Source organism: Neolamprologus multifasciatus, chromosome 20, assembly GCF_963576455.1.
Source record: "Neolamprologus multifasciatus chromosome 20, fNeoMul1.2, whole genome shotgun sequence".
Classification (NCBI taxonomy): Eukaryota; Metazoa; Chordata; class Actinopteri; order Cichliformes; family Cichlidae; genus Neolamprologus; species Neolamprologus multifasciatus.
The window spans coordinates 13,414,340-13,485,179 of record NC_140458.1 but is presented as its reverse complement, the minus strand read 5'-3'; the positions used below and the strand labels follow the sequence as shown (position 1 = coordinate 13,485,179).

The 70,840-nt window shown below is 40.0% G+C and overlaps 4 protein-coding genes, 2 long non-coding RNA genes and 1 pseudogene across 10 annotated transcripts; 3 read left to right on the top strand and 4 right to left on the bottom strand.

Moving 5' to 3' along the window:
• Window positions 1–14,946: 14,946 nt before the first annotated feature.
• LOC146494589 (uncharacterized) lies at window positions 14,947–22,382 on the top strand. Of its 3 annotated transcripts, XM_085146932.1 has the most exons (4): window positions 14,947–15,345; window positions 15,445–15,507; window positions 15,607–15,669; window positions 15,773–22,382. In XM_085146932.1, the coding sequence occupies exon 4, from the start codon at window positions 16,319–16,321 to the stop codon at window positions 20,387–20,389; it is 4,071 nt and encodes a 1,356-aa protein (XP_085003058.1). In that variant the 5' UTR covers window positions 14,947–15,345; window positions 15,445–15,507; window positions 15,607–15,669; window positions 15,773–16,318; the 3' UTR covers window positions 20,390–22,382. The 3 variants fall into 3 exon arrangements, with proteins under 3 accessions (XP_085003058.1, XP_085003057.1, XP_085003059.1); XM_085146931.1 differs by having other exon boundaries at window positions 14,947–15,507; XM_085146933.1 differs by lacking the exons at window positions 14,947–15,345; window positions 15,445–15,507 and having other exon boundaries at window positions 15,522–15,669.
• A 15,091-nt stretch (window positions 22,383–37,473) lies between these two features.
• LOC146494588 (uncharacterized) lies at window positions 37,474–43,550 on the top strand. The gene is made up of 2 exons (XR_014871667.1): window positions 37,474–41,034; window positions 42,445–43,550. It is a non-coding gene; the product is annotated as an uncharacterized LOC146494588 (long non-coding RNA).
• Window positions 43,551–45,799: 2,249 nt separating this feature from the next.
• On the bottom strand, window positions 45,800–51,644 carry LOC146494587 (cytosolic sulfotransferase 2-like). Of its 3 annotated transcripts, none has more exons than XM_085146947.1 (9): window positions 50,910–51,644; window positions 50,099–50,193; window positions 49,391–49,529; window positions 49,133–49,261; window positions 48,654–48,754; window positions 47,916–48,042; window positions 47,717–47,814; window positions 46,560–46,734; window positions 45,800–46,464 (listed from the first exon to the last, which is right to left on the bottom strand). In XM_085146947.1, the coding sequence occupies exons 1-9, from the start codon at window positions 51,043–51,045 to the stop codon at window positions 46,352–46,354; spliced, it is 1,113 nt and encodes a 370-aa protein (XP_085003073.1). In that variant the 5' UTR covers window positions 51,046–51,644; the 3' UTR covers window positions 45,800–46,351. The 3 variants fall into 3 exon arrangements, with proteins under 3 accessions (XP_085003073.1, XP_085003071.1, XP_085003072.1); XM_085146945.1 differs by having other exon boundaries at window positions 50,099–50,200; window positions 51,066–51,404; XM_085146946.1 differs by lacking the exon at window positions 49,133–49,261 and having other exon boundaries at window positions 50,099–50,200; window positions 51,066–51,399.
• Window positions 51,645–53,834: 2,190 nt separating this feature from the next.
• On the bottom strand, window positions 53,835–56,719 carry LOC146494586 (cytosolic sulfotransferase 3-like). The gene is made up of 7 exons (XM_085146940.1): window positions 56,289–56,719; window positions 55,825–55,953; window positions 55,628–55,728; window positions 55,426–55,552; window positions 55,240–55,337; window positions 54,230–54,404; window positions 53,835–54,124 (listed from the first exon to the last, which is right to left on the bottom strand). The coding sequence occupies exons 1-7, from the start codon at window positions 56,614–56,616 to the stop codon at window positions 54,012–54,014; spliced, it is 1,071 nt and encodes a 356-aa protein (XP_085003066.1). The 5' UTR covers window positions 56,617–56,719; the 3' UTR covers window positions 53,835–54,011.
• Window positions 56,720–57,936: 1,217 nt separating this feature from the next.
• LOC146494585 (cytosolic sulfotransferase 3-like) lies at window positions 57,937–64,703 on the bottom strand. The gene is made up of 8 exons (XM_085146942.1): window positions 63,280–64,703; window positions 62,186–62,324; window positions 61,822–61,950; window positions 61,366–61,466; window positions 61,150–61,276; window positions 60,961–61,058; window positions 59,431–59,605; window positions 57,937–59,145 (listed from the first exon to the last, which is right to left on the bottom strand). Exons 1-8 carry the CDS (start codon window positions 63,280–63,282, stop codon window positions 59,033–59,035), a joined length of 885 nt encoding a protein of 294 aa, XP_085003068.1. The 5' UTR covers window positions 63,283–64,703; the 3' UTR covers window positions 57,937–59,032.
• A 133-nt stretch (window positions 64,704–64,836) lies between these two features.
• On the bottom strand, window positions 64,837–67,771 carry LOC146494584 (cytosolic sulfotransferase 3-like; annotated as a pseudogene).
• An 821-nt stretch (window positions 67,772–68,592) lies between these two features.
• Window positions 68,593–70,601, top strand: LOC146494583 (uncharacterized). Its single transcript, XR_014871668.1, has 2 exons — window positions 68,593–69,117; window positions 69,439–70,601. It is a non-coding gene; the product is annotated as an uncharacterized LOC146494583 (long non-coding RNA).
• Window positions 70,602–70,840: the final 239 nt, after the last annotated feature.

The window sequence follows — 70,840 nt, the reverse complement described above, 5'->3', positions numbered from 1 at the left end:
TGCTAATTTGAATTGCTATCTGTTTAACTTGGAATTTAAACCATTCCCATTTGCTCACATGTGACATATCTAATTTGTCAATTTCCACAATTAAATTTCTCACTTCAAGGCAGAAGTTGTCATTATGCAGAAGGTTGTTGTTAAATTTCCAAATAAGGGACTGATGTTTCACCTTGGTTAATGAGATGAGTAAGGAAATCAAACAGTGATCAGTTAGAGGGGAAGCTGAGATTTCACACTTAGAAATGTTGTTGATCAAATTGTTAGAGACTAACCAGTAATCAATCCCGGAACACTGACCATTATTAGATGAATTAAACCAAGTAAATTGAGACACAGATGGATTTTTCAGCCTCCAAGCATCACAGAGACTAACTTTGTTGGCCAAATTAAGGATACTTTCATCATAACTGTGGCATGAAGTCCTGGATGGAAAACGATCAACAGAGGGATCAGGAGCTACGTTAAAGTCTCCCCCCACAACAACTTTGTCAACAAGATAGCTCAACTTCCATTGCTCTAGCTGTTCACAAAGGAAGGTTAGAAGTTTCTTATTCTGAGCTCTATTAGTATAACCATATACACACAGCAGAATGTAGTTTGAACCATTAATCTCTGACACTATCATCAGCCAATGACCATCAGAATCACTTTTATAGCCTATGACATTTCCCGGAAACCTATTAAATAAAATCATCACTCCAGCTGAGTGAGACGTACCATGACTAAAGAAAACAGATTCACCCCACTGTGTTTTCCAGAACTTTGTGTCTGCCACTGCCGAATGGGTCTCTTGTAGAAAGACACAGTTAGCCTGTTGCTCCTTGCAAAAAAGAAAGATAGCCTTACGCTTCACAATGTTTTTTAGCCCCCTCACGTTCAAAGAAATAACAGATAACATATAACACTATTACAAAAGTATTGGGAAAAAAAAACAAACTTAAGACACGCAGGAACGAGCAGCCGTGTCCTGTATAAAAGAACTATTCAGTGCAATAACCCTTAACAACCGGGAAATTTTAAGATAAATGACATGCTAAGCAATAGGCTTATTCAACAACAGCATACCTGAGAGGTGAAAAAGGTCACACAAAAGAAAATCAGTTCGGGTCCACTCTTTGGTTATCAATCAGAGCGTAGCCATCCTTCAAAAACGCTCTCTTTCCCTTACTCCTGGCGTCCTGGACCAGCGGCCACAGCTTAGCTCGAGCCTCTTCCTTGGAGAAGTCTTCCTTAAAGCGGATGTTCATCTCCTTGCAGACCCTCGCATGCCTCGATTTCTTCCAGACGTCGTCCCGGACCGTTCTCATGCCAAACTGGATAATTATGGCTCTTGGGGACCCGGAAGATGCAGAGTTCCCCTTCTTTCCCAGCCGATGGACAGTATCAACAGTCTCTCTCAGTTTATCCACAGACAAGGGCACAACTCTGGTGAGAATCCCGATAACCGACTCTCTGGTGTTTTCATCATCTTTCTCAGGAAGACCAGTCAGCCTTAGGTTCCATCTCCTCTTATATCGAGCATGTTCCTCACAGGAGCTGCGCAGGGATTTGTTTTCTTTCTGCAGCTCACCAACTTTCTCCTGGAGTTCTACTATACTTTCTTTATTTTTTCTTATTTCCGCCGTGTTCATGTCAATGCGCTTTTCAAACTTACACAGCAACGCCGTCTGTTCATCCATCTTTTGCGTTAACACATTGACTGCTTGCAAGATAGCTGCGGCGGTGTCCTCCTCCTCCAGAGGCTGCGCTCGCACCCCTCTTGCTTTCTTCGGATTAGGGCTTTTCGTCGGAGTGTGAGCCCAGTTGATTCTGGAGTCTTTAGAAGTCATGTCAGCGATCTCCAAATCTTGAATATCCTCCTCGTCACACGCCTCTCTCAACACCGAAACGTTGTAGTCATGATCCATCGTAGTCACAGGACAATTATCGAAATTAACCCCGGAAAAATTACAAATTAAAGCTGGTTTACAGTTAGTTCTTCAGTAGCTGGTTGAAGTGCACAAAAAGAGCAAAAAACGGGTTATTGCTTTTAATAAATTCACAGTTTCAGGACAAAAGAAAGCCAAAAAAAGTTTGGACGCCTGCAGTAAGGTTGCTGCTCACTCCGCCATCTTGTTCCTCCCCCCTTTTTTGGCTTCATTTTTTCACAATGGTAGGAGGCGGGGTCGCGTCGTCCATGTTTTCTACAGTCAATGGTCTAGCCTTCAGAATTACGTCACCTGCCGTCTGCTCCTGGCTGTCTAAAATATAACCGGACGCTGGCGTAGATGGTCGAATAAACTGCTGTTTTCACACAGCAGTTTATTCGACCATCTATGGCTGCTATGAGGCCAGCTAGAATCCCTGTGGACCTTGCCCTACAAATGATCCAGGACAGATGGGATGAAAAGGCCATCGGAGGCATTGACTCAGAATCGGACATCTCAGATATAGAGGACCCAGACTACTGTCCCCCCCACTGAACAAGGCCAGTCAGACACAGAGGAGTCCTCTGATGAGTCCTCTGAAGGGGAAATGGATATTGAGTCTAAGAGAATGAATTAGACGTATTAGACGGCCAGGGCTTGCACCTGGGTTTAGTACTGTCTCCCCAATAGATGCATGGAAGATGTTCATGTCTGATAATATACTAGAAGAGGTGCTGACATGCACAAACATGGAGGGACATGAAGAGTAGCCACAGACAGGGGAAAAGAGTGGAAAAATGTAATCAAACAAAAGCTCCTGGCCTTCATTTGATTGACCATTCTTGCAGGAAGTGAGAAGAACTGGGATGTACCAGTAGGTGTGCTTTTTGGGAGTCCTCTGCATAACCCATTGTACAAGGCCACTATGTCAATTCAAAGATTTAAAGCTATTCGCCGTTTCTTGCACTTTGATGACAAGAGGACCAGAGCCTACCAACTGAAAACAAACCATATGGCAGCTTTCCGCTACATATGGGGCCTGTTCATGGTCAACTGCAGGCAGAAATTCATCCTCAGTGATTGTGTTACAGTGGATGAACATCTTGTGCCTTTCAGAGGGAAGACCCAGCTTCTGCAGTATATAAATAAATAAAAAATAAATAAATAAAAATGCAAAGGGCCTCATGTCACAAACATGTTTTATGAGGAATACCTCAAATATGAAAATATAACAACTCTTCGTTTTAAAGATTTTAAAGAATAACAACCGAGTTTATAGCAAAATGCATTGATTTTATTTGGGGTCATTTTTGACCCCACTCGTGGAAGAGTGTAGGTATTGGTAGGTTGTGCATCCAAGGGTTAAACTAACTGTTCACGTTAGAAAATGATCAAAGAAAACGTGTGAAAAGCCTTTGTCTATGATCAATGTCGATCAATACCAAACTTAACTTGCAGACTTTGTTTGATTTTATCTTTTTTCCTGCTACAGTACCTGCCACCATATAATAATGTCCCACTTTGTCCCACGTAAACATATCTTTGCCCCATATTTAGTTTGCAGGGACATGACCACCGTTATATGTTTTAAATAAAGTTTGACTAAAGAGGGGAAAAAAGTTAGTCTCCTTGGTCACCTTCCTCCCGGTGTTTCCTGGACTGTGGAATCTGCACAACAGCTCTGTCTCCTTATTTGGAAGAAGAGGTTGACTGTTTTTGGTAAAGAGCCACAATGATGGAGAACTGAGGATCACAATCAGTTGGCAGCTTTCTGTGCAGTGACCATTTTACTCAGAAAAAATACTGACTTTTATTGGAGTAAGGTGAGATTCGCGGATCCGCTGTTACTGGTGATCTACCTCCAAGGACCCCCTCCCCGATGTCTGCTGCAGTATGGTTACTGAGTTTAAGTTGTCTTCTTTGCTACACACATATGTATATTTAGTAAAATAGTCCTAGTCCACAGTAAACGTTTCATATTTGGATCAATATAGCTATGGGAGGTATTTAAAAAAGGCTTTATGAAGGGTTCCAAATTGACGCCCCCGGGGTTACAGTACTAATCCTCCCATTAACCCTCGATGAAAGTGGCCCCAGTGGTATTTTCCACAGTTTGCCTCCATAGTGCGGTATGTAATCAAGGCTTAACGGTAATGGTTATGGTGTCTGCAGCCAGGCTTCTGGCTGACGTGCATACTGTTGACCAGCTCCCCCTAGCGTTTCAGAGTAGAGGATGCTCATTCTCTACAAAATGGAAAAACATGCATTCTTATACTTAATAATTCAGTTAATTAATTTGATAATTTAATTCATTTTTCACCATTAAATTTTGCCTGGATGGGCATAATGCTATGGAACGCCAGGACTGACATAATGAATTAATTAAATACACCATTAAATAATTATTTAAATGTGTCAATAATTAATTAAAATGTGAAATAAATAAATAATTAATTAATTAAATGTGTCAATAATTAATTAAATAAGTCAATGAGGGGACATGTCCCCACCAATAATTTGATCTCTTTGAGTAAAGAAAAACAAACCGATAGAAAGAAAAAAACGATCTGTCAGCGTCTCATTCAGCAAGAAAGAGTTAAATTAGTTCTCTACTAGGGCTGGGTATCGTCACTGATTTCTAGAATCGATTCAATTCCGATTCACAAGGTCCCGAATCATTCGATCCACGATTCGATTTAATTCGATTCGATTCGATTCAATTCGATTTGAATCTGGGAAATTTTGACAGTCAGAAATATTATAATTCAGATCAGTACATTTACATATTTTTGTATCAATAAAAAGGAAGCTGACACTTTCCAGACTTTATCAAAGGTGTGAGCATCACAGCAGATGCCTTTGTGTCAAAGTAGCTGAAGATAAAACACAGAAAAACATGAAGGCAATTTTCCTGGCCTGGGATTTAATAAAAATATTCTGCAGTACATCAAAAACGAAAGAAAACCATTAATCAACACATGAACATTACCTCTGAAGTTACAGCTGTTTTATTAGAGACATGGCTAAGCATTTTGCATTTTGCATAATTTTAAAAAGTTTAAATTTGTTCAGCATTGAACGGCAGAAATTAGGTTTTCTTTTCGGAAGTATATAAAACGGAAAGAAAAAAAAGTCGGCCGATAGCGCTGTAAACAACGGTAGACTTGTGCGTAACAAGCAAGCGAATAATGCAGAAAACCATACAGAGAGAGAGGGGGGGAGAGAGAGAGAGAGAGAGAGAGAGAGAGAGAGAGCTGTGCATCATGGTAGAAGCAAAACAGTAAAAGTAAGAGTGAATACATGACGATGTTTATGTGAAGTGTAGTTTGGATCTTCTTTTGCTGCTGGTTCGGTCAATATTGTTTGGAGAGACATCAAACTAACAGCTTTACAATCAGCGCATAAAGGGCGTGAACACAAAGCACGGACCCGCCGACAGATCAGAATCAGCGGGCTGTCGGCTTTCAGCCCCGACTGTGAGAAATTCGACATCTGATTCTGATCCGCGGGCTGCGCTGTGTGTTTAAGTCTTTGTGCAGAATCCGTGTTCCTGCTCTCATTTACTGTTTTAGCTGTTTGGTGGTTGTTGAAGTTTTGTGAGATTTCACCTGAGATTCTGGCATTTCGGCAAAATAAATTTATATTAAAAAATCGATTCAGGATTTTAATGAATCGATTTTACGTAATCCAAGCCAGAATCGATTTTAATGATAAATCGATTATAAAAACCCACCCCTAATTATTGTCAGATTATTATGATATATATATATATATATATATATATATATATATATATATATATATATATATATGCTTTAAAACCAAGTTAACGCTTTAAGTACAAACATCACTAATGTTTTAATGTTCTTCGTTATTAAACATTCGCACATAATTAAGTGACGTCATATTCAGTACTTACTTTTGACAGTTCACTCTTCAGCCGCTCCCTTCTGCCGTATTTTGCGGCAAAATTATCCACACCCACCCGCGCTATGAATTGTGGGATATATGGGACCACGAAGCGTGCACCGGACCACGCTTGATATTTGGGGAAATCGACGGCGCATTTGGAGTATGCATTTGAAGTACACTTCGAATTGGGACAGCCGTCGTCGCGTGGCGGTGACGTAATCGCACTTAAAATGCGTACTTCAAGCGTGCAGACCCTGAATTGGGACACAGCAAAGGTCTGCAGCCTTAACGGTCCTCAAGGGCCGCGTACTCAAAGACCGCTGCAGCCGGAAGTGCGGGGCTTGTAGGCTTGTGAGATGGGACGGTCTAGCCTCCGTCGCGCTGCCCAGGTTGCCTAGCAATCATGATACTAACAGCTGGAAACGTTTCATACAGCTTTGTTTGACAGAAATGAAGGAGAACATATTTTGTACATTTGTTTCTACATGAGCTTTGTGTGATTTGATAAGTATCTGAGGCTGAGACCACAGGACTGTAAAACATGATTGTTGGGCTTCATTTCTGTACTGAACAGTCATTTAAGATTAGCTAGTAAATAACAATTAGCTAATGTTGTTCATGAGACTAAAGTCATCTCACTTTGGTAATGTAAATATAATATGGCCAATATTATATTAATCATTATTAGTTATTACAGCAGTGAACATGAATTCTGTGCCAAACACTGAGCTTCAGTAAAGATTCAAGTTGCATTTATTTATATTTCCTATCACCTTAAATCTTCACTTAAAGACAAGTATCTGTGACAGTGTATATATAGATGTATTATATATAAGAGACAAATATTGTTCTTTTAATATGTTGGCATTACTAAATTTGGCTCAATGCTTATATATGTGTGGAAGAAGCAAATGTACGAGCTGTGATAACTGTTTCTGATAGAATCAAGAGTAGACTGATATATTAAATATTCCTTTATTGGGTGAGAAAATCAGACCATGTCATAACTGCTTTAAGTCATACAGAATAGATATCAGAGCCTTAAACAGGCTGACTTCTGCTAAATGGGTCAAACTGGGCACAAAGTATACAAACACATAACATCCTTATAGAATATGATGTAACACTATAGATCAACTTACCTCAGAATATATAAAGCATATAAACAATTACAGCAATATGATGCAACAAACACAGCAGTACTACTAATCCAAAATACTCAAAGCTTCATAGAACTGAAACAAACATTTATTTTTAGCTCCATTCTGCTGCTGATACATACTTTAGGTTTCTGAACATTAAACTTGTTGCTGCCTTTCATAGTGTGTAACTTGAAGGCCCTGAGTACTTTCTCCCACACTGAAAACACTGGAATGATCAAATTATTTGAACATTACCTAATAAGACTGATTCAGGACAGACAATTAGTGATTCTAAACTTTTCTAGCAGTCCTTCACAAACAGGGAACAGTCTGTCTATTCTCTCCATCTGTCAGCTGCTGCTGGCTCTTCCTCCTCCTCTTCCTCACACACTGCTGAGTTTGTCCTGGTGGATCATCAGGGGTGCAAAGCCTCACAGATGATGTGCAGCAGTGGGTCCCTCAGTCTGTCCTCACTCTGGACACTTGCAGTTGTCACACATGGAAATCAAATGTGTAATAAGCTGCAGGATTCAAACACAAGTGTAACATGTTCATACTTTTATTACACAATCAGAGAGAAAGAAACAGAGAGTGCAGGACAGACAGACAGGTGACAGTCTCAGGTGTATACACTGCTACAAAACAGCACAAGAGGAGGATGATTTTGTTTGTGTTATTACGAGTGCTAAACAAGAAGAGTTCCCAGATGGTAAAGTGGACACATGTGTGACTCCTGTGATTAAAGCATCTTTCTTTCAGCTTAACGAGTGAATCGTCAGCTCGTTCAAACGTACGTTTGGACCTCACCAAACAGAGGCAGCAATATAACATAGTTAACATTAACAGTGCAGTGAATCCTGCTTGTGCCGTGATATTCAGGACTGCAAACCGAGCAGCATCACTGACTTTCAGCTTCTTGTGTTTGTGGATATATGACTGACTTTAATTATCCACAAAATCATCAGATTCTCTGTAAGATTAAGGTCGATTATCGAACGGCATATATTTTAAAGTAAAGGCTTTAAAACAAAGTAAATGCTGAAAGTACAAACATCGCTAATGTCACATAACTTTGCCGGCATGTGGCCAACAGTAATGTTTTAATGTTCTTCATTATTAAAAATTTGCACATAAATAAGTGACATAATATTCAGAACTTACTTTTGAAAGTTTACTCTTTGGCCACTCCGCTTCCACTTCTTTGAAGTGTCACCCAGTCCCAGTGCACTTGTTAGCATGTTTTGGTTTGTGCAACTGGTCCGTCTGGTTATTGTCTCCCCAGAAACATTTCCGTTGTGTTGTGTGTGCTTTTGCAGCATTTTTCTTTTTGCAGAATTTTCTTTTTGCAGCGTTTTTCTTTTTGCAGCGTTTTTCTTTTTGCAGCATTTTTCTTTTTACAAGTGTTTTCTGAAGTTGCAGTCCGTTTGGCCTCTCAGGGCCTCAACCGTAGTTACTAATTGTGGCCCTCTTTATTTATTTAGGTAAAGCGGGCCATGCTTTACAGCATCGTTACCCTGCCTCTAACTTAGGAGTGTGCAGTCAAAATGTGGAAGGTGTTCAGTGTTATAAATATCTCCCTTTTGATTCAAAGCTGAATTTCAAAGCAAACACTGAAGCTGTGTGCAGAAAGGGGCTCCAGCGGCTCCTGTGTTTAAGAAGGCTTTTTTGTTTCCACGTTGATAAAACCATGATGGTTTTATTTCACCGTGCTTTTAATGAATCTGTTTTGTCCTTTTCCTTGGTGTTGTGGTTTGGATAGTTATCTGAAAAGAGCAGAAACTCTCTCAGATTGTTAAGTGGTCTAAAAGGCTGATTGGAGAACCACAGCTGAAATTTTCTGTACACCAGACAGTTACAGCGGTCAGCTGGTTTAATTTTTCTTGATGATCCTTCACACAGCGAGAATTGTTTTCTTCCTCCCGAACAAAGATTTCTGGTCCCAAACTATAAAAACGACAAGATTTAAAAAGTCACATTTGTGGATTATATGATGGCCAAAATTAGTGTTATGTTTTGTTGTCAGTATTTTTTGCTGTACTTTTTTGTTTTCTGTTGTTTCTTCAATTCATGAGAACAAATCTAACTACAGTTACATATTAAATACCTGAACCTTAAAATGTTCAAATCAAGGATTCCCAGCACTGTAGTTCCAAACCCAGCGTGCACATAGAAGTAATTGGCAAATTGAAAAAGAAGGTTGGTTGCAAATAGTGATGGGTCGTTCGCGAACGAAATGGCTCTTAGAGCCGGCTCTTTGAAGTGAACGATGCGAGCCGGCTCCTTATTGGGAGCCGTGAGGTTTTTTTTTCTTTCTCTCACCCTCTCTCTCGTCCTTTTTTCCGCTAAACTCAGCATGCGCGGCCTGTACTTTGCGCTGGGCAGAGGGGGGAGGGGCGTTAGTTACACTCACAGTAGCACAGGAACAGAGCCAGAGAGAAAGAGAGCGAGGGACAACTTCACATTAGAAAGGTATAGTAATCATCCACTATTTTCAGTTGCAGATGATAAAGGATTCAGAAATCATGCAGGCCCATATGACAGAGAATGTGCATCTTCTTTTTGTTTTAATATTTTAATTTATATTTAATTGTGTTGTGGTTTGCAAGTGTTTTGTGTTGTTTCACGTTAAGTTTGTTCAAAAGGGAAAAGGTGAAAATTTAAATAGTTAAAAGTTTAAAATGTAAATAGTTGTTCTTTGTATTATATGATTTATTTATTACATTTTATGTGGAGTGAATAAATAAAGTATATTTATGGTGGCCCTTAGAGACAAAGCACGTACAAACTCCAAAACACGTACAAACTCCTAAGCATGTACAAACTCCAAAACACGTAAAAACTCAGAAGCACGTACAAACTCCAAAACACGTAAAAACTCAGAAGCACGTAAAAACTCCAAAACACGTAAAAACTCAGAAGCACGTACAAACTCCAAAACACGTAAAAACTCAGAAGCATGTACAAACTCAGAATCACGTACAAAAGACAACAGAAGTGCTCCAGGATGCTAGGGCGCAGTGTTGAGCTTTTGTTACCTAGTGGCTACACAAGCCAGCAAGTATCAACAACTGGATTTGGTGTGTGGTAGTAACAGGTAAATAAACTTTTTTTTTTTTTTTAATTATTTGAATATATATGAGTGCTTGTGTATAAATACACAAACCATACACACATGCTTTCAATTGTGTAATTTAAGTGATCTGGGTAGCTCTGTTTTGGAAGTTCAGTAAACGCTAGAAATGTGTTTTAGAGTTTGTACGTGCTTTGTCTCTAGAGGCCATATATAAACATATATAAATAAAACCACTTTTTTTACATTAGTAATTCCTTTTCTGCATAATTTTATATTATTGTTAATGATTAAATAATTAAAGCAACAAAACAACCTGAAGAGCCGGTTCGGAGCCGAAAGAGCCGGCTCTTTTTAGTGAGCCGAGCCGAAAGAGCCGGATCTCTAAAAAGAGCCGGAAATCCCATCACTAGTTGCAAAGTGGTTTGCAGAAGAAACGGCTTAAAACACACAGATGATATAAACTTTCTTTGAAATCGTTTATTATATATCTGGCATTAGAGGTGAACATAAACACTTATCTAATGTCATTTCAGCTCTCAATGCCACCGTGGCTGTTCAGTCCTGGTTTCTCAGGTTCTTAATCCTGATCCGCCTCAGAGCAAGTCAGGTAATATTTGCAAGGGATGGATGTTCTCCAAAATGAAATACTCTGTTTGAAGATGAGATCATGTGAGAAAATTAGTGTTGTTCTTCTTTTATATGCTGAACAGACTGGATCGGTAATCACACCAGCAGAGCCAGGAAGTGTGTTTCCCAGGGTTCAGAGCTGGACGGCTCCCCTGTTGCCTCTCTCAGCGGGGATCAGTCCAGTCTGGGCCTGCTGCAGGCCATGTTGAGTCAGGTGGAGCTGGATTTGGTTGCACTGAGCCCTGTTACAGCACCAACATCTGCACAGAGTCCCAAAAAGCACAGGACACAAAATCTCTACACTGGGACGTTTGGTGCACATCCTTAAAAAGGTACTGCCGGTTTTATCACACAAGCTTTTGGAAATTATTATTCAAACTAAAGATAATCCATGCAGGCTTTACTCACATAAACAAAAAATAAGACTGTGTTACCATTGTCACTGCATCTTTTAGCTTATAGGATATAGGATACACTCATTTCTTATTAAATGTTGGCTTGAAATCTTTAGATAGCACATTTTAGAAATGCTTGATCTGTAAAATGTTTGTTACTATTACTGTTTAGCACCACTAATGCTGAAAGTCTCATGTAAATATGCTGAAGCACAGTTCTTATCTTTTTCAGGGGTCTTCACATTTGTAAATAAATAGAATCAGTTTTTAAATTTTAGCGCAGGTTTGCTTTGATGCAAATATTTGCAGTCTGCTATATGTGTTTAAATCACGGTCTGCCTGTAATGTGTTAGAGGGAAGATGAAGCTCAGAAGGAGGCACAGGAGAGGAGAAAACTGGAGGAGGAGCTGAAAGAGCAGCAGGCTCATTGATGCTCTCACTGCTGAAACCATGACTCTGAGAGAGGAGGCTACAGCCCTGCAGGTGGGACTGGGCTTAGGTTATTGTTAGTCCAGCTATGCTGATAAATCATGAGTTGGTGACGACATGCCTCTCAGGCAGGGTTACAGCAGCGGACGGCAGAGCTAAAACAGGGAGCTAAGAACTTCACTACTGTATGTTTTCAATGTTTTTGTCACTTTTTACGGAATCAAACTCAAAGTAAGCTTTAAACCCTGCATGGTCGTACTCTCTCCTGCACTCCATATTATCCTTTGTTGATCTACACACGTCTGTTGCTGCCACGGACGTCGCACGCTCGTACGTCATTGTCATGAGACACTCTCACGAAGAAAATGACGAGGATTAGTAATGCAGTAATGTAGCCTGCTTACGGGAAAGTAACAGTAATCTAATGACCTTTTTTGCAATAGTAATCCCTTACTTTACTCGTTACTTGAAAAAAGAAATCAGACTATGCGGTGTTGCCCATCTCTGGTCCACATACAGAAAGTATCATAGAAAGATTTAAGGTATCGTGCCACATTTGACCTCTGAACTCTTGTTCATGGTTAGTAAATTAAGAGTCAAAGTGAAAGACAAATTTGAAACTTTGTTACTTATTACCGTTGTTTGGAATAGATAGGAATATAGGGAATTATATATTTTTATTTAAAGACAGGACTCACATGTTTTCATTTCTAGTCTTTAAAACCTGTCTCTATCCATCTAGTATTCATTCTTTCTGGGAAACAAGTATGTATATTATGCACACACACAAACACACATGCAGCTATTACCTATTTCTTGTTTTTATACCTAAGATGAATTATTGTTGAATGAAGACACTTTTCAAACACATGTAAAATGTGGGCAATTGTGTTTATTGGGTAAAGGAAAAGGTAGAAGGGGGGGAAAGGGGGGATAGAAAGAAGGAAAGAGAGAGAGGAGAGAAAACCCCAACAATCCCCTCTGAGCAAGCACCAGGCGACAGTGGATAGGAAAAACTCCTTTTAAAGTGAAAGAAACGTAAAGGAGAAACCTATGGCAGAACCAGGCTCAGGAGGGGGCAGTCAACTGCCGGGACTGGTCGGGGGGTGAAAAAGGAAAAAGGAGGGAGGGGAAGGGGTAGGGGGGAAATGAAGATGGAATAGAGGTGGAGGAAGACGAGGTTACATCAGGTGAGAAGCAGCAGTGCCCCTCCTCCAGAACCAGTGGAAGCGTTTTTTCTTCATTTTCAGATACTCTTCCACGAGCACTTTTTTCTCAATGATGAGGGTTTTCAGCTCATCGATTGTTTCTGCGTTTTCTTTCTCAAGTTTGTTGCATCTTTTCACCATGTCTTCTAATTGTTCTTGTTTTTCTTTAAGCTTGTCTTTCAGTTCTTTAACTGTTGCCTCCTCTATTCGCTTTGCATTGTGCACATCCGTGTGCATGTCTTCCAGCTGCTGGTTTCTCTTCTGGATTTTTTGAAGTCTACCCTGCAGGTCTTTGTGTGTTTTCTGTTGTTCTTGCTTTTGCGCCTGGATTTCAGTGTTTTTGTGCTTCAAGGTCTTAGAAAGTTCCTCAAGTTCGGTGGTTTTTCTCAGCATCTCATTGATGCTACTCTGCATCGCTGAGCATTGATTTTCCAGTTTCTTCTTTTCTCCTTCCATTACAGTTGTTTTGTACTTTGTTTCGTTATACAATTCTTGGAGTGCTTGATTTTTCCTCTGGAGATTAAGTTTTTCTTCTTCCTGTTGTATTTTCTGTTGGTCTTTTTCTTGAAGCAGCTCTTTATTTCCGTGCGCTTTTTTATCAAGCCTGATTTGGAGCGATCTGTGTTTTTCCTCCATCTGGTCAAGCTTGGAGTCCATTTCCTTCTGTTTCATTTCCATTTTCTTCTTGTCTTGAAGCAACTGTTGACTTTTGTGCAGAGTTTTATCATGTTTCACCTGCAGCGCTTTGTATTTTTCCTCCATGGCTTGGAGTTTGCTCTGCAGGTCTCTCTGCTCTACGCGCTCTTGTTTCTTGTCTTGGAGGATCTCCTTATTTCTCTCCAGAGCTTCATCAAGCATCACTTGCAAGCCTTCATTTTGTTTCTCGACGTTCCTCAGCTTGCAATCCATTTCTTCCTGTTGTATTTTCAGTTGGTCTTTCTCGTGAAGCATCTCTTTATTTTTGAGCAGTGTTTCCTCATGAGTTATTTGCATCATTTTCAGTTTTTCCTCCAAGACTTCAAGCTTGGATTCTTTTTCTTTCTCGAGCATTTCTTGTTGCTCTCTCTCTTGAATGATTTCTTTATTTCTGTGCGCATTTTTATCGAGCCTGACTTGAAGCAATCTGTGTTTTTCCTCCATCTGGTCAAGCTTGGAGTCCATTTCTTTCTGTTTAATTTCCATTTGCTTCTTGTCTTGAAGCAACTGTTGACTTTTGTGCAGAGTTTTATCATGTTTCACCTGCAGCGCTTTGTATTTTTTCTCCATGGCTTGGAGTTTGCTCTGCATGTCTCTCTGCTGTGTGGACTGTTGCTTCTCTTCTTGGTTGATTTCTTTCAGTTTTTCGAGAGCATCGTCAAGCTTCTCTTGGAGCTCCTGATTCTTCTTGACTATGTTTTCCTGTTTTATGCTCTCTTTTTTCTCCTTTTGGAGCAGATCTTTATTTTTTTCCAGCGCTCCATCAAGCTTTTCTTGGAGCTCCTGATTTTTCTTGAGCATTTTATCCCCTTTAATGCTCTCTTTTTTCTCCTTTTGGAGCAGATCTTTATTTTTTTCCAGCGCTCCATCAAGCTTTTCTTGGAGCTCCTGATTTTTCTTGAGCATTTTATCCCCTTTAATGCTCTCTTTTTTCTCCTTTTGGAGCAGATCTTTAATTTTTTCCAGAGCTTCATCAAGCTTTTCTTGGAGCTCGTGATTCTTCTTATCATGGAGAGCACATTGTTTCTCCTCAATAATACCTTCCCTTTCCTGAAGCTGGTAGGATAATTTTACTAATTCAGCGCTCTTTCTCTCATTTTCTTCATTCAGGATCTTAATCTTTTCTCTGTTCATGAGATTTTCATTCTCCATTTCTTCCAATCGCTTTTCCTCTAATTCTACCTGTTCATCCCAAGGAAGAGAGCTGATATAAGGGTCTAGGGACTCATACCATGGAATAGAGCTGGGGTCAGCTTCTTGTCTTTCTTGCTCTTTCTGAGACATGTTGGAGTCTGTATACCGTGAGTACGAAAAGGATCCAAATGTTTGGAAATGCTTTACTGGTGAACGTTTGAATGCTGCTAACACAAGTGCTGCAAATAACGGACTAAAAGTTGTTCATCCTCACCCCTACTTAAGGATTCATGAGGATCAAAGCTTCAAAGGATCAACGCTTTAGAAGCCTGTGACATCAGAATTCCATAAGCCAATGACGTTGTCACATGACATTTTTGAATGAGGTCATGTTTTTGTATGAATTTTTTAAATGACATCAACATTCCGTAAGCTAATGAGGTTCTTACATGACTTTTGAATGAGGATAATTCTTTTGTGTTAAAAAAAAGTGTAAAAAGTGTTATTGCAATAACATAAAAAGTGAGTAAAGAAAGTAAATAAAAGTACAGTTTTATTTATATAGCACCTTTCAAGACAAATTCATTGTGTCTGAGTTGTATTGGTAACTCGTTGAAGTGTTACTGGGTATCATAACTAGACAGTTTGCGCATACAGTGAGTGAAAGCATTGGGTGGACTGAATCAGGTTAAATTAAATCGATAGAACTGAGTGGAGTTCTATCGATTATATTGATCAGAGAGTTAGAACAACAACTAAAGGAAACTTTGATTAATCTGAAAGATTTAAAGATGGAACAACATCTCTAACAGGCACAAGGTGTGTACAGAATTACGCGATTTTTAATCGTATGTATGTTTTAAGCTTGCGATTGTTTTAAATTATATAATAACAGAGTTTTTCTTTGATTTGTTCCAGGGTTAACAAACTGAGCAGGAAAACATTCAGACACCGCGACCACAGAGCCCATCCTTACAAAAGGTATGTATACAACGGGGTGTATAATTGTGTATTTAAAAAAACAGCAAATGGGTTTAAACAATTCCAAATGTTCTAAAACCGACCGTTTTACACATACAGAGCCACGCCAGAGAACCTTATGTGCGGAGAACCAGGGCCGTCAGGAATAACGCACACTACAAGGTATATATATAAATTAGATAAAAAGAGATAGAGAGGGAGACACGCTTATTCTGTTTGAAATGGGTACATGTATAAATGTTTTAACACATATCTATCTTCACAGACTGCAGCACAGTACCCCTCCACATAATGATCAGGACACCGTACTCCAGACGTTTTTGGAATGTTTAAACAGTATCGACCTCCCAGAACAACAAAAACCTGGAGCTTTGTGCAACAGTGGAGAATCAGAAGCGATCTTCATCAGCGGTCCTGCAACACCCCCGAGTGAGTGCTTGCCTCGTGATTTCTCTGATGTTTTTGAATACAGTATATCAGATTTCGATCTTGTTCATATACCCACCCCACCAGAATGTGTCAGAAATAGCATTGATTCACACGTAGATTTTGAAGACGACGGTATAACAGACTCTCAAATATCAGCGGCGTATGATGCTTACATGAAGGTTTCAGACGCTCAACCTGTTGAACAGAGTCATATAGCTTCATTAGTTGATAAATTATGTTTGATTGAAGCTAGACTCAATCAATACCACCAAGAAGCACAGATACAAAACCAACAGTTTATCAAATTCATAAAAAAAGTGTGTAGTACATTAGACATCATCTGCAGCAAAATTTCAAGTCCCTGACTTTTAAAATCCAGACCATGGACCCTCCAAATAAATTATTTAAGCATAATAACGGAACCTCCAGTCCTGTTAGATGTTTTGACTTAGAGACTTTTATGCAGTGGGCTGAAGAAACAGATAACAAATTAGACAATATTATAGCTAGACTTAATAGTGTGCCTGCATCAGCCTCATCTGATACACATCCTCGTCAGACTGTTCCTACGCCTGCTATTGCTGATGGGGCTATTGTTGTTGTTGTTAATAATAGTGATAGTACATCAGGTGATGCTCGGACCACTGTTGTTACTGATGCTAACCGTATTGCTGCTGCTGCTGCTGTTATTGAGTCTGTTACCGCTTCTACTAGTACTACAGACGCACATGCGTGTCCGGGCACCGCTGCAACACCACACACCCCCTCAGTCATTGTAAATTTCTCACAAAGTGATACTATCGTGATTGAGCCCGTTGTGCAATCTGGATCTGGCAGGCGCTCCCAGCCACACATTAGAGAGATACCTAATTTTAATGCTCGCGAATTGCGTGAGCGCCTTGATTTTAGGGGTATAAGTCTTGATCATCCAGAACAAGTACCTGAGCGAGTGCGCGAGTGCTTAGCCAATGTGGTAGACCGAGCTGTGGCTGGATCTCAACAGGGCAGTGTTCTAAACGTAGTCCTGCGTGGCCCCTCGCTGGCTTCAGATGTTCAGGCTGTTTTAAACGCTGATGATCGGTATGATCCGGAGCTGTTTCTCGATCGAATTGCACAAGTTATGCAGAGTAATGACGAATCTATCGGTGATGATGAATTAGAGTTTATTGTCACGGTAGCTCAGAACAGTAGTGGTGGGGCTCGCTTAAGACTGGCACAAATCCCTTATGATGAGATTCTCTCAAAGAAAGGCAGACATTTATACACACCAAACAACACACACAACAATTTGTGCTTCTCCCTATGTATAGCACATTCATTAAACTCATCAGCCTCTGAGCTAGAAAAACTCGCTACAGCTAAACGGATGCATGCTGAAGTAGGTCTATGCGACAAGCAGCAAGTATCATTCACAGATGTCAGTAAATTTGAGAAGCACTTCAACATTAAGATTGTAATCTATTACCACACAGAAGGGCGTAAACGCCTGGAATGTTTTTTCACACATGAAGAGCCAAACACAAACACGCTGATGATGTATCTCCATAATCAACATTACCACATGATTTTAAACCCAACCGCTTTTCTTGGTGCATCCTATGTGTGTAATTTCTGTTACAGTACATATAATTCACCATTACATCATTCCTGTAAACATAGATGTAACACATGTTATACACTCTGTCAACACCACAGGGGTCCCACAGTGAAATGCAGCGACTGTAACCGCATCTGCAAATCACAACACTGTTACCAGCAACACAAATTACCAGAATTAAAACACAACATGATCCCCTGTGATAATATGAAACATTGCATGCACTGTGGCACCACATATAAAGAATCCAAGAAATCGCCACACAGATGTGCCCAGCCTAGATGCGAGCACTGCCGCGAGCCTAAATTAACCGGAGACTCCGACCATCAGTGTTTCATACAGCCTGTTGAAAAACAGAAGCCTACCGATAAATACATTTTATATGATTTCGAGACTAGGTACCACAACGGTAAACACGAGGCTAACTTTGTGTGTGCGTCTGATCTGAAGGGCAATAAGTTCACATTTAACACATTAAAGTGTGTGGAGGCGTTTGTGCAACATTACAGACGCCCAAGGTTTCGTGGGTACACTTTCATAGCACATAATGCATCTGGCTTTGACAACTACATACTCCTCGAGTACTTTGTCAGACAGTGCATAACACCTAGTGTCATAATGAGCGGCAGCCGTGTGATTTTGATGTATGACAGGGACTATGACCAGCGATGGATTGATTCGTTCAGCTTTTTGCCCATGGGCCTTGCCAAAATACCCTCTGCTTTAGGTTTTCAAGACCTGCAGAAGGGCCATTTCCCACACAGGTTTAATACGAGGGATAATGAGCATTATGTGGGCCCGTACCCAGACCCCTCCTTCTACGGCTATGAGTACATGTCTGAAAGCGATAAGGTGCGATTCATGGAATGGTACCAGGTTGCCTCACAGAATCCCTTTGATTTTCAGGCTGAACTCAGGCGTTACTGTGTTAACGATGTTGATGTCCTGCGTAAAGCATGCAGCATTTATCGTGACACGTTACTGGGTTGTACACAAGTTGATCCATTCATGTATACCACCTTGGCTGCATTTAGTATGGGTGTGTATAAAACGCTGTTTCTGCCTAGAGACACGCTCGCTCTCACGTATGACGGGGCATACGTTGAGCAGAATAAGACGTTTTCTAACGTCTCTATCGAATGGCTTCAATACGTGTCCCACACCACCAACAAAGTGGTAAAACATGCTCTCAGAGGAGGCGAACAGAGGGTTGGACCGTATTTTGTGGACGGTTTTGACCCCACAAGTAATACAGCTTATGAATTTGCAGGATGTTTTCACCACGGCTGTGTTAAATGTTACCCCGAGAGCGAAGTTAATCCTGTCAGCAAAGCATCCTATGGACTGCTGCATCGCATGTTTTGTGACAAAGTTGATGCACTGAGATCACAACACAGTGTGAACGTAATAGTGATGTGGGAATGTGAATGGGCTGGCTTGAAGCAGACAGACCCTACAGTTGTGGTTTTCATGCACACATACAGAAAGCCAGAACGCATGAATCCCCGAGACGCTCTTTTTGGAGGTCGCACAAATGCTATAAAGCTGTACCACAAGACTGGTTGTGATGAAAAAATATTTTACTACGACTTCACCAGTCTCTATCCCACAGTGCAGTCTAAAAAAGACTATCCTGTAGGACACCCTCAAGTCATTTACACCAACTTTGACAAGCTAGAAAATTATTTCGGCTTTGTTAAATGCACAGTGCTCCCCCCTAAGGGTCTTTTTCACCCCGTCCTTCCCTACAGGTGCCACGGAAAACTGATGTTTCCACTCTGCAGCATGTGTGCTGAAGACCAAAACCAGCATACTGCATGTGGGCACAGGGACAGTGAGCGGGTATTGAAAGGCACTTGGGTCTCATTTGAGCTTGAAAAAGCTGTTGAGAAGGGATACAGGGTTCTTGCTATTGATGAGGTGTGGCATTTCCCCAATAAGACCGACACATTGTTTAAAGACTATGTGAAAGCCTTCCTAAAACTCAAACAGGAGGCCTCGGGGTATCCTGAACACGTCAAGACACCTGACGAACAGAAGAAGTACATAGACGAGTATTATGAGAAGGAGGGAATAATGCTAGACCCATCCAAGATTTGTGTAAATAAAGCTGTTCGTAACTGTAACAAGCTGTTGCTAAACTCGTTATGGGGTCGTTTCAGCATGAGGTCAAATATGGCATCATCTGAGCTCATTACAGACCCTTCCAGATTTAGCCAGCTAATGTTTAGCGACCAGTACGACGTGCGTCAGTTTTGTTTCATCTCTGACGACGTCGCAATGGTGCAGTGGCGGCATGCTGATGGTAGAGCTTCCCGTGTTAAGGACGTTAATGTTTTTGTCGGGGCCATGACCACTGCACACGCCAGACTCATGCTGTATGATTTGCTAGACAACTTGCAGCAGCGCGTGCTGTATTGTGACACGGACAGTGTCATTTTCACGGCACGCCCTGGCGAGTGGATGCCTCCTCTAGGTCCGTTTCTGGGGGATCTCACAAGCGAATTAGACTGTGGAGAGGGTGGTGTGGAGGATTACATAGCGGAATTTGTTTCCGGTGGGCCAAAATGCTACGCGTATCACACATCGTTGGGCAAGACCCAGGTCAAATGTAAAGGCGTGACACTGAACGCACTAAGCTCAAAAGTTGTCACCCATGAATCCTTGAAAGGTTTAGTCCACAAGTTTGTAACCAATCAGACATCAGACGCACACCTAGTTGCCGTGTCTGATAGCATCAGACGCGATAAAAAGAAGCTTCATTTGAAGAATAAAACCATTGTGAAAAAAGTTAAAGTTGTTTACAATAAGCGCCGTGTGCTCCCAGACTATACAACCGTACCTTATGGATTTTAAATTAGAACAGGGGTTTGACGCCCGGTTGCAGCACCCGTTCAGTATGGTGGTCAGCGGTCCCAGTAACTGCGGCAAGACTTTTTTTGTTAAAAGCATAATTGAAAATTCTTCCCGGATTATATCATGCAGCATTGACAATATTGTATATGTATACTCATGCTGGCAGCCATTATATGACCAGCTTCTTAAGATAAGAGACATAAACTTTGTTAACGGTATACCCGAATCTCTTGCTGATGACACCCTTCTTCCTGCAGAAAAGAACAATTTGTTAATTATAGACGATGTAATGAACGATGCAGCTAACAATTTAGAAGTACAAAATGTGTTCACAAAGTATGTGCATCATAGGAATTTGAGTTGTATATATCTAGTTCAGAATTTGTTTATTCAAGGAAAATCCAGTAGAACCATTTCCTTGAACACTAACTATCTAATATTGTTTAAAAATCCGAGAGATAAATATCAGGTTATGCTTTTAGGTAGGCAAATGTTTCCGGGTAATACTAAATATTTTATAGAAGCGTTTAATGATGCCACATCCACAACATACGGGTATCTTTTAATAGACTATAAAGCTAAGACCCCGGACTATTTAAGACTCAGAACAAATTTACTATCAGAGCGTCCGGTTGTTTACATTCCAAAACAAAAATCAGCAAAGAGGTGAAAGGATGTCATCACGCATGCGGAGGAATCTGTCTCTGTTGGAGATGATATACAGGGCTCCTCCTACTCTACGCAGAGTTATTATTAGTAATTCAAACTTAGATTTTATCAATGCGCTGTGTGAGATAGCCTTTAATGTATTGCATGGTAACATACCACTGACCAATCAGCAGTACAAACAGCTGAAAAAGAAAAAATCAATAATCAGACTGATTGCAGACAAAAAAATAAAAACTTTGAAAAAGAGAAAGACAATCAACCAATCTGGAGGGTTTTTACTGCCGCTATTAGGGGCTGCAATCCCTTTCATAACCAGTCTGATAGCAAACAGGTGAAAATGGAACATGTGCAAAAGATGTTTTTGGTACCCCAACACCAGTTGGACTTAATAAAGCAACAGCAGCAGCAGCAGCAGCAGCAAACAGGCAGCATCAGACAACAGTCTCAGAACGAGTTGGACAAGGAGATGTTACAAGTGTTACAAGATTCTGACATAGATGTGTATGAGAAGGCTAAAAAATACAGCGATATTCTCCAAAGATACCTTACCCTTGTGAGACAAGGTGCCCGTGAAAAGAATGTATTGTCTTTATCATTACCTGAACAATTTAACAGGGATGTGCAACCCCAGTCGACGGACACATCGCCTGTTCATGGTGATGCAGGGGTGAGGGATCTTGTTGCGGAGAATGTTTTAACACACATACCTAAAAGGTGTAGGAGGAATGCAGAACTTATTCTATCAGCGGTGAGCCGTTCGCCACACTTGATCTCTTACAACGACAAAGGCGAAATTGTTGTTGATAAACACACCATCCCTGGTTCACACATTTATGATCTAATTAAAGGCGTCACAACCACACACACACCCTCTGAGGGTTTGAGACCTATCGGCTGGACAGAGTTTTTAAAAGCTGTCTCAGATTTAAACGTACCGTTATCAGCCATATCTAACACAGGCATACGTAAGACCGTCGCCATGTATAAAACCGATCACACACTGTCTGAAGACCCCGGTTTTTTAAAACACACACCAAAAAAGATCACCCCTGGTGGACCGCTGCGACATAGTACACTAAAAAAAATAAAGAATAAAAAAAACAAATTAAAGGGGGGTCCTGTAGAGTGGTTGGATTTTTGAATTCAGGTTTTTTCTTATTGCACCTGAAATTGTTTTTCTGCTAAAAATATTTGCTGTTTGGTGTTTTTTCTACTGTAATGTTTTTTTCACTTATTGCTGCTAAATTGTTTTGTTTTGTTTTATTTTATTACTGTTAAATATATTATGTCTTTATTACTGTTAAATATATGTTTTTCTTTTTTATTACGGCTTAATGTTTGATTTCTTTTATTTATGTTTAAACAATGTATGTTGTAAATCTATATATTTATATACGAGATTTGATAATAAATACCATTGACTCGATTATCATGCTCTCATGTTGTTTTTATTATTCTCATTAGTACATGTCAGTATCCGCATTGCACACACACGTAATCACTGCATACAGCAACAGGTTGTATGTTGTTGACAAATCGACACACCATAGCATCATTACAAATTAAATCAGACCCATACATGTTAAGCACACGCTCATAAGATACACCATTTTGCACATGATATAAAAAAAATACACAATGTTGACCGCATGTGATGGAGAAGTCGTTCTGCACTTGTTTTCCTGAATATAAAACAGTGGAACAGTTTTTTAGAAGAAACATCTTTATTGCTGGGGGAAAACTGTCTAACGAGTGACCAAAACTATCAAAAAAATAACCGCGTCTGTCTCTCGAAATATAAACAGCAAGCCAATGTTCCCCGGGCATCGTAGAAGGGTGGGTGTTTACAATACTCATAGCAGGGAGTCTTTGAAGCCGTTCAGTGGTTAGCTGATCATAGGCTAACACGCCTAGGAAATGTGTGTTTTTATTGATAATGCTGCCGATCACGGCTGATAGTTCTATAGTGTTCATGACCGTTTTTGTCTCAATAGTAGTCCAAGAGCACCTGTCTCATGTTAGATATTTCAATGACTGAATCAAATACCGAATAACACAAGAGGTTCACTGTACGGGGTAGTGGATTTCTGAAACGGGTTTCCAATCTCACGTTCCCAGTTTTAATTAACGACACATTCCCTGAATGTCCTTCGTCAGCTTCCAGATTGAAACAGAATAAAGTGTAGCCGTTACCAAAGTCCGCACGCGTAATAGCTAAGGATCTGTCCTTTAAATGTCTTCCTGTGGTTTGTATCAGCTGGTAAAATTCTCTGGTATAGTGTTTTCTCTGGAAATTGGGCTGGAATGGTTTAGCAGGATAAGCCTGACTATCAGCATATAAAGACATAAATTCTATATCGCAGTTTTCAAAATGAAATGGATTACGCTGGTAGGAGCCAGTGTATGCTTCATTGTCTATAAATGCAATGATCACAAATTTAGGTATCCTACCCATAAATAAATTGTCATTTGTTGATATTCTAGCCCCTGCAGGTATGGAGAAGGTCTTTAAAGACACTCTGTCTACCGTGTATTTTGCGTTTGCATGGTGCAATGCCTTGCTGTGTGCAAGTCTGACGGTCGGTGATACACTAACTTTCTTGACAAAGAGACTGGCTGAGACAATTTTAACTCTGTATGCATTGGCATCCGCTGTCATGAGAGCAAATTCGTCTTTAGAGCGCACAAATTTCAGTGATAGGTCGATTCCATTAAGTAACAGTTTTTCTTGAAAAAACAGGTCTGCATGTACTGGTGCAATCAATTCAACAATACTGCTATTTGCTGTGTAGCCACCTCTGGTCACCAGGCCCTGGTTCTCTCCTTCTATAGATGTGTCATTCATGTGTGATGATGTATCCTTACAGAATAACCCGGTGCTGAACTGTGTGTCTAAAGTGTCCTTATTATAATTGATAAGACATTCTATCACACCTCTGTATGGATATGTGTTGGATGATTGACTAATGAGGCGGTCTCCCAAATTAACATCAACTTGGCTAAATATGCTGCATCCAGGATAATTAATAAATCCTACATTAGCGTCCCTAGCCAGGTTTGAGCCATCAGCGTTTGTGATTCTCACACGTGTGTAGATATATGAGTCATTTAGATCCAGGTAATCTTCACCGGATGATGAGATGTAAAACTCGATCGGCCCTCCATCAGTGATTGCAGATACAGGTGGGATTTTGATAAATGTACTTTTCTCAATGCTAGTCTGTGTGTAGGGAACAGTAAACAGGTCCAGCTCTGTTTTTACACATTCTCCAGAATGACTGTGTAACAGTGCCATTTAGAATATGTCAAACGCTGCAGTTTTAGAACGACTGGTTCTGGGTCTTTTCACTCTGCGTGGCGGTGTCCGTTTGCTAGCTCTCCTGCTAGGTTTTGTGGTTTTACGCTTTTTAGACAACGGTTGCACTGGGGGTGGGGTCTTAGATGGTCTGGGCGTATACACATACAATCCGCTACCGTCCTGCTTAGTGGTTGAGGGTCTGGTTATGTTGGTTATGACATCAGACACTATGCCCGATGCGGCTGTTTTTAGGTGTGGTTTGACTATGCTAACTCCTTTTTTAAACAGTGGTACAGCAAATCTAAACAAGCTGCGGAACAACCCACCCAGCCCTGACCCATATTGCGTACTGGTCCCAACATACCCTCCGAGCTCTCCACCAGCCTGTGATAAGTAGTATTTTACATATTTTGAGTCATCAGTGTTGTAGACGGCCATCCTTTTTTTCAAAAATGCTGGGTTATCGGTCGGAAGTGTAACTTGACAAACACCTTGCCGTATAAAAAGGGTATGTGTTGATTTCGATCGTCTTTCAAATCAATTTCTATGTCGTCGATCAATGTCTTTGACACAGGTGTGTAGTGTGGGCTGTCAAATTGTAGAATAGGCAAGCGGCGGTCATCGTCCGTGATATTTATAGCTCTTAATAGCCTCGCGTGGGCGTCACCCACAAGCTGGTAATCAACGATATCTGCATAAATAAAGATGTTATATTTTCCCCCGTATATGTCTGCGGGGTGCGGGGCATATGTGTTTTTATAATGAAGTACAAACGGCTCTCCTGTTTCGAATCCTAGGATTTCCGCCAGTCTCCCTCTAAATGTGAGAATAGTGCCCCTAGGTCCCATAACACAGGCATGGTTAGTAACTGTGTTGTATTGCATTTTAAGGTCTCCAGTGGTTTGGTACTGCTGACATTTAAAATTAAATTCTTTTATTATCTGTTCCACAGATGCATAATGACCCACAGACAGTTCGATCATGGTTACGGCGATGGTTCCATCTTTGACTGGGTCATGAATTTCCACTTGCGAATCTGATTGTGGAAAAGACATCCATATGCGTGGGTACTGTATCTCTATAACAGCAACCTCATATGGCTGATCCAAAACGATAGGTTTTGCTAGCTTTGTTCTAAAATTAGATATCTTATTACCCGGGTAAACATGCGCCGAAGCATTCGAGAAGAGGCTTACATAGAAGCCTGCATTGTTGTTGTTCTTTTTATTCATGCTTTCTCCGTCTATGCTCAGTGTTGAATGAATGTGTGTAGAGCTGCGTCATCTGAGTTAATTACGCCTCAACGATGTCTTTTTCTGGAATCCACGAATTAAAGCTGTCGGGCCATCCTAGCCATTTCACTAGCACATGCTTTTTCCGACCCACTTTTTTTCTAGCCAATATGTTTTCAATTTTAAATGTTTTGTTTTCATCAACAACCACACGTTGTATCTCAGGCTCATAAAATGACCCTTTCAATACCTCTCCTGCTAGATCCGCTAGTCTGTACACTGGGGGCTGTCTCCCTATACGTTCCTTGACTGTGAAAATCTCATCGGTGTAGGTCTGCTCGTATCCTTTTCGAAACTTTCCTCTCAGTTTTGATATTCGTACAATGTCGCCAATATTAAATTTAAAGCACAGTTCCCTCTGAGGCCTCGTTTTGTACAGCGCGTTAAACACAGACTTCTCATTATCCTTATTCACCTCTGCCGGAGCCATTTGGATAGATCTGTGATAAGCATTGTTATATGCTTGTGTGAGATCTGGTATGACATCTACATATCTCCGGGAGTTGGCTGATGTTAAGTACTTCCACATTCTACCCTTGAAGCTACGATTGAATCTCTCGACAATACTGCATTTAACCTCGCTAGCTGTTGAGAAATGCTTGATATTATATCGCTCCATTAGGTGTTTAAAGGTTGTATTATAAAACTCTTTGCCTTCATCTGTTTGTAGTTTCACAGGGATCCTACCCTCACTAAGTATATCCTCAAAAGCAGCTGATACAACATTCGCTGTCTTGTTTGTTAGGCATCTAACCCATGCGTATTTTGAGAATACATCTATACATGTTAGCAGATATCTCACATTATCATTATCTGACACATATTCACACATGTCAACCAGATCGGCTTGAAACTGTTTGTCGATCCCTGTCACCAATACTCTATTTCTGGGGAAATGGATCCTCACAGGTTTATGGAGTGTGTAAGTGTCGTCTTGTTCTAAATAATGTTTGACCTGAGATATTGGAGGTGTTACACCTGATGCCTCCCCTGCCGCTATACGTAGCTTATTTAAACTGGCCAACCCCGCAGGATGGGCTGGATCATGATATATTTTATGCAATGTGCTTTCCATGACTGTGCAAACCACAAATGACTAAGAAGTTGGTGTTAACACGTCTTTTTATTTAATTTTCACACAGACACAATCACAGACAATGGATACTTGAACAGCACACATTAAACCAGGTGTCTCCCACCCCAGTAGTTTCCAATCATGCGGAGCATGGCTGGTTTAACATGTCGGGCGCAAGTACTTGCTTCTAGCAGGTCCACAATGTTGTCATTAATGGCGCATACTATATTTCGCTCTGATCTCAGTTCACACATGAGGTGTTCTGCAACTCTGCGGATTTGTGTTCCAGTCCCATCTGTGGTGTTTGAGCGTACAAACAGCTGGATGGCTGGGATGAATCGGTCAGTCTTGAGCCTTATCATCACATCGTCATAGTAGGTGTCGAAGAAATACTCAGACAATTCCTGCAAGCAGCTGTGTTGCACCTGACTGGGGTGGCCTGTTTGGCATCCGTAACATGTCTCTTGTAGAAACTCATTCAGCGCCAACATCAACAGGTGGAGAGTTGCGAGTTTGATGTCGATTACAGTTTCCTCCCACAGGTCTGATATGAGGGGGTCCTGCGAGCATGATGGTGAGGGTGGTGGAGTCTGGGGGGTCGGGATTAGCAGCCCTATTGATGGTGACTCTGACAGGTCCCACGACGGCGAGTCATTCTCTGTAAAATGAAAACCACAAGCTCTTAATTTGTCACATAGATACACACACACAACCCCCACACACACACCCCTCACATTAAACCTACCAGTTTATTGTTTAGTTGTCGGAAGGTCTTATGATTTTAGGTTTGCACAGGGTAGCAGGCAAACCAGTCTTCGGACAACTCGCCAGATCGTCAAAAACAAGGCGTTTTCTAATACTCTCGTACGCAGTGTTGAGTCTGTCCCTCTTGATCGCGTCGTCAATCTGGCTAAACAGACGCGACAAACCTCTCCAGTCGCACCACTGTATAAAAAACAAGGGGGGTGGGGGGGCAAAAAAAGTGCAGGTGTATTACTACTGAAGTGTTACTGGGTATCATAACTAGACAGTTTGCGCATACAGTGAGTGAAAGCATTGGGTGGACTGAATCAGGTTAAATTAAATCGATAGAACTGAGTGGAGTTCTATCGATTATATTGATCAGAGAGTTAGAACAACAACTAAAGGAAACTTTGATTAATCTGAAAGGAACTAATATAGGTTAACAGGTAGCTGATACTAATCAGGATTTAAAACCATTTTTGGTTTGTTTGTTTTTCTGTTTGACTCCTTGTTTTATTCAATATTGCAGTTTATATGATCGTATTATGGGTTTGTTAAACTGTTCCATGTGAAAATGTTGGGAAATGAAATATCACAGGTGGAAATCAATGAAAGTGGAAATTCAGAAGAAATTCTGTCCTTTTCCTCATTAATGCACATCATAGATAACTATGTAATGTGTCTGTTGCACACTTTGTATGTCAGGAATACCCATAAATGTGTTGTCTTACAAACGGCCGTATCAGGTCTTTGCATCCACAATAAACGAGGATAACAGAACTCCTGGAAAGCAAAAAAAAATCTGGTTCTTGTTTTTAAGACAGTCACCTTTAGTTTCACGCTGAGTGATGCTGGATTGTTGCAGACAAACCTGATTATGTTTCCCACTGGGTTTTATACTTCAGAGGCAACACAGAGTAAAGAGAAGCATTGTTATTTCAGTGTAACTTTAGTCTCAGTTTAGTTATATCCCCTTGTAAATTTGATAAGAGCCAAATTGAGGAAACAAACTCAGTGTGTGGCCAGAAAATGCCATGGTGGCTTACAAACACATGTCAGAACAAAATATGAAGGATAAGACATCACACATATAACGGAAAGAGACGCAGAAGAATTCCTCTCGGAAATTTCTCACTTTATTGAACTGGCATTTGCCCGAGACCACCGGAATTGGTGGGATGGATACAAAGAAAATCAGAGGTAGACAAAAATCCGTCAGGAGGGATCAGGAGAGAACAACGGTCTGCCAAGCCATTCAGTGCTTCAGAGTTTTGTAATTTTGCACCTGCTGTCGCTTTAATATTAAACTAACGAGGTTGAAATAGACTCACAGTGGTTTCTGCTTCTTAATTAGACAGATTTATATCCCTTCATGTGCTTCTGTCTTCTGTGCTTCACTGTCTGTGATCATGCTCGAGCTCATCTTCAGTCAGTTATCTTCTGTTTGTTTCCTGCTTCCAAGGATCCCACCTTGACCTTGCCACCTGCCTGCGTGCCATGGACGCCCAGGTTTACAAATACAATAACTTGAAAACGAAGCAATGTTGTATTTTCAAATTGATACCATAGATACATCTAGTACAAGTCTCGAAAAAGTTTGCATCTTCGTGACCTTGACCTCGAGGTCTGATGCCAAGTCTTGTCACTTGAGACTGAGGTGATGCAGGATTTTGGAATTTATTCTATATGTGCAGCTACTAAGAGGCTGAAGGATAACACTGATATATTTATATTTTCATGGAGCTGCTCTCAAAGCTTTGTCATCTCACCTCAGTTCCTATAATTCAGTCCTGGTCCTGCATCACAGTGTGTGGTGTGGAATAAAACTGTGACAGTGTCAGAAATTTACGGTAGCTTGATCATCTGAGCGTAGCTGCTGCTGCTACTAGCCATCAAACCGAAATGCAGCATGTAGTGATGCACTGACGCTGGCCCCTCTGTGAAAAACCGGCACACAACCAAACAAATTTGGACAGCAGAAGCCGGTGATGTGTGCTCTAACTTCTGACTGAAGCAAGGAGAACACTGGATGGACAGACACAGCCAAAGATTTAGATTTCAGGTAGTAGGCATTTGGTACACTACATTCATAAAACCTGGTGTCCTTCCCATATTTATCAAATCCAGGTCTCACAGTGTGGTGATAATAAATTCTGTAGAAAGTGAGTAGGCATTTAGGAAACAAATATAATTAAACTATTTGTGATGTTTAATAGCCATAAGGTGAGAACCGCGGACACTGAAGAGAACGTTTTCTAATTTATTACCTTTAATTGGACCCCAGCAGAGGGCTGAAACATCAGGATAATTCAGGTGTGTTTAAATGAGCTGTGTGTTATCTCAGCAGAACTCTCGTCGAGCAAATTATGTTTTAAAACGTGGCAGCACATCCTGCTCTGCCTGAATATTCTCCAGCAGAGTAAATGTGTCTGTGTGAAGTGCGAAGGAGAAGCTCCATCACCGTTCCGAAATTAGCCACTCCACCTGCACCTGCTGGCTTGCACACCTCATCGCAATGCAGCGCTCAGATTTGTTTGGTAGGCACTGAAAATATGTCACATCGTTCATTTATTCTCAACCTGTGCTGTGTTTGCGCTGCAGGTAATTAAGTCCTGGGTGTTTTATCACTGAGCCAAATTATCATACTGTTACACTCCTGTATCTTCTCCTGAGTGCTGGAGGGGAAAGCAAAACCTGACCATTACCATCTTTTGGGGAAACCTGCAGTCAGCTGAGACAGATGAGTGACGAAACGTTTCTCGCACTGAAAACGCTACGTCCAGATGAACAGAATTAACTTTTGGAGATTGACCATTACCAGTTTATCATATAGGCAGGAGACCTTTGGTCAAAGAAAATTATTAATCCATCTGAACTCATTAATATTTGTAGGTACAGCTGTGTTCTGGGATATCCTACACTTCCATGTGCAAACATGGATAGCCTGAGGTTAAGAAAGGAGCAAGAAGGTGGTCCCATGATAGTGCAGTTTTTGTTATGGCCTGCAGGGGGAGGCAATTTCCAGACAATTTCTTACTGAGTTTCATTTAATACAACACTATGTGTCGGTTACTAATTGTGGCCCTCTTTATTTATTTAGGTAAAGCGGGCCATGCTTTACAGCATCGTTACCCTGCCTCTAACTTAGGAGTGTGCAGTCAAAATGTGGAAGGTGTTCAGTGTTATAAATATCTCCCTTTTGATTCAAAGCTGAATTTCAAAGCAAACACTGAAGCTGTGTGCAGAAAGTGGCACCAGCGGCTCCTGTGTTTAAGAAGGCTTTTTTGTTTCCACGTTGATAAAACCATGATGGTTTTATTTCACCGTGCTTTTAATGAATCTGTTTTGTCCTTTTCCTTGGTGTTGTGGTTTGGATAGTTATCTGAAAAGAGCAGAAACTCTCTCAGATTGTTAAGTGGTCTAAAAGGCTGATTGGAGAACCACAGCTGAAATTTTCTGTACACCAGACAGTTACAGCGGTCAGCTGGTTTAATTTTTCTTGATGATCCTTCACACAGCGAGAATTGTTTTCTTCCTCCCGGACAAAGGTTTCTGGTCCCAAACTGTAAAAACGACAAGATTTAAAAAGTCACATTTGTGGATTATATGATGGCCAAAATTAGTGTTAAGTTTTGTTGTCAGTATTTTTTGCTGTACTTTTTTGTTTTCTGTTGTTTCTTCAATTCATGAGAACAAATCTAACTACAGTTACATATTAAATACCTAACCTTAAAATGTTCAAATCAAGGATTCCCAGCACTGTAGTTCTAAACCCAGCATCCACATAGAAGTAATTGGCAAATTGAAAAAGAAGGTTGGTTGCAAAGTGGTTTGCAGAAGAAACGGCTTAAAAAACACAGCTGATATGAACTTTCTTTGAAATCGTTTATTATATATCTGGCATTAGAGAGCCAGGAAGTGTGTTTCCCAGGGTTCAGAGCTGGACGGCTCCCCTGTTGCCTCTCTCAGCGGGGATCAGTCCAGTCTGGGCCTGCTGCAGGCCATGTTGGGTCAGGTGGAGCTGGATTTGGTTGCACTGAGCCCTGTTACAGCACCAACATCTGCACAGAGTCCCAAAAAGCACAGGACACAAAGTCTCACTGGATTTTCTTTGGCTTTGGTCTCTACACTGGGACGTTTGGTGCACATCCTTAAAAAGGTACTGCCGGATATCAAAAAAGGTCTTATCACACAAGCTTTTGGAAATTATTATTCAAACTAAAGATAATCCATGCAGGCTTTACTCACATAAACAAAAAATAAGACTGTGTTACCATTGTCGCTGCATCTTTTAGCTTATAGGATATAGGATACACTCATTTCTTATTAAATGTTGGCTTGAAATCTTTAGATAGCACATTTTAGAAATGCTTGATCTGCAAAATGTTTGTTACTATTACTGATTTAGCATCACTAATGCTGAAAGCCTCATGTAAATATGCTGAAGCACAGTTCTTATCTTTTTCAGGGGTCTTCACATTTGTAAATAAATAGAATCAGTTTTTAAATTTTAGCGCAGGTTTGCTTTGATGCAAATATTTGCAGTCTGCTATATGTGTTTAAATCACGGTCTGCCTGTAATGTGTTAGAGGGAAGATGAAGCTCAGAAGGAGGCACAGGAGAGGAGAAAACTGGAGGAAGAGCTGAAAGAGCAGCAGAGGCTCATTGATGCTCTCACTGCTGAAACCATGACTCTGAGAGAGGAGGCTACAGCCCTGCAGGTGGGACTGGGCTTAGGTTATTGTTAGTCCAGCTATGCTGATAAATCATGAGTTGGTGACGACGTGCCTCTCAGGCAGGGTTACAGCAGCGGACGGCAGAGCTAAAACAGGGAGCTAAGAACTTCACTACTGTATGTTTTCAATGTTTTTGTCACTTTTTACGGAATCAAACTCAAAGTAAGCTTTAAACCCTGCATGGTCGTACTCTCTCCTGCACTCCATATTATCCTTTGTTGATCTACACACGTCTGTTGCTGCCACGGACGTCGCACGCTCGTACGTCATTGTCATGAGACACTCTCACGAAGAAAATGACGAGGATTAGTAACGCAGTAATGTAGCCTGCTTACGGGAAAGTAACAGTAATCTAATGACCTTTTTTGCAATAGTAATCCCTTACTTTACTCGTTACTTGAAAAAAGAAATCAGACTATGCGGTGTTGCCCATCTCTGGTCCACATACAGAAAGTATCATAGAAAGATTTAAGGTATCGTGCCACATTTGACCTCTGAACTCTTGTTCATGGTTAGTAAATTAAGAGTCAAAGTGAAAGACAAATTTGAAACTTTGTTACTTATTACCGTTGTTTGGAATAGATAGGAATATAGGGAATTATATATTTTTATTTAAAGACAGGACTCACGTTTTCATTTCTAGTCTTTAAAACCTGTCTCTATCCATCTAGTATTCATTCTTTCTGGGAAACAAGTATGTATATTATGCACACACACAAACACACATGCAGCTATTACCTATTTCTTGTTTTTATACCTAAGATGAATTATTGTTGAATGAAGACACTTTTCAAACACATGTAAAATGTGGGCAATTGTGTTTATTGGGTAAAGGAAAAGGCAGAAGGGGGGAAAGGGGGGATAGAAAGAAGGAAAGAGAGAGAGGAGAGAAAACCCCAACAATCCCCTCTGAGCAAGCACCAGGCGCCAGTGGATAGGAAAAACTCCTTTTAAAGTGAAAGAAACATAAAGGAGAAACCTATGGCAGAACCAGGCTCAGGAGGGGGCAGTCAACTGCCGGGACTGGTCGGGGGGTGAAAAAGGAAAAAGGAGGGAGGGGAAGGGGTAGGGGGGAAATGAAGATGGAATAGAGGTGGAGGAAGACGAGGTTACATCAGGTGAGAAGCAGCAGTGCCCCTCCTCCAGAACCAGTGGAAGCGTTTTTTCTTCATTTTCAGATACTCTTCCACGAACACTTTTTTCTCAATGATGAGGGTTTTCAGCTCATCGATTGTTTCTGCGTTTTCTTTCTCAAGTTTGTTGCATCTTTTCACCATGTCTTGTAATTGTTCTTGTTTTTCTTTAAGCTTGTCTTTCAGTTCTTTAACTGTTGCCTCCTCTATTCGCTTTGCATTGTGCACATCCGTGTGCATGTCTTCCAGCTGCTGGTTTCTCTTCTGGATTTTTTGAAGTCTACCCTGCAGGTCTTTGTGTGTTTTCTGTTGTTCTTGCTTTTGCGCCTGGATTTCAGTGTTTTTGTGCTTCAAGGTCTTAGAAAGTTCCTCAAGTTCGGTGGTTTTTCTCAGCATCTCATTGATGCTACTCTGCATCGCTGAGCATTGATTTTCCAGTTTCTTCTTTTCTCCTTCCAGTACAGTTGTTTTGTACTTTGTTTCGTTATACAATTCTTGGAGTGCTTGATTTTTCCTCTGGAGATTAAGTTTTTCTTCTTCCTGTTGTATTTTCTGTTGGTCTTTTTCTTGAAGCAGCTCTTTATTTCCGTGCGCTTTTTTATCAAGCCTGATTTGGAGCGATCTGTGTTTTTCCTCCATCTGGTCAAGCTTGGAGTCCATTTCCTTCTGTTTCATTTCCATTTTCTTCTTGTCTTGAAGCAACTGTTGACTTTTGTGCAGAGTTTTGTCATGCTTCACCTGCAGAGCTTTGTATTTTTCCTCCATGGCTTGGAGTTTGCTCTGCAGGTCTCTCTGCTCTACGCACTCTTGTTTCTTGTCTTGGAGGATCTCCTTATTTCTCTCCAGAGCTTCATCAAGCATCACTTGCAAGCCTTCATTTTGTTTCTCGACGTTCCTCAGCTTGCAATCCATTTCTTCCTGATGTATTTTCTGTTGGTCTTTCTCGTGAAGCATCTCTTTATTTTTGAGCAGTGTTTCCTCATGAGTTATTTGCATCATTTTCAGTTTTTCCTCCAAGACTTCAAGCTTGGATTCTTTTTCTTTCTCGAGCATTTCTTGTTGCTCTCTCTCTTGAATGATTTCTTTATTTCTGTGCACTTTTTTATCAAGCCTGATTTGGAGCAATCTGTGTTTTTCCTCCATCTCGTCAAGCTTGGAGTCCATTTCTTTCTGTTTAATTTCCATTTGCTTCTTGTCTTGAAGCAACTGTTGACTTTTGTGCAGAGTTTTATCATGTTTCACCTGCAGCGCTTTGTATTTTTTCTCCATGGCTTGGAGTTTGCTCTGCATGTCTCTCTGCTGTGTGGACTGTTGCTTCTCTTCTTGGTTGATTTCTTTCAGTTTTTCGAGAGCATCGTCAAGCTTCTCTTGGAGCTCCTGATTCTTCTTGACTATGTTTTCCTGTTTTATGCTCTCTTTTTTCTCCTTTTGGAGCAGATCTTTATTTTTTTCCAGCGCTCCATCAAGCTTTTCTTGGAGCTCCTGATTTTTCTTGAGCATTTTATCCCCTTTAATGCTCTCTTTTTTCTCCTTTTGGAGCAGATCTTTATTTTTTTCCAGCGCTCCATCGAGCTTTTCTTGGAGCTCCTGATTTTTCTTGAGCATTTTATCCCCTTTAATGCTCTCTTTTTTCTCCTTTTGGAGCAGATCTTTATTTTTTTCCAGCGCTCCATCAAGCTTTTCTTGGAGCTCCTGATTTTTCTTGAGCATTTTATCCCCTTTAATGCTCTCTTTTTTCTCATTTTGGAGCAGATCTTTAATTTTTTCCAGAGCTTCATCAAGCTTTTCTTGGAGCTCGTGATTCTTCTTATCTTGGAGAGCACATTGTTTCTCCTCAATAATACCTTCCCTTTCCTGAAGCTGGTAGGATAATTTTACTAATTCAGCGCTCTTTCTCTCATTTTCTTCTGTCAGGATCTTAATCTTTTCTCTGTTCATGAGATTTTCATTCTCCATTTCTTCCAATCGCTTTTCCTCTAATTCTACCTGTTCATCCCAAGGAAGAGAGCTGATATAAGGGTCTAGGGTCTCATACCATGGAATAGAGCTGGGGTCAGCTTCTTGTCTTTCTTGCTCTTTCTGAGACATGTTGGAGTCTGTATACCGTGAGTACGAAAAGGATCCAAATGTTTGGAAATGCTTTACTGGTGAACGTTTGAATGCTGCTAACACAAGTGCTGCAAATAACGGACTAAAAGTTGTTCATCCTCACCCCTACTTAAGGATTCATGAGGATCAAAGCTTCAAAGGATCAAAGCTTTAGAAGCCTGTGACATCAGAATTCCATAAGCCAATGAGGTTGTCACATGACATTTTTGAATGAGGTCATGTTTTTGTATGAATTTTTTAAATGACATCAACATTCCGTAAGCTAATGAGGTTCTTACATGAGTTTTGAATGAGGATAATTCTTTTGTGTTAAAAAAAAGTGTAAAAAGTGTTATTGCAATAACATAAAAAGTGAGTAAAGAAAGTAAATAAAAGTACAGTTTTATTTATATAGCACCTTTCAAGACAAATTCATTGTGTCTGAGTTGTATTGGTAACTCGTTGAAGTGTTACTGGGTATCATAACTAGACAGTTTGCGCATACAGTGAGTGAAAGCATTGGGTGGACTGAATCAGGTTAAATTAAATCGATAGAACTGAGTGGAGTTCTATCGATTATATTGATCAGAGAGTTAGAACAACAACTAAAGGAAACTTTGATTAATCTGAAAGGAACTAATATAGGTTAACAGGTAGCTGATACAAATCAGGATTTAAAACCATTTTTGGTTTGTTTGTTTTTCTGTTTGACTCCTTGTTTTATTCAATATTGCAGTTTATATGATCGTATTATGGGTTTGTTAAACTGTTCCATGTGAAAATGTTGGGAAATGAAATATCACAGGTGGAAATCAATGAAAGTGGAAATTCAGAAAAAATTCTGTCATTTTTCTCATTAATGCACATCATAGATAACTATGTAATGTGTCTGTTGCACACTTTGTATGTCAGGAATAACCATAAATGTGTTGTCTTACAAACAGCCGTATCAGGTCTTTGCATCCACAATAAACGAGGATAACAGAACTCCTGGAAAGCAAAAAAAAATCTGGTTCTTGTTTTTAAGACAGTCACCTTTAGTTTCACGCTGAGTGATGCTGGATTGTTGCAGACAAACCTGATTATGTTTCCCACTGGGTTTTATACTTCAGAGGCAACACAGAGTAAAGAGAAGCATTGTTATTTCAGTGTAACTTTAGTCTCAGTTTAGTTATATCCCCTTGTAAATTTGATAAGAGCCAAATTGAGGAAACAAACTCAGTGTGTGGCCAGAAAATGCCATGGTGGCTTACAAACACATGTCAGAACAAAATATGAAGGATAAGACATCACACGTATAACGGAAAGAGACGCAGAAGAATTCCTCTTGGAAATTTCTCACTTTATTGAACTGGCTTTTGCCCGAGACCACCGGAATTGGTGGGATGGATACAAAGAAAATCAGAGGTAGACAAAAATCCGCCAGGAGGGATCAGGAGAGAACAACGGTCTGCCAAGCCATTCCCTGCTTCAGAGTTTTGTAATTTTGCACCTGCTGTCGCTTTAATATTAAACTAACGAGGTTGAAATAGACTCACAGTGGTTTCTGCTTCTTAATTAGACAGATTTATATCCCTTCATGTGCTTCTGTCTTCTGTGCTTCACTGTCTGTGATCATGCTCGAGCTCATCTTCAGTCAGTTATCTTCTGTTTGTTTCCTGCTTCCAAGGATCCCACCTTGACCTTGCCACCTGCCTGCGTGCCATGGACGCCCAGGTTTACAAATACAATAACTTGAAAACTGTCAGGGTGAATTGTTAAATATTGTCATTTTTATGTTTGCCATTTGTACATTGTTTTAATTCTGTGAAAGGAATTCTTTCTGTCCTCCCCTCCCCAGATTCTCGAGGTTCTAGGTGGGGGGGTCATTTTCGTGGTGGACACAGACGAGGCCTCCCTTGCGCAAATAATTGATCGATCGACTGTCTTGTTTTCTTCATGATGAATAAGTCTCTAGAATTAGCAGGGCTTGTGGAAACACAGACCCAACATTTATTTGGTCCTTCGGAGCCGGAGCCTAACACATCGCATCCACAGAGGAGAGTCTGGGACGATTGATGAAAGCCCTGGTACTACTTTGCTTTTGTTACCAGGCCGGGAAGTTTGCGCCTGAACTCCCCTCGGGATGGATGGCGATTGACGGGATCCAGAGACTCTTCCCATGAACGTAAACAAACAGTGAGTACAGAAGGCCTTAGAGAGCGGCTACGTGCCCGTGCGTTAAAGCAGGTACGTGAGCGCGCAAGCTGTGCGTGTAGACGCAAGCTGCCTGGTTTCTCCGCCAGTGTTTTTGTTTTTGTTTTAATCTTTTTGATTTATTTAAGGAGGGTTAAGTCGGTTTCTCCACCGAAGGAGGTTTAAAGAGGTTTCTCCACCGAATAGAAGGAGGGTAAGGACGGTTTCTCCACCGAATAGAAGGAGGGTAAGGACGGTTTCTCCACCGAATAGAAGGGTACGGTTTCTCTGCCGAAAGGAGGATAGAGCTCTATAAAATAAAAGGGACTCCGCAGATAAGGGCGTTGAGTATATGGTTTCTCCACCAATGTATAAGGAGGAAAGAGCTCGCCGCGGTATACAGAGTTTAAGATTATAGGCCTTAAAAAGTGTGTGAATGAACATATGCGTGTGTGATTGCCAGTAGGTGTACGCAGCAACACAGAAGGAAACCTAAACGGTGTTAATTAATTCTGTGACCTGTTGTGTACACGTAGCCTGGATTTTTGAGGTAAGGTGTTACCTGCCGCAAACTTAAGAGAATTGTCATAATGGGGAATAAAATGTGTAAGTCTGCCTTAGAAGGGGATGTAAAATTTATGGAGAAATTTTTACCGGGCAGCACGCAGTATGTAGGTTGTTGACGTGAAAAATATGGATTTGAATGGACATTAGTGGAAGTTAAGAGTAAAGTGCTTGTAGAAAGAATAGTTGTAAGTGTAGCAGGTAAAACAGGGAAAGTGAAGCAGAGGAAGGAATTGCAGTTAGCAGTTGCTAAGTTGTGGCTGGAGCAGGCTCAAAAGAGAAGAGAAACAAGAATGTTAGCAGAAAGAAAGGCAGAGAAGAGTGTGAGAGAGCAGAGGCAGAGGAGGAGAAATTAAAGGCTGAGTATGGAGAGGCATTAGGAGCAGCATTGAGTCTAAGACGGACTAGGTAGGGCAGGAAACAGAAAGTAAAGTTAGTGAACACAAACGTTACAACCACATATCCATCCCTGACACAATATATATAAAAAAACAAAACAAAAAACAGAGAGAGATGTGTGTTGTTTAAGCAAGTGATGAGAATAATGAAAGTGTGATGAGAGAGGAACACGAAAACATACAGAAAATGCATTAACTATACTAACCCTACATACATATACACAATAAATGATACTCATGAAGACCAGACAGCACCTTAAGCATGAGATTCTGTTTGTCATCTTGTCCAAGTCACTAATAAGATGAAAGTGATACATAGACTAGTGGACTGAATATTATAGGAGGACAGATGGTTACATCATAGAGGAGAAAAACAGAATGCTGATGAGAGGTTTTAGATGAGTGAGCTGATTGTGAGTTTCTGGTGTGTGAAGAAGTTTTAACATGGCACACATTTAGTTACATGAGAAGAAACTTATGTGCTAAGACAACAGGGTTATGCTGTGTGTTGTGTGTATGGCTGATTGGATGAATGTTTGAGATTAAACTGGCTGTTGATTTGTCTTTTGTTACTAAGCTGAGCCTGCCAATTGGGTTGTTACGATTTATCCCCCTGGCATGAAGAACACGTGTCATGACTTAAACAAGGCCTTTCTTTCCTTTCCTTTCCTTTCCTTTATTTTCTTTATTTCCTTTTATTTTGTTACTTTCATGGTGCACTGAAAGTTTTGTTTGATGATCTCTGTTTGAGCAGATCTGCACGATTAGAACAGAAGCGCTATACGACTCGTTGTCGAGAAAACTGTTGCAAAGTGAGCTTCTCCAAAATTAAAATGGGCGCAGGAGAAAGCCACTTATTTGGGACAATTAGGAAACAAGTTCCTGTCCAAAAGGATTCAACGAGGAAATCCAGTCTAAATTATTTTTCTTTTTGAAATGACGTCAATTTGCTGAGTGTGGAAACGAATGCGACGATAATTTCCACAATCTGCAAAGAATCACTGAGTGAATGAGTGAGAATTTTAAAATAAATGGGGAAGCTGACAAGACTGACTGACTTAACACCATTGTGTGAAGTTAACCCCCACCTGATAAAGGTGTGGATGTATCTCTGTGTGTGTCTCGGTTGCAGGAGCAGAAGGAGACCACAGGAGGAAACTTGGGTCACATGACTATGTGAACTCTGCAAATTTAACCTTTTTAGTTTAAAATTTCTTGTGTCTGTGAATTTACCATGGGAGTGTTATTCACTACCTTATGTTGCTCACAGAGATTACTGTGAGAAAGAGTGTATACACCTGCGCAGCGCTAACATTTACATTTCTTTTTACAGCAGATGGTTAATCATGTGATTTGATCATGTGATTTATAGCAGGACACAACTTAATGATGTTTTTCTACCACAGGATTACTGAGATTTTGTGTGAAGGAAACTGTAGTTACAGGCTATATGTTGATGATGAAATTACACTGTGTTGTTGAGAGAATGTTGGAGAAAATGTGAAAATTACAGGGGAGAAATTAATACAGTTTGAGACATACTGTGGTGAGACCATTGTTACTTTTCCACAGCGAGTGTTAACTTCATGACTTTTCACAGCTCCTCTGGAATCTGGATGGCCGACACCTGACCAGGATGAACCGTGTGTTTGGCTAATGTTTGTTTTTCCTTAAGAGTGTTTTTAAAGGATTCAGCAGACAGACAAGTGACAATTGAACAGATGTGCAATGGTTACAGAATAGTTATATGGGGCTCATTATCTGACCACTATTGGGCTCATGGTGAGTGACAAACTTAAGGAAAGTCGCTGATTACAATGTGGAATGATGTTGAGATGTTCAATGATTTGGAACAAATTATGGGAAAAAGTAGGAGTTTAATGAGTTTAGAATAAACCTGCAATGATACTTGTCTTTGTGATGCTGAATACTTTATTACACTTACGAGCTGCAGTTGGTTGCAAATGTGAGGTTGTTTTAACTTTAAGACTTTGTCTTCTAAGATACATGCTGAAGCTGGGAGTTAAACAAGCAAAACATTTAATTGCTGACTAATGTTTTTTACACAGGGTTACAGCTTGGAGTGAAGCTGCTCCAAGGGACAAACCCTGGAGATTGTTTTAGGGAGACTGTGCAACATTCTTGTACATGTCTCATTGGGGAGTTGACACATGGCAAAAGCCATGTGGCGAGAGGAGTGTCATTTTTTAATTTGTAGATGTCGTGAGGTGCCATAACGAGAAGGAGTGACTGAGAGGATCGCCCACAAGATGGAAGCTGAGGCCTGGAGAGAGTCTTCAGGAGGATCAGAGATCACCTTCAGCACAGCAGCATCGCGCAGAGAGCTGTGCTACTGGGCTTCCAGGAGCGTTGGAACATGAGAACCTGAGGGAGCGTGCCAAGCTCCAAAAAGTGACAGCGCAGAGGAGGTCCAGCGATGGACTTGTGGTTCTGTGAACAGCACAAATGCCAGGTGACTGTAAAGTAACTAACAGCACTTTTTCCACAAGTGAAGCCAAAAACTTACTATCCTAAAAGATTAACTCTAGTTGCTTGTGCTTTACCTCCATGCGTGAGATCAGTATGTGCAGCAGCTTAAGCTGTACAATGTTTCAGAAAATAGTTTATTTCACTTTTTGACATTGTTAGCTCCACATGAGGTAGATGTCTACTACTGCAGACTAAACTTACATTTCTGTCACCTACAAGACACTTGCCTTTAATGTTACTGTTACTCTCACAACCATACATAAACATAAAGTGGTGCACAATTCTGAATTTGTCAAACCCTTTTTGCCAACAAAAGAAGAGGGCACTTCTCATGAGTGTAGAGAGCACGTGGAGAAGAAGTGTAAGTCGAGGGATGACTTAATAGCTGTGCCACTCGTTGAGGGAAAGGTTTGGTTTGTTGATGGTTTGAGTTTTACAACAGCAGAGGGACAGACTAGAACACGTTTTACTGTAGTAGACAGTGAGAAAGTTATCTATGCAGGACAACTAACATGTTTCATATTTGCTTGAGCAGCAGAGATGCTAGCTTTAACGGAAACGTGTAAAGCTGCAGAGAGACAATATACCCTGATAGCCAGTGTGCATTTGCTACATTACATTTCCTTGTAGTGCAGTGAGTGAGACGAGGTGTGACAACCTCTACAGGGAAACCTGTAGAACACACCAAACTCTTGCAAAATCTGCTGGAGGCAGTGTTATTAACCAGTGGAATTGCCGTTTGTAAATGTGCAGCACACATGTGAGGGAAAGATCCAGTTGCATTAGGGAAAGTTTTTGCAGATAACATCGCGAAAGAGGCAGCTTTAGTAGAACATGGTGTTAACATTTTAGCAGTACAACATCAGCAGACACGTAGGGCCACTCACCTACAGCAGGAAAACAGTTGTGACTTACAGAAGGAGCGAGCTTGCAGGTTGGTGTTTATTATCTGTGTGATAAACCAATACTGCCTAATAATTTGTACAAGACTGCTGCTATTTTGAGCCATGGGCTTTGCAATGTCTCCACAGGGGGGGATAATGGCAGCAGTAGGTTATACTCACTCTAGGATTATTAAATACTTTAAAAAAAAAAAAAAATTGCATTTGCAGGCAGAGAGAACTAATGGAACAGTAAAGTTAAGACTTAGGAAGACAGGCAGGACATGGTTAGACTGTATAGAATTAATTAAGATATACATGAGGATTCCTCCAACAGAGAATGGTCTGACTCTTTGAGATTATATATGTTAGAGCATTTAGAGTTCTAGTCTTCTGTAGTGATGATAGAAAAACAGAAGAGAAAGCATATTAGCAGATTAGATGCTTGAAATGTTAAAAGTAAAGTAGTCTTGAGAACAAATGATCTGCCAGATGATTCTGTTTCTCCGCAGGAGCAGAGTCTGAAGTCTGGAGATTGGATGTTGATAAGGCCATGGAGAGGAAGTGCTGGTCCAGTCCGCGGTGGAAGGTTCCTATCGGGTGCTGCTGACAATGACCACAGCAGTGAAGATTGCCGGAAGGAATACATGGATACATCAAGCGCACTGCAAGAAGGTGACACACATCCAGGCCAGCTCGGAGTAAGTGGCAGGAAGACCGGGTACAAAGGGGGGGGAAAGCCTTCAGGGCCCCTCGTCTCAATCCGGTGAAGAAACCAACTGAGCCACAGGTACTCATCAGAATGGCTGGGAATGTGCTGTGCGCCTTCATGAGCCTGTGGACCCAGAGTGGGATGACAGGAGCGCACTGGGACAGAGCAAACCACACCCAGTGCCCGCATGGGTTTTCAACAACTACTGGTGGCAGTTTAGGAACACAACCGCTCACATAAAGAACGAGACCAATGGGCTTGTGATGCCACTGGCTACACATTCTTCTGGACTGTGGCCATATAGCATCACTGAGAGCAAGACAGTTTGTTTGGTTGCCTTAGCAACACATCCAGGAGTAAACGTACTTGGAACACTTTTTCAACTTTTCAACTGCTCTGAACCTGAATGGACGGTTGATTCACCAGTAGCCGGGAAGGTGAACTGCTCTGGTACGACAGACCTGCTAGTCTGACTCAAAGAATATGACTCGCTGCAGGACATTGAACAGTTAAACCAACTGGAAACAGGCCGATTGCCTATGTGCATAAAGGACAATGGACTAGTCCAAGTTGAAGATTTACCATGGAATTTGTGCAACATCACCTATTCTTTTGTCTTCTGCAAGAAGGATGTAAACAGAGAAGCCTTTTGTCTACATTTACATCATGAACACTTGAGGTTTTGGGCCAAGAAGATCAAAACAGCTTGATCCAATTTCCTTTACAAAGCTTTTTCTGTGGTGACAACAGGACAGGAGAAGAGTTGTAAATGCAGATAACTCACCAGTTGACTCTAACCCCCACAGGAAGCCTACAGTGAGAAGATTTGGGGGGTTGATAGGAGTCATAAAAAGGAGTGTTGACCAGGCTACAGCTTTGAAGTTAGCTGAGAGCCACATGGACAAACAATGAAGTCAACTGATGTGTTTGAATGCATATGTCTGTATACAGTTGGATTGTAGTGACATATGATTTTTGAGAATGATGATTCTTCTTGTTTGACTTTTGATATTCAGTTGTTTACTTGCAGAAATACATAATGAATTACATGACAGGAGTAGATGCACCATAAGGCTGGATAGCTTGGTTAATGTCTGGTCCTTGGTGGCATCCTCTTTTGAAAATAATAATTCCTGTTTATGTATTGTTGATACTGATTTGCTTATGTATAGGATGCATTTTACCTTGTATAAGATCAATGCTAACTAAGATGATTTCCAATACATTTGTTAATTATGTACTTTTACAACAATATGACATGACTGAAATTACTGACATGACAGAAGCCTGTGTATAAATGACGCCTGCGCTGAAAATGTCAAGCATGAGGTGCATGGCTAGAATGTACTACATAGGAATAATTTGAGGCATAAAAATGACAAACAGGAGGGTTATGTCAGGGTGAATTGTTAAATATTGTCATTTTTATGTTTGCCATTTGTACATTGTTTTAATTCTGTGAAAGGAATTCTTTCTGTCCTCCCCTCCCCAGATTCTCGAGGTTCTAGGTGGGGGGGTCATTTTCGTGGTGGACACAGACGAGGCCTCCCTTGCGCAAATAATTGATCGATCGACTGTCTTGTTTTCTTCATGATGAATAAGTCTCTAGAATTAGCAGGGCTTGTGGAAACACAGACCCAACAAAAACGAAGCAATGTTCAATGTTCAATGTTCAAAGTTTTATGCCCTGGAGGCCAAGAGTTGTGTATAGAGAAGAAAATGACTTAGAAAAGGACATTTAAGGTCACATTTTGTCTAAGATGGGGAGAATTGTCCCATATGTGTTTATTTCTCTTCTCTTTTAAGAGGACATACGCACTTAACTGGGTGTTGTCTACTTCCTCTTTCTGATTCTAAAAAGCATGTTTCATAAAATACTCTTAGGAAAGTGTATTTTGAGTGATTCTAAGTGTGTGAATGTTGTGAGTACTGCATTTGAGTGATTCTGTGTGATTTGTACAAAATAATAAATAAATAATAATAACACTATGTAGGTACATAGCAGAGTGTGGGAGAAAGAGGAAGTCTGAGAGAAAAGTGTGTGCGTAGGCAAACTGCAGTGTGTGTGCGTCAAACAGGAAGTCTGATTATAGCTTGTGAGCTGTCTAGTTTTTGCCAGATTGAAACCGGCCTCATCAACAAAAATATACTTGTGATGATTCACAGCAGCGTCCAGCTCCATCACCCTCTGTTACAGTAATTGCATGCCAGTTTAGTGTTGTACATGAATATATTCTGAATGCAGTTGTTTCACCCGGTCATTGTTCCTCTCAAAAGGAACTTACAAATGACCAGACAACAATCAGTCAAGTTGAAAATCCATGGACATAATGAATGATTCATTGATTAAACATTAAGATCAGTTGAATTAAATGAAAGAAAAATGTATTAAACTGAATAATAAGAGATGCAAATCAAAAATTTTATAGTGATAAAATTATGAAAGGCAGTAACTGTGAACGAAACAACACGAAACACGAAACCAAACTGTAATGTACCGTACCACAGGTTATGAAGTCCCTAAAACAGAATTGTAAAACTATTTACATGAAGTTTTCACAAAGTGGGGAACTTCTACTGACTTTAATTTTGAAATGTCTGGCCTCACTGTGGCCCTCCTCCAGTTGCCCCTTTCCTGTTGTTCAGCTGAAAGGACATCCCAGCAGAGCTTTCTTTAAAAGGAGGTCATTACTTTCCACAAACACCAGGGGGCATCACTCTTTCACTTTTGGAGCTGAAGTGAAAGATGAAGGCTTACATCCATTCCCTGAATCTGATGTTATTTATCTGTGTTCATAAATCTCCAACATCATTGGCTAAAACGCAGTGCCAAATGATGCCAAATGATGACAGAACCGGCACTGTTTCACACATGGCTGTAGACACTCACTGTTGTACCTCTCCCCTGACCTCCTCCATACACATTGGCCACACCTGGCATACCACAGCCTTTTCCTTGTTTCACTTCCTTGGGTTTTTGACAGATGACACACCTTCACATGTCCAGCTTCTTCAGATTTGTTAAAGACACATGGCGCACTCTCCTGAGATATAACTAGTGTTCATTTGAAGACTTGGTAGATTCAGCTAAAGAAATTGACTACATAGGTGTTTGCGTGCATAAAAAAACAAAAACACACAAACACATTAGCTGATGTCCAATAAAATACTTCCAGAAAGACAACAGAACTACTGCTCAAGATCTCTTCAAAATTACAAGATAGTCTGGCTGCTTGGAAGCGAAACATAAAGAAAATGAGGGGTCACATCACTGGAAACTCATAGAATCAAAGAATCAAATTAAACATGTGGTTTAACATCAATTGAAAGGTAATCTGCCTCACCCTGGTGGGACAGTGTGGTGAGAAAATTAAAAGGTTACAGTCTGAAACCTGCTGTGTCACGGGACTCTTAGATGTATCACGTATCAATAAAAATATGAAACATCCAAACCATAGCTACATCTAAGGACTAAATTTCTGCTTATGAGCAAAGAGGTCACAGTGTGTTTAGAGAGAGACAGAGAGAGAGAGAGAGAGAGAGAGAATCTTTATTCTTAATAAAGATTTGTTTTAATGATCTGATTTGTACACATCAGCATCACAATATAAGGAAATTGTGTTTTTTTTTTAACTTATAATTTGATTATTTGTTAAATATTTAATCACATATTACTTCTGAGGACTATATTACACCCAGCCAGGACTCTAAATTTCAAAGCGAAACTTTAAATCAGGATACTTCATCTTCTTCTTGTAGTCTTCATCAAACTGCTCATTCTGGGCCACAGTGAAGTGGTTCTTCCAGTCACCAACTTTCCCTGGAGAAGGCAAAACATTTAGAATATTTGATTAAACTAATGATAAATGGAGCACACACTGATATAGATATAAAGGAAAAAAAATGCAGTTGTACCTTTTCTCATGAAAGGAGAAACCTCTTGGTTCATCACTGGAACTGTGGAATAGTTGGTCATCTTGTTTTGCTTCATGCTGTCAAACGCCACACTGGTTATGACTCTTTCCTTCTCTTCAGCTGAAGCAGAAATACCAAGGAAGGAACACAGTCGGTCTATTTCCTGTCCACAGTCCTGTTCACAAAAATATTGAAAATATTTCTTACTCTTAAAGGAACCCCAACAATTGTTTTTGTCCTTCGGGTCTATAGTTCTATATTCATCACTGTGGATTTGGTGTTTAAGAAAAAAAAGAATAAATCTGTTATTTATAGAGAGTCATTCTGAATTAAAAGAAGTCATTGGTGTCTTTGTGGAAAAGATATTTACTTGCATCCTCTTCAGGGAGTAACATGAGAAGACTGATACAGTGATGGCCCAAATATACACTTCTTTTCTACTGCTTTAATAAGTTTGATTCATGCTACTACTTGTACAGGAAATACTGTTACATCTTTTGTGTGCATTTCCACTTAACAAAAAGCTCTTATTTTCTGTCATTCACACTAATGGAAGAAACACAGCCTCAAACTTCAGACACAACTAAAAAAGTTTCTTTGAAGCAGTGCATGAGTGCAGTGATGGATGCATGCTTATTCAAATAGCTTTTTAAACCAAAGAGTACTACAATAACAGCACCTTGAGGCAACTGTAGTTGTGATTTTGTGCTGTATAAATAAAATTGAATTGAAATTAAAGTGGATGCAGCTGATCTTTCAGAGTCTGTTGTAGCTCCTTGTTCTATTTTTTGACTTTTGTCGTCTAAAGATAATTTTTCTCATGTAACATCAACAAATGGATCATGCGGTTTTATTTAAAAGCACTCAGTGACAAATTTGTGACACGCACAAAGTGTGCCAACTAGTTTCCTGCTTCTGTTATCATCTAACTCCTTCCAGGAACAGAGTTCAGCGTGTCTCCGCTTGGCGTCTTTACAGATAGCACCTGTTGTGTTTTGTTTGTTCAAACCACTACATTTATAACTAGAAACATTATTGAAGGCTTTTAAACATAGCCTCTAAGAGATATGAACAATTAAAACATGTAAATGGAAAAAGTCAAGACAATTTTAAACATGAAGAACAAATGTTACACATGTTAGCCCAACTCACCGCACCTCAATCAAATCTTCATAGAACATGTAGTGAAGATTTGAATAACTTTGCTTCTTCTCCCACCAGCTGTTCACATGGTCATACCATGAGCCGAAAACCCCTGAGGCCACAGATCAATATACAAAGTAATATTAGTAAGTATACAGACAGGAAATTAGATCGCATTGTGATTCTTTTACATTAAAACTAAACTGAACTCACTCTTTCCTTTCATGAAATCCTGCAGAAAGGTGCTCCATTCTCCTGCTTCTGGCTGAGCATTGTTCATCCGATTAAAGTGGTAAAAGGACACTGCATTGTCCTTTGGATTGCGGGCCACATATACTATCTACAGAAAGAGACAACACAATAATCTCAGGGTTTCATGAATTGCAAATTTCAATGGCTTACAGGAAAGCAAGCAGCTGTTTGGGGCCCCAAAATCAGTGGGAGCACTCACAGGGGTGACAAACTTTAAACTAAAGCAGTGACAATTCAGCAGAGAGAGTAAGATCGACCTGACCTCCCTAACATTCCCCCACCTCGCTCCATTCATTCCTACTACTGCTTGAATCATTAAATTTGACAAAACCTAATGACAACAATCGAAGCTATTCATATAAAATGAAATATCAATAAAATACAATCCAAAATAACTATATGATGCTAACTTAGCCTCAACTATGGGGGAGAGTCCCGGCAGCATCACATCATTTGTTTATTTTTTTTGCTTTCTCTGACACTAAAAACCAGTTTTCTTCACTGGCAGAGTAACCTGGTGTTTCCAGCTCTTCTGGCTATGATGTGACTTAGCTGAGTGTGCAACTCTTTTATTGGTGTCACATTATTTATAACATAATTTATAAAATAACAGTGATGAATGCTTAGTTGGAAGGGCATCCTGAGACTTTTTGCATAAATTTCCACTGCTGGCTGTGGGTGTTTGTGCATAGCTTTTACCCTGCTGCCCTGCTCCCAGAACGACTTGGGCATAAACTGGACTGGTAGATGACTCTTAATGAGACGAGGAGTGGTGGGAAGTTTGTCCGCCATTTCTGCACCTGAGTGATAAGAAGGATTAGTTTGCAATTGATAACATGCAACATTAGACTTATTTAGATACCACAGAACAATAAAACCGATTGCCTAAAAAATTCTAAGGTGTTTCTGAGATATTCTGATTCACCTAACACATTTACACACTAATAAAACTGCTACCTTTTAGGACCTTTTACATTTTGTAGCTTCCTTTTCAGCATTTGGCAGAGAAAGATGCATGCAAACAAACAGAATGAGGTTAACCCTGTTTTCAGCACAGTTTCTAAAAACTGGTGACTTGCAATAATCCTCTGAATGAACTGAGTATACATACATAAACTTGGTACCTAGCGCTTTTTATTCTGGTGTATTTTAAATTCAGAGTGGCAACATAGTTCAACCTATAAGCATAGGAGGTACGCAGAGCTCCAGGAAGGGCACCCATTCATGAATAGGGAGGGATGTCTGACGGTCTGGACCCATGTGCCCAAAATACAGAAGATCTAGCATGTAAGAGACCCACGTGGTTCCTGCAATTGAAATGAATACATTTTGTTAAGCTGTAAACCTATCAACTCAGACACCAACAGGAAATTGTTTATGAAACAAAAAGTATTATGATTACATAAGCTCCACATGATTACATAACACATCAGTACCTGCTTTAGGGTAAGTAGCAATGACAATATCATCTGGTCTTGCTTTGAAGTTCTGTATGTTATCCCAGTTGTCAGTGAACATCTTGGTCATGGAGACTCCATGGAAGTCATATAGTTTTGGCCGAGGTGGCATCTCCATCTGTGGAAATTACTTGCCTTTAAAATCCTATATGGGTCACATTTTTTTATACATTTTTCCTGCCTACATGTTGTTGCCCAAGTTCATTTCTCCCATTTTTAATTTACTCCATGACATCATATGTCCTGAAATGTACAAAAGAATCTATTATTACTAATTAAATCTTAGATGGGACTTGAAAACATGTTTGAAACATGTTTAAAACATGTTTATGTGTGTGTGTGTGTGTGTGTGTGTGTGTGTGTGTGTGTGTGTGTGTGTGTGTGTGTGTGTGTGTGTGTGTGTGTAAATAAAAATACAGCATGTTTATTGTTGGCAGCCAGTGATTATGAAGCTTGGATGGTCGCTTACATGTATAAACGGAATCTCAGCAGTGACTCAGGCACTTAGTGAATGAGCTTAACATTTTCTTTGTAAAAGCTGAACTAACTTTAGCAGCATGTTAGAAAAATATATTTGTTTTCATTTACTGATATGTCAAATAAAAAGTTTTGCACATTTTAAAACGTGCACAGCTGACAGCTTGGTGTATTTGTTCATAAATATTACTTAAAGGACTCCACACTCACCCTGATGATTAGTATTACACTTGGGCTGGATCCGGATCTCCCAGAAGTCTGCTTGTTGCGTAACACTCGCTGTAGCACACACGCTGCACAGCGTCCTGAAATCTGCGAAGAATTACGCAGACTGTTGTACCCTTACATTCATACTGAGTCTGACAGTTCAAATATGAACACATGCACCAGTGATATAAAGTCACATGATTGGGGTTAAATAAGTTCATCCAAACTTGCCAGTAAAAATATCAAACAGGAAAAACAAGAAGTTTGATTGTTTTGTTGTGCTATGTATCCTGATACTGGTTTTCTGCCATGTTCTCGGCTCGCTGGTTTTTCTCAATCGCTGATTGGCTATAAATGTTAACCAAATTTTGTATAAGGCTTGAAAAAGCAGAACAAGAGCTCTCTCTTTCCCTCCCCCCTCGCTCTCTCTCATCTCCATCAGCACCAGCGTTAATTTGCAGCTGCTGTTGCAGTGCTGGTTATTGTTACTTGGATCCAGATATCTTGTTTATGGTTTTGGTTCTTTTTGTTTAGTTTTGCTAATAGTAGTTTGGGGATTAATATAGAATCCCGATCGCCAAGTGTCTGGTTGGTTGATGATCTTTCCCTTTTGTTTGTTTATGCCCCAGCTTCCCATCTCGGTCTTTTTATGTAATTATTTTTCTACTATTAAATATTTGTTGAACTATAAAAGCGCGCTGGCATTTCATATGTTAGGTCCCTCTGAGCCATGGCTTCAGGGATCATAACATGTTGCACGAAAGATAAAATACAATAATGACTGGGATAAAATGTAAATATATATATATATCACCAATCAACACAGCCACGAGGGGGCCACAAGCCAGAGTACTCCCAGTGCCGGTGTTCCCCGTCATAAATTGTACCCCCATCTTCGGTCGGGAAGGGCATCCGGCGTAAACCTTTGCCAAATCAAACATGATGATCATCAATTATGAGATTTCCATACCGGATCGGTCGGGGCCCAGGTTAACGACGACCACTTCCAGTGGTGTTGGTTACCAGGGTGCCGGCGGAAGCTATGTTACTATTGACCGAAGACAAAGGAAGAGCAGAGGGGGAAGGCGTGTTCAGAGGCAGCGAGAGAAAGAGAGGCAGGAATGCGGAGATGAAAGTAGGGACTTTAAATGTTGGGACTATAACTGGTTAAGGAAGAGAGCTGGATGATGTGATGGAGAGAAGGAAGGTAGATACTGTGTGCACAGGAGACCAGATGGAATCAAGGCGAGGAGCACTGGAGGTGGATTCAAGCCGCTCTACCATGGTGTAGATAGGAAGAGAAATGGAGTAGGAGTAATGTTGAAGGAAGAGTACATGAATAGTGTTGCAGAGGAGAAGAAGAAAGTGTCAGACAGGATCATAAGTTTGAAGCTGGAAATTGAAGGCATGATGTTGAATGTTGTCAATGTGTATGCCTCACAGGCTGGATGATAGAAGAGAAAGAGGAATTCTGGAGTAAGCTGGATGACTAAGCTTGATAACTGGAGCAGACGTCAATGGATATGTAAGTGAAGGGAGCAGGGGTAAAGAGAATGACAGATGGTGGTGGATATTGTGAAAAGGAAGGAAATGGCTATGGTAAACACATATTTCAGGAAGAGGGAGGGACACAGGATGACATATAAGAGTGGCCACAGACTATATCGTAAGCAGAAGGCGAAATCTGAAAGAGAAAGCTGTCTGCAAGGTGGTGACAAGGATAATGTAGCTAGGCAGTACTGGATATGGAAATTAAGATAAGGAAGCAAGTGAAGGTCAGAGGCAAGGATGTTGAAGAAGAAGGAATGTTGTGCAGAGTTCAGGGAGGAGTTGAGACAGGCTCTGGGTAGTAGAGAAGAGTTATCACATAACTGGGAAAGTACAGCTGAAGTTTTAAGGACAGAAGAAAGAAGGCAAGGACACTTGGTGGAGGAATGAAGACGTTCAGGAAAGTATTCAAAGGTAGAGTTTAATGAAGCAAAAATGGGATAAGTATAGAAATGAAGAAAGTAGTCAGGAGTACTGGGAGGCTGAGTGTATGGTTAAGGTGAAAAAAAGGGGAGAGAGGTGACAAAGGAAAAGAAAGAGGCCTGTAGCGAGCTGTAAGTGAGACTGGACAGGCAAAGAGATTGAACTGGAAAGGATGTGCAGCGGGTTAGGTTGATTAAGGATAGAGATGGAAATGTGCTACTGAGTTAAGCTAGTGTGCTGAGAAGATGGAAGGAGGATTTTGAGGAGCTTCCAAAGGATAAGTCAGGAGGAAGTGAGGGCAGCCCTAAAAAGAATGAAAAGTGGAAAGGCCGGTGGTCCAGATGACATACCTGTGGAGGTGTGGAGAAGTCTCGGACTTTTTAATCAGATTGTTTAACAAATATCTTGGAGAATGAGAGTCGCTTGAGGAATGGAGCAGAAGTGTACTGTACCACTTTTAAAGCACAAGGGTGATGTGCAGAGCTGTAGTAACTACAGAGAGATAAAGTTAATGAGTCATAGCATTAAGATATGTGAAATAACTGTGAATCTAAGTCAAGAACAGAGGAGATGATCAATGAGCAGCTATATGGCTTCTTGCTGAGACAGCACTGCAGATGTTTCTCTTGAAGGTGTTGATAGAGAAGTGTAGAAAAACATGCAGAAGGACTTTCACTGTGTCTTTATGGATCTGGAGACAGCATTTAATATGGTGCCAAGAGAGGAATTGTGGTACTGCATGAGAAAGTCAGGAGTGACAGAGAAGTATGTGACATTTATGAAGACATTGAGATAGTAGTGAGCAGTGGAGCTGGAGTGACAGTTAGGATTAAGGCAGGGGTGGGATTACACCCCACTCAGGGATCAGCTCTCAGTCCCTTCTTGTTTGTAGTGGTCATGGGACTGAAAGCTGAACTGCTGACAGATGAGGTTAGATGTGAGTCTTCATGGACTATGATATGATCTGTAGGGAGAATAGGGAGGAGGTAGAAGAGAGCCTGGGGAAGGTGGAGATATGCTCTGGAGAGAAGAGGAAATATAGTCAACAGAAGCAACCAGTAGAATACTGTGAATGAGAGGGAGACACATGGGCAAGTTTAAATACATGGGGTCAATCATCCAAGGGAAAGGATGGTATAAAGAGAGATGAAGAGTTTCACAGGTGATTTGTGACAGAAGGATAACAATAAGACTATGATGTATAGTTTGATGTTAGTGGCATTACAGAAAGAAGACTGGAGGCTGTGGTTGGTTAGAGAGTAAAAGCTGAGATTCTTTGGATATGTGCAGAGGAGGGATAGTGGACATGTTGGGCAGAGGATGTTGAATGTGAACTGGGCAGGGCAGGATGAAAAGAGGAAGACCACAGAGAAGATTCATGGATGTTGAGAAGGAGGACATTGCTACAGTTCTACTTCGTAGAAAGACAAAGCTTCGTCATAAGTTCACCGTATGTCTCAAGAGAAAGTTAAGCTCAATGGTTAAAGTTTAATTTCAGTCACAATCATTGTTTATGGTCCTGATTTATATCTATGAGCATAACATCGTGGATACATGGCCTCCACTAAGTCTTTATGTTATATAGTTGTATAGTTATGTTGATAAAATTAAAAATGTATTTCTTGACACAAATATCACATCAGAGCTCCATCATGCCCATCCATATTTCATAAAGACACAGTCTGTGTATTTCTTGTTCAGATCCCTGTTCATATTAAAGAGTTTCATCATCAAAAGGTTGTGGCACAAGTAGAAGAGACATACTGGCGATTTTTTAAAATTCTTTATTATTCTGGTTAAACCTCAGTGTCAATGAATTGTTTTTCATTTTTTGTTATTTATATGCATCTGCATCACAGTGGAAGAAAATGACATAAATCAAGGATAACATTTGATTTTTCTTAACTTACATCAGATCAGAACTCCATCATGCCCAGCTGGGGCTTTAAATTTCAAATCTAAACTTTAAATCAGGATTCTTCATCTTCTTCTTGTAGTCTTCATCAAACTGCTCATTCTGAGCCACAGTGAAGTGGTTCTTCCAGTCACCAACTTTCCCTGAAGAAGGAGAACATTCAGAGTATTTGAATAACCTAATGATAAATGGAGCACACACTGATATAGATATAGAGAAAAAAAATGTTGCCCAGCAGGAAGTTGTACCTTTTCTCATGAAAGGAGACACCTCTTGGTTCATCACAGGAACTGTGGAATAGTTGGTCATCTTGTTTTGTTTCATGCTGTCAAACGCCACACTGGCTCTGACTCTTTCCTTCTCTTCAGGTGATGGAGACAAACCAAGGAAGGAACACAGTCGGTCTATTTCTTGCTCAGAGTCCTGTTCACATTAAAATTAGATATGATTTTTTTCTACCCTTTTGTGTTTCCTAAATTTCAGAACCTTTAGATTAACATGCAATAAATTAATTTACTTTATCTGTGGTTTAGTAATGTTGATAATAGATAAATACTCACTTGTAGCACATTCATAAATGTTTAAACTTTTGGTAATAAGTCTACAAGGTTTACAACAAATCATTGATCCAATACAGTCCACACAGACGGTTAGCATCTCAGGCTAAAAACTGATATGTTGCCAGGAACACAAGAGGAAAAATTTTGCTGGCTGACTGGCCAGGTCCCACATTTTAGTGTGCATATGTGTATGCTGAGTGGGGATTTCCCCTTCACATAGCAGAGATGTTTGCTGGATGAGGATTTGGTGGAAAATAGTGTGTTCTCTATTTGTTACTTATGCATCAAAAATGATTAAATTAACAAAATATATTGGACATGGTTTAGAGAAATTTTTGCAATCAGTGAATTTCAGAGATACCAAACATTATAAAGTCTGTTCACGAGTCATAGCTTTTTTTCTTTGTACACCCGTCTGCAGCTCTGGCTGGCTTTTCTTGCACTGTGGAATTAAACTGCACACCAGCCAGTACTCGAAGAACGAATAAAATACAACCTGGTTTAAGAAATATTACCATGTATCATCATAAAAATGTAGTAATTGGATTAGAATATTGATGCATGTCATTTTTAGACAGTATTTCTGAGTTGAACTGAGAGTTTGGTTTGGCATTTTAAGCATCTTCTAAAAGTTGTGTGATGATTAAACAAAGTGTTAGAGCTCAGTTGGAAATGGCACACATGTTAGCCCACCTCACCTCAATCAAATCTTCATAGAACATGTAGTGGAGATTTGAATAACTTTGCTTCTTCTCCCACCAGCCGTTCACATGGTTATACCAGGATCCAAAAACCCCTGAAGCCACAGAACAATACACAAAGGAATGTTTGTACAGGAAATGAAATAGTGTGGTCTCTTTGCTGTAAAACTACACTGAACTCACTCTTTCCCTCCATGAAACCCTGCAGATAGCTGCTCCAGTCTCCTGGTTCTGGCTGGATAAGGTTCATGCAGTCAAAGTGGAAATAGGACACTGCATTGTCCTTTGCATTGCGGGCCACATAGACCACCTACAGAAAAAGATAAAACTAATTTATGGTCTGGGAGTTTCATAAATCCCGTGGCTATGGGTGTATGTGCAAGACCTTGCAGCGCTGCTCCCAGAAGGACTTTGGTACAAACTGGACTGGTAGATGAGTTTTAATGAGACGAGGAGTGGTGGGAAGTTTGTCTGCCAAGTCTGCACCTGAATTATCAGGAGGATTAGATACCACAGGTTAATATAGCTAAACATTGTAAATGTCTGATGTATTTTAAAGTGACAGTGGACACGCGATTCAACCTGAAGGTAGAGAAGGTACGCAGATCTCCAGGAACGGAACTCTGTCATGAACAGGGATGGATGTCTGACGGTCTGGACTCATGTTCCCAAAATACAGAAGATCTAGGATGTAAGAGACCCATGTTGTTCCTGAAGTTGAAATGGACAAAATGTTTTATGTTTAGCTGTAAACATACAGTGGCTTCCAAAATATTCAGTCCCCTTGAACGTTTCCACATTTTGTCACATTACAGCCACAAACATGAATCAATTTTATTGGAATTCCACGTGAAAGACCAACACAAAGTGGTGTACACGTGAGAAGTGGAACGAAAATCATGCATGATTCCAAATATTTTTTACAGATAAATAACTGAAAAGTGGGGTGTGCGTACTCGTACATCAATGCAAAATTGTTTATGAACACACACACAATAAAATACTATGATTACATAAGCTCCATACTCTTATATACAGATCAGTACCTGCTTTAGGGTAAGTTGCGATAAGAATATCATCCGGTCTTGCTTTGAAGTTCTGTACATTGTCCCAATTGTCAGTGAAGACGTTGGTCATGGAGACTCCATTGAAGTCAAACAGTTGTGGGCGAGGTGGCAGCTCCATCTGTGAGAATGATTTGCCCTTAAAATCAAAGTGTATGTCGTGTTTTCTCCAGTCCTTACTTGTGCAACAACATAAAGCTATGCTTAAAACATGTTTAACAACTGTGTAGGCTGACTTCTCCCCCCACAGATCAGAAGTGATATTTTTAACTTCCATCGGTCTAGAAAACATGATGCTTTTTTGTTCCATAAGAGAGGCACTGGAAGTTAAAAAAAAAAAGGTCCTTGGGAACTGTCCTCATTTAAAAAAAACTGTTTGTGGGTCTTGGCTTGAAATAACAGATTATCTGCAAAAGTAAATCCTTAAATCTGTATTATTTTTAACGACCAGCAGAGGGAGGTTTTTGGCAGAAAGTGGCACGATAGCACAGAAGTGTAAAAGAAAATCACTCTAATCATAATGTATGCCTTCATTTAACACTTTATGTTATAAATATAATAAAAAGTTAAACAGTATATGCTTCATGCTGTGGACTATTGACTGATTATCGTCATGCAGTGGCAGATGTAGCTCTAGCTTGTGACCTCAGGTTTTAAACATCAGAGGTGATGAACAAAATGCTAAACTGGAATTTTCATGTTAAAGGCACCTCTGATATACATTTAATGGCAGTGACTCAGTTTAAAGATCAGTTTAAGGATCAGAATCACATCCAGTTTCTCGTTTTAATAACAGATCTGATAATCTGATAAAGTGTAAATCCCCGTGTTAGAGTTTGCTAATCTAAGATTCTGGAGCTGCTGTCTCTGCTTGATCCTGCACCACTAATCAGCTCTACAGTAATTATACCTGTAAGTTCACCAACACCACCTTTGCCACTTTAACCTTTGTGACTGCAGTGTTACTGCTTTTTAGTTTTTATGTTTTTACTAGGACTGCTCCTGCTTGAGTCTGCCTCAGCCATCTGTTGGTTTACTGACGTGGTTTTGTGTTGCTTTAAACTAACTTAACATTATTTTGAAATTGTGAATATTGGGCATATTGACATGATGCAAGATGGTATAACGAGTCATCAGTAAAATTAAACTAGTAATTGCAATAAAAAAATCAGTAGTTAATGTAATAATAATTATTAATTGGCTGATGATTTGGGGGTTAAAAGAGATTTATAAAAATAATAAATAAATAATAAATAACAGCTTGCCATACAACCAGAGGTCAAAATACACACTGCAGCATTGGTAAAACTGAGAAACACAAGAATTACAACATTTTCCTTTCACCTGTGTTCACCAACCACACTAAGCAAGACACATGGTGAAATTTAAAGAATAACTTAATTACTATTTCTGTACTCCATTTCGGTCTGGATCTTCCAGAAGAAAGAAATCTGTTTGTTGCACAACGTTCACTTTAACACACTGCACAACTTCCTTAGATGTGTGTCTGTGAGTATTACTGTTCAAACATGAACACAATAGTATACAGGGAGATCAGACCAAAGAAAAAAGCAACCAAACCTGTATAAGTGCACAGGTCTTATGAAAGGCGACACACTCTGGTTCATTGTTTGGAAGGTGGAGTAGTCGGTCATTTTGTTTTGATTTATATTGTCAAAGGTCACACCGGCTCTGGCTGTTTTCTTTTTCTTCAGCTTATGGAGACAAACCAAGGAAGGAACACAGTCGGCCTATTCTTTGGCCAAAGTCCCGTTTACATTGAAAAGTTTCAGCATCAGCCTTGTTTTGAAGAAGTGCAACAGAGGTTTTCATTATATTTTAAAAGGCTGTATGTAATTATTCTGAACATCCCAACATAACAATAAGAAGATGAGAAGATTGAGAGTGCTAGCCAAAATAAAGTGTAAACTCTTTTCGACTTCTTTTGCTTGATTCATACCAGGTCTGTGTGTTGTGTCTGTATTTACAACTCTATTTACCATATACCTTTTTATTCTTTATTTGTTGCTAAATGGTTATGTAGTATTTAGTTGTTGTTTTTTAATAGTGAAGTTAAGGGCAGATGTGAAGATGAATGGTTATTTGTCTCCCCGTGTCACTCTCAATGATGACTATTATCTGTGTGTGCAAGTGCAAAAACAGCTAAACGAATGTCAGTTGAGTTATGGTTAATTCTGATGATCCATACATATATTTGTATTTATTTGTTGGGACATGCACACATCTGTTCAATGCTCCATCGTGCCTAGCTGAGCCTTTTAATGCCAAACCCAGTAGTATAAATTCAGATAAACCAGGTTAAATCGGTTAATTCAATGCTATCAGTAAAAATCACAAACAGTTTTGGTTATTTTGTTGCACAAAACATTAAACACACTACTGAACAGCATGCTATCCAAGGATAATAATAATAACAGACATTTTTGCATCTCTTTGAATACAATCAAAATGGGAGCATATCAAATAAGAAAATCAAATCAATTTAAGTTAATACGTTATTTGGCACCATGGTGGTGTGTTGGTTAGCACTGTTGCTTCACCCTATGATAGCTGAGATAGGCTCGACAACCCTGAACTGGATAAGCGGAAAAGCTTTGTAATATAGGAATACTAATACTACAATAGGGATACTAATTAATCTGTCTCAACACTTTGTTTATCCTCAACTAGTTAACTTCAGAGCTTCATCACGCTCAGCCAGGGCTCTAAATTTTACAGCGAAACTTTAGATCAGGATTCTTCATCTTCTTCTTGTAGTCTTCATCAAACTGCTCATTCTGAGCCACAGTGAAGTGGTTCTTCCAGTCACCAACTTTCCCTGGAGAAAGAGAACATTATTTGATCAATCCCACAGTCATACTTGTCCTGTACGGTGGGTGAGAGTGCGTGAGTAAATGGTCTGTGTGTGTGTGTGTGTGTGTGTGTGTGTGTGTGTGTGTGTGTGTGTGTGTGTGGCTGGGGCTGGCACCACAGTTCATCCAGATCACAGTTCTGATCACAAAAGCTGCCAGACGGGACAGGGTGTAAAAAAAAGTGTATTTGATCAGCACTACTGGACTGATCAAATACTGAGAAACAAATGTTGCCCAGCAGGCAGTTGTACCTTTTCTCATGAAAGGAGACACCTCTTGGTTCATCACAGGAACTGTGGAATAGTTGGTCATCTTGTTTTGTTTCATGCTGTCAAACGTCACACTGGCTCTGACTCTTTCCTTCTCTTCAACTGAAGGAGACAAACCAAGGAAGGAACACAGTCGGTCTATTTCTTTTTCATAGTCCTGTTAACATTAATATTGAAAATATGAATACGTTTAGAAGGGACAGTTCACTCCAACATGAAATGTATGTTTTTTTCTTCTTCTGCTCTCTAGTGCTATTTATTCATAGCACTAAGGAAAACATAAATTGACATGTGAAAACACATTTTAGTTGTCTGTGTCTTTGTTCATTCTCTGTGAATTTTCAATTTAAAGATGTCAGACCATTCTTTGTATTTTATTTATTATTATTAAACCTCGTATCTGAGGTTTTCTTTTTTTGCAGTTTATGCATCAGAAACAATTCAGCGAACTACAGTTTTCAGACATAACCCAATCTTTGCCAAATCAAATATGCAGATTTTCAAAATTAAGATTTCCATACCAAACAGGTCAGGGGCTGGGTTAACAATAAACGCCTATCGATTGGTTAGGCGGGCGGTTAAGGATAGAGACAGAAATGTATTAACAAGAGGAGAATATGCTGAGTTAATGAATGAAGAGAAGAGAGGAAGGAGATTGGATTGAGGACTTATAGTGAATCAGGACATGCAGAAGAAGTAGTGCATCTATGAAGTGGATGAAGAGTGGAAAGGCAGATGGTCCAGATGACATACCTGTGGCGGTATGGAGATGTCAACGAGAGAGAGGAGTGGACTTTTTAATGAAATTGTTTAACATCTTGGAGAGTGAGAGTTGCCTGAGAAATGGAGAAGATGTGTTTTCAAGAACAAGGGGGATATACAGAGCTGTGGTAACTACAGAGGGATAAAGTTAATGATCCATAGCATGAACATATGGGAAAGAGTGACTGAAGCTAGATTAAGAAGAGAGGACACGATCAACGAGCAGCAGTGAGAGCAGCAGACAGAGCACTACAGATGTAATGTTTGCTTGGAGATTGTTAATGTAGAAGTGTAGAGAAGGTCAAAAGTAGTTGCTCTCTATCTTTATGGATGTGGAGAAGGCATATGTGGGTGTCAAGAGAGGAACTGTGGTACTCTATGAGGAATTCAGGGGAGGCACAGTAGTTTTTGTGGTGGTGCACAACATTTATGAGGACAGTAAGTCGGTCAGTAGGTATGACTGACCGACAAATAGGTTCAAGATGCAAATTATTTCAGGGACTGACTTTGTGTCACTTTTTGTTTGCAATGGATGGACAGGCTGACACAGTGGATCATCTCCCCTATCCCTAGCATCCTCCTCTATCATACACACATGTCCTCTTTTACTAAATCCATGAATACTCTTTGTGGTTTTCATATTTTCCTCCTGCCTGGCAGCCTCATGTTTAACATCCTTTGTTATATGATAATTTTAAATATTAAGATCTCTGTCAAAAATGGCACACATGTTAGCCAAATTTACTGTACCTCGATCAAATCTTCATAGAACATGTAGTGAAAATTTGAATGACTTTGCTTCTTCTCCCACCAGCCATTCACATGGTCATACCATGATCCAAAAACCTCTGGAGACACAGAACAACACACAAAGGAATGTTTATACAGGAAATGTGATAATATTTTTTGTCCTTAACTCTAAAAGTAAATTAAACTCACTCTTTCCCGCCATGAAGTCCTGCAGGAAGGTGCTCCAGTCTCCTGGTTCTGGCATGCCACCGTTCATGCGTTCAAAGTGAAAATAGGACACTGCATTGTCTTTTGCATTGCGGGCCACATAGACCACCTACAAAAAGAGGAAACACTGAATTATACTCTGTGGGTTTCATAAATCCCATGTCTCTATGACTACAGGTATGTGTGCACAGCTTTTACCCTGCAGCGCTGCTCCCAGAAGGACTTTGGTACAAACTGGACTGGTAGATGAGTTTTAATGAGACGAGGAGTGGTGGGAAGTTTGTCTGCCAAATCGGTACCTGAGTAAGGTAGAGATAAGAAGGAACCGTTTGCAACAGAACATGCAAAGATAGATTTCTTTATATACCACAGATGAACAAAATTAATTGCCCAAACATTGTGCTTTTGAGGTGCTATGACTAACTTAACAGATTTACACACCAATAAAACTGCCAGAAGCATCACAAAGCTATTGAACAAGGCTGTATTTGTAGCTGTAGCTATTTGTAACCTGATTCAGAAAGTTTTTTGAATATCCTTTTGACTAAACAGTTCTAATGACAAATAAGTACACCAAAGTGAAATTAGGACATGGACCTTTTGGTTCTGGTCTAATACAAATATGGCTAATTGAAGGTGGTCACAAGATTCAACCTGAAGGTAGAAAAGGTACGTAGAGCTCCAGAAAGGGCACTCTGTCATAAAGAGGGATGGATGTTTGACGGTCTGGACCCATGTGCCCAAAATACAGAAGATCTATGATGTAAGAGACCCATGTGGTTCCTGGGTGCGAAACAGATAAATGCATATTGTTTGGTGTGATATCAGCACATGATGATATAAGCCCCATAATCCAAATGAACACAGTCAGATAGCATCCTTATAGTGTCTTTTAGCCAACGCACACTGTAAAGTCTGAAGCCTATAAACTTGCACGTTAACATTACAATGGGAAAACATTATTTAAAAAGCACTAACAATTTTATAACCTAAGTAAGTAAGTAACTAACTAACAAACCTGCTTTAGGGTACGTAGCGATAAGAATATCATCTGGTCTTGCTTTGAAGTTCTGTACGTTGTCCCAGTTGTCAGTGAAAGCGTTGGTCATGGAGACTCCATGGAAGTCAAACAGTTGTGGCCGATGTAGCACCTCCATCTGTAAGAATGACTTGTTTTTTCATGTTTTCCCCATCCTTCTGCTACTTAAGTTAATAAGTTATGTTTTGCAACCTCTGGTTTTTAAAACCAGAGTTGATGACTATGCTGAAACTAGAAGTTTCATTGGGACTCTTTTGGTCACACACTGTTGTAGCTCATCTGTGATTTAAAGTCAAGGAAGAATCCAGGTGCTTGATTTGGTTTCTTCTTTTAATAAGAGATCTGATGAAGGTCTGCATTAATCTATTAATTCAACATTCTGGAGTTGCTGTCTTTGCTTTTTGTTTGGTTGTTGTTTCCAGGTTTAGTGGAGACTATTTGTTCCTGCACCACTAATAAGTCCTACTGAAATTATACCTCTAACTTACCATCATCACCTTTGCCAGTTTAACCTTTGCAACTGTAGTGTTTTCTTTTTTATGAGAGCATTTATGTTTTTACTATTCACTTTCTGATTGCAGTTTGGACCTTGTCTGTCTGGATTCTGCCTGAGCTTTGTGTTGCTCACCTTGTTTTTTTGTTTGTTGTACTAGCTTAATAAAACTCTGAATAATATTAACATTGCTCTGTGAATATCGGTCATGTTAGTCACAAAGAGGTTCATTCAAGTAAGTGCAAAAACAGTCAGCTGACAGTACAATAATGATAAATAATAAGGTGAACATTTTCGGCTTTGCTGTTTTTTACAGAGAGGAGGAGAGACATGAGATGATGTAAGTTAAAGTCAGCTCGTGCACTCCAGCATTGGTAGAATCAGGAAACACCAGAATTACAACATTTCCCCTCCAGCCGTGTTCTCTAACCACACTGAATAAGACACATTTATTTCATTCGTTACATTTTAGTGTTAAAGTATTTAAAACAAGGACATTTTAATGCAAACAAAATATTTTTGTAAAGTAAAAGCACAGAAGATTTATAGTTGGTAACACATGATTACAAGGCTTGCTTACCATCTAGGATCACTCCTACCAACTAACGTAATCTTGAAATTGTGAGGAGGGCACGTGACTCGACGGTTTAATCGTTAATTTCAGCAATGACTCAGACCTAAAGTGAAGGAGTTCAGTATTTGCTCAGTATATTTGGACCAAACTTAAGAAGGATAAAGTTAGAAGTTAGAAAAATAAAATTTTTATTACTGTTCATTAACATGTCAAACAAAAAAGCAAAAATGCAGCACATTTAAAACATATACATCAGACAGCATGGCATGTGTATTCTGTTGAATATTGTTCAAAGTCACGTGTAGGTTTTTTTTTCTGTCTTCCAAACAAAAGACCTTTGTTGTTCACTCGAACACACCGCACTGCTTTCTGAAATGTGTGCATTTATACTGAAACAGTGCTATGAAGTCAGATAAGCCAGGTTCATTCAACTCGACCAAAATAAATAAATCAATAATGAACAGGCTGAAGGCTGGATTGATTGTTTTGCTGTACAAAAGAGTAAACACTGCAATAACCTGCACATAGATGACAGAAGAATAAAAACACAAATCTTTTAATAGAATTAAAACAGCTGTGTTTAATAAAAATGAAATCAAACATACAACAGCAGCCTACTATCTCTACACAGCTGAGAGCTGCTTGCCATAACTGTGTGAATGTAAAAAGTTTTCTGCTTCTTTTTCTTGATTCATACCAGATCTATGATTCTATATAGGCAACCTATGCATTCCCACATTACACTTTATGTGTGGCCAAATTATTAAGTACTGGAACATATTCATTTGAGAAATAAACAAAGTTTAGTTTATTCAGGTAGTGTAGTTTTTAAGTTGAGGATAAATGTTTTTTAAGCTGGGAAATTACACAAAATGAACTCTGGTTCCTGTGTGGATTCTCTCCTGGTACTCCAGCTTCTTCCCACCGTCATGCCCAGCTGGGTCTCTTAATTTCAAACCCAGTAGCATAAAGTCAGACAAACTAACCATTAACAATCAGTTAGTTAAATATGTTCAGTAAAAATGACACAGTTGAACAGAATCAAAGTAGTAGCATATACAAACATTAAACAGCATTATTGGACGGGCAGTTTGTCTCTTTCTAATGGAGAGTTTAAAAAGAACATCAAAACCTTTGATCTTATGTTTGACTTTTATGACCGCCACGGCGTGTAGACAGTCAGGATATTCTATATGACCAACATGTTCCTTCACCCTCCTTTTTCTTAACCTCCTAAGACCCAAACTCTTTCATGGCATGCATTTTTAATTTCTCTTTGCTATTTGGGCCGATTGGGGCCTGATGAATGTAAAAACAAAGAATGACACCCCCCCCCCCCTTTTTTTTTCTGAGAAAAATAAGCTCCACATAAGAGGACATTCATTTTAGATATTGGTATAACAGTGGCAGTATAATGTCCTTGTAAGTGGATATCAGGCCCTTTGTAGAGCAAAATTTAGTATTTTGGTCTCCACAACCCAAAATGTGATGTCCACATATGTGGACGCCAGGTCCTAGGAGGTTAAGCTGATAGATAGCCAACAGCACCACAATGTAAGAGAATTCAGTTGATCAGGCTTAATATTTGATTTATTCTTAACTATTTAATTGCATATCACTTCTCAGCTCTAGCCCACTCTTTGAATTTCACAGCGGAACTTCAAATCAGGATTCTTCATCTTCTTCTTGTAGTCTTCATCAAACTGCTCATTCTGGGCCACAGTGAAGTGGTTCTTCCAGTCACCAACCTTTCCTGGAGAAGGAGAACATTCAAAGTATTTGATTATCCTAATAATAAACTGAACATATATTGGTGCCTATACTGAGAAAAAACTAAAGTTTCCCAGCAGGCAGTTGTACCTTTTCTCATAAAAGGAGAAACCTCGTGGTTCAGCATGTGAACTGTGGTATAGTTGGTCATCTTATTTTGCTTCATGCTGTCAAATGTCACACTGGCTCTAATTCTTTCCTTCTATTCAGCTCATGGAGACAAACCAAGGAAGGAACACAGTCGGTCTAGTTCTCGTCCACAGTCCTGTTCACATAAATGAAAATATGAATGAGTTTAAACGAGATGTTTCATCCCTAAATTTAATTATTTTTTCTTCTTTTGGTCTGTAGTACTGTATGACTATAATACTTTTTCATCATGACAAATTCGGTGTGAGATGCTCTCCTTGGGAGATATTAGGATTCGATAGACTTCCCTTTAAATATGTGACAATTTTGATTTTTTTTTATGCATCTTAAAATTTCAAACCTTCAAGATTAACAAAAAAACAGATTTTATTTATGTGTTTCTTTATTTTTTATGAACTTTCAATTTGAAGATGTCAAATTTGATCTTTTTTTCTTAATTATTAGTAATGATGGCAATAAATAAATGCTCACTTGTAGTTGGTTAATGTTTAAACTTCTGATACTACATCTACAGTGGCTTGCAAAAGTATTCGGCCCCCTTGAACTTTTCCACATTTTGTCACATTACAGCCACAAACATGAATCAATTTTATTGGAATTCCACGTGAAAGACCAATAATAAGTGGTGTACACGTGAGAAGTGGAATGAAAATCATACATGATTCAAAACATTTTTTACAAATAAATAATGAAAAGTGAGGTGTGCGTAATTATTCAGCCCCCTGAGTCAATACTTTGTAGAACCACCTTTTGCTGCAATTACAGCTGCCAGTCTTTTAGGGTATGTCTCTACCAGCTTTGCACATCTAGAGACTGAAATCCTTGCCCATTCTTCTTTGCAAAACTCCTAATGTCGGGTCCAATCCCAGATAAATGGGGAGTGTTGCATCAGGAAGGAAGGTATATATCATAAATCTTTTGCCAAATTAAGCATTCATATCATCAACAGAGATAATATGGATATCTGAGATTTCCATACCAGAGTGGTCAAGCTCTTGTCAAGCTGGGGCAGGATGGATAATTCTTTGTTTTTTGTTGTGTTTTTAACATGTCTTTGAGTTTCACGTGGCGTGGTAGGCTCCACCTTTGGACAGAGCTTTGCTCTCTGGTCAGTCCTTCCTCCACCTTCCTTTCTTCCTCCACTGTATTCGATGGCTGGGTGGGCAGCAGAACACCACTAGGTCGTCTTCACCTCAGTGATGGTAATCAGACTTTCATTGTTAGAATTCTGCACTTAGTTTCCTATGAATCAATATTGTGCTCTCTCTGCTGTAGCCACTTCATTCCTCATCTGGACTCTTATTCTATGTTCTCTCTCTGGGACTTTGAGGATTTCTGTCCTGCCTTCAGTCCCATCAATACCTGTAACCTGTAAAAGGACTTACTGGAGCTGGAACACTCACCTGCTTGCTAGAAGGATCTTGCTGGAAAGGATGTGTAGCAGGTGAGGATGATTAAGTATCTGTATCGAGATGGAATTGTACTAACAAATAAAGAGTGTGTGTGGAAAAGTGGAAGGAGTTCTCCGAGGAGTTGATGAACGAAGAATATGAGAGGTAGCAGACAGATGGAAAACAGGTAGTGAATCAGGAAGTTCAGAGGATTAGTAAGGAGGAAGCAAGAACTGCTATGAAGAGTGGAAATGTGGTTGATGCAGATGACATAACTGTCAGTCGGCACACGTTAGCCAAACTCGGTGCTGTACCTCAATCAAATCTTCATAGAACATGTAGTGAAAATCTGAATAAGTTTGCTTCTTCTCCCACCAGCCGTTCACATGGTCATACCATGATCCATAAACCCCTGCAGACACAGAACAACACACAAAGGAATGTTTATATATATGATGATATTATTTTTCCTTTACACTAAAACTAAACAGAACTCACTCTTTCCCTCCATGAAGTCCTGCAGAAAGGTGCTCCAGTCTCCTGGTTCTGGCAGGGCACTGTTCATGCGGTTAAAGTGGAAATAGGACACTACATTGTCTTTTGCATTGCGGGCCATATAAACCACCTACAGAAAGAGGCAAAATTAAATTATACTCTGTGGATTTCATAAATCCCATGTCTCTATGACTACAGGTTTGCATGATTTTTACCCTGCAGCGCTGCTCCCAGAAGGACTTTGGTACAAACTGGACTGGTAGATGAGTTTTAATGAGACGAGGAGTGGTGGGAAGCTTGTCTGCTAAGTCTTTCCCTAAATGATAAGAAGGAGTAACTTGTAACTGTTAAAATGCAATGATTGACTTTGTTATTATAGCATAGATCAACAATATTAATTACTAAACATTATAATGTGCTGTTTTGATACTGTGATTAACCTAATACATTTACACTCTAACAAAACGTGTCACAGAATGATGTTTGCTGCCATCAGGAAAGAGACTGAAGATCCTCCGGGCTAGAACCAGCAGACTGAGAGACAGCTTGGTCCATCAGACTGTCAGGATGCTGAATTTTCTCCCTGCTCTGTCCCTCTCCACTCTCACACACATAACTACAGACCTGCATCCACCTCTCCCCTCTTAACCCTCCCCACCTCCCAGACTTACAAAACTCTGAACCTCCACCATCGCCCTTTACTGACTCCCCCACCCCACTTGCACACACACTCTTGCCCACAAGCACTCTGACTGTGTTGGAAACTGCTTTGTATTGTATTGTGTCGTACATAAGACTCATTTTAATCTTTATATTGTTTTAGTGTACACTGAGGGCTGTGGGAGCATTGAAACTTCAAATTCCTGTGTATGACCTGTGCATATGGTTTTTGACAAGAAAGCTGACTTTGATGTAAATTTTAGAAATGTAGTGCAAAGTTCATTTGAATTGCTTCATTCAAGTAAGTGCAAAAACAGTCAGCTGCCAGTACGAAAAGGATGACTAATTACGACATGTGCACTGCAGCATTGGTAGAATCTGTAAACACCAAAATTACAACATTTCACCTCCACCACACTGATTCAGACACACAGTAAAATTTACTGAATGTATTTTAAACATAACATGTTTAATTCCTTTACAAATGTTTGTAAAGTAAAAACACAGCAGATTGTTGGTAACGCAAGATTATGAAGCTTACTTGCCTTCTCGGATCACTCCTACCAACTGACATACACTTGAAGTTGTGAGCAAGGGATTTAACCCACAGGGTTAATCATTAATTCCATAACACTGACCTAAAGTGGACGAGTTAAATATTTACTCAGTATAACTCGCCCAAATTTTGGGAGCACAAAGTTTGAAGCTGTCTACAGCTTACCGCACCTTATATCAGTTGCACGGAAGTAGCTGTAAGTAATCTGGGCGCTACAGCTTTAGGCAGCTCCGCACGCTCCCGCGGACGGCAATCACTTTCTTCCCGACGATCACTTTTTGGCCCAACACCTGGAGCAAAACAATCGCAACCCGCAATCGGGTTTCCGGTAACATGGACGATGCGACAGCTCCCCAAAAATGAAGCCAAAACGTCTCTATCGCCCCCTGGTGTCTGGCTGCAGTATAGGTCATAAACCCCGCCTCCTCCATGTTAGCAGATGGGACTGGGGTCAGACTAAAATAAATTAATTCTCCTTAGATATTTTTTTTCCAAAGATTCTTTCTTTTGTTTTCAATAGTTCTCATCACGCTGATTGATGTCCAAGGGGTCTCCTTTCCCATAAGATTGATTCTAACTCCTACCGCGGTGATGTTAAATTGGGGTGAAACGTCATCATAAGAGCTTTGACTGACAGCTGCAGTCACGGAGAGACTTGTGTATCTCTGTCTGGGAATAGCAGATAGAGCGTAGGCTCTGAGAGGAAGGCCAGCGTTTCCGTTACGAAAACACGACCGAGTATTTTAACCTGACAGCCTGAGGTGTTCTTCAGTAAACTGGACTGCCCAACAGAAGGACCCGAGGCCCCGCTGCACTTTTTCGGTAAGTTAAACGTGTTTGTAAGCTAACTACCGTTCTTAGCTAGCTCCTGAGACCTAGCTAGCTAAAATGAGCACTCGACTGTCAGGGTTCGTTTAGCTAATCCGTGCAGGTGAATGAATTTACTAATGAAATCAAGAGAAACGCCCTCATTAATCAGGAACTATGGATTAAAGTACTGTAGTGTACTGCAATACTGAAAAAAATGTAAGAGAAGAACTTCAGATCCTGAGTGTGTGAGGACAGAAGAATTAGCTTTATTTCAATATTGAGGGATAAAATTTATATCTGAGTTTGATGGTTCTGTTGTCTTTGTGATTACAGGAGCTGCCCTCAGATTCAGACCTCAGCCCCATCGAGTGACAGCAGACAGATCATCCAACATGTTCACATGTTAACTGCAAAATGAACTGATGAAAACAGTACAAAGGTTAAAGTACCACATGTGCTGTAGTGAAAGCTGCAGCTGTTTTATTGATAAAGTTAAAGACAAAAACAAACAAACAAAAGGATTAATCACCCCTGTAACTGTGTCACTATATATCAGCATTAACAGGACCTCAGTTTGGTGTTTCACAAAGTTGCTGATCTCAGACCTGCACAGCTTCCGTTTTAAACACTTGATGTACTCAGCTGCATGAAGAGCATATGAGATTTTCTCTAACACAATTAAATAAAACCTGATGAAGGTCAAAGGTCGTCACTTGTATGTTGAACTACAAACTTGTCATCTGGAATTTTTTCAGTTTTTTTTACACATAGTGTGTTATTTACCATAAAGTGATTCAGAGTTATTCATACCAGAGTAACCAGAGAGGATCACATATTTTTAAATATATAACTTTCTACAGGACTGAATATAATTATGTAAAAGTCTGGAGTATCTGAGTATTTATAACATTACACAAACCCAAGGTCTCATCACAGTGCTGATGAAATGCTGGGTTTATCCATCTCCTGGGGCGGGCCTACGGAGGAGTGCTGAAGATTTCCCTGTAAGGGAGCTGCTGGTGAAGATCATGAGTCCTGCTTGATCAATGCCATGAGCTTCAGTCTTCCTGGTGTTTCTTAAATGATGCCTCTTACAGCGGTCAACAGAACTTATGGCACAGGACAGCTGTGATGAAAGAAAGGCAAGAAGTTTCTCCAAACCTCTGGACCCAGGAAACCCAGCTTGGTCCTGATGGTCTCCCTCACTAGTTTCTCTCCAGGGTGAATGTAGCTGTTGATATAATATGGACTCTATTATTAAATGAAAAGAACAAATTAGACTACACTACTGAAACGTTCTGCTGATGTTTTTAAAGTCTCCATGTTACCAGGCTGTAGAGGGCTCTGAAGATTTAAACAGTTTTAGATCCATTACACTCACAGTCTTATGTTAAAATCTCAAAGGACAGCATTATATTTTTGATATTAACAGTAACTCTGGGCCTCTGTAGAGTGTGCAGCTGATCTCATCGCTGTCTAAAAATGGATAAAAAACACCCATAAGTGTTGAAGACTATTAGCAGCAGGTGTGTAGCATTGCTAACTAGCTAGCAACAAGCCTCCAACACAGTGCGTATGCTAGCAGCTAATCTAACTAACAAATTAACAACAGAGTGATTTCAGAACTATAAGATAATAAGTTGTGTGTCTTTTTTATAACAGTGACATGGTTGTAGTTACCTTAATTAAACGAGTCGTCAGTCGCGGTAAACCAGCAAAAAAACCTCCAGCCGCC

Excerpts from the sequence above, each read along its gene's own strand:
- LOC146494585 (XM_085146942.1), bottom strand. Across the intron at positions 61,059-61,149 it reads GGACTTCATGGCGGGAAAGA|AGGTTTTTGGATCATGGTAT; the intron begins GTGAGTTTAATT and ends CTGTGTCTCCAG. Across the intron at positions 59,146-59,430 it reads GTCTCCTTTCATGAGAAAAG|GGAAAGTTGGTGACTGGAAG; the intron begins GTACAACTGCCT and ends CTCTTTCTCCAG.
- LOC146494586 (XM_085146940.1), bottom strand. The coding sequence starts at position 56,616 with ATGGAACAAAAAAGCATCATGTTTTCTAGACCGATGGAAGTTAAAAAT. Across the intron at positions 55,729-55,824 it reads CGTACCTTCTCTACCTTCAG|GTGCAGACTTGGCAGACAAA; the intron begins GTTGAATCGCGT and ends CTGATAATTCAG. Across the intron at positions 54,125-54,229 it reads GTCTCCTTTCATGAGAAAAG|GGAAAGTTGGTGACTGGAAG; the intron begins GTACAACTTCCT and ends CTCCTTCTTCAG.
- LOC146494587 (XM_085146947.1), bottom strand. The coding sequence starts at position 51,045 with ATGATCATCATGTTTGATTTGGCAAAGGTTTACGCCGGATGCCCTTCC. Across the intron at positions 48,755-49,132 it reads CGTACCTCCTATGCTTATAG|GTGCAGAAATGGCGGACAAA; the intron begins GTTGAACTATGT and ends CTTATCACTCAG. Across the intron at positions 48,043-48,653 it reads TCTGGGAGCAGGGCAGCAGG|ATAGTATATGTGGCCCGCAA; the intron begins GTAAAAGCTATG and ends CTCTTTCTGTAG.
- LOC146494589 (XM_085146932.1), top strand. The coding sequence starts at position 16,319 with ATGGACCCTCCAAATAAATTATTTAAGCATAATAACGGAACCTCCAGT.